This window comes from Lagenorhynchus albirostris, chromosome 2 (assembly GCF_949774975.1).
Source record: "Lagenorhynchus albirostris chromosome 2, mLagAlb1.1, whole genome shotgun sequence".
NCBI lineage: Eukaryota > Metazoa > Chordata > Mammalia > Artiodactyla > Delphinidae > Lagenorhynchus > Lagenorhynchus albirostris.
Window position 1 is genome coordinate 180408990 of NC_083096.1, and position 72089 is coordinate 180481078.

General features: G+C 39.8%; 1 protein-coding gene across 1 annotated transcript; it reads left to right on the plus strand.

Annotated features, from left to right (window-relative positions):
- The first annotated feature begins 11322 nt into the window (after positions 1-11322).
- Positions 11323-32372, plus strand: TNFRSF9 (TNF receptor superfamily member 9). Its single transcript, XM_060142832.1, has 7 exons — positions 11323-11422; positions 12390-12497; positions 12887-13024; positions 13554-13620; positions 14986-15116; positions 15617-15751; positions 32284-32372. The coding sequence occupies exons 1-7, from the start codon at positions 11323-11325 to the stop codon at positions 32370-32372; spliced, it is 768 nt and encodes a 255-aa protein (XP_059998815.1).
- Positions 32373-72089: the final 39717 nt, after the last annotated feature.

Here is a 72089-nt window from a genome sequence, read left to right on the forward strand (position 1 = left end):
GCTCAGTAGTTGTGGCTTGCGGGCTCTACAGCACAGGCTCAGTAGTAGTGGCGCACGGGGTTACCTGCCCCGCGGCATGTGGGATCTTCCTGGACCAGGCCTCGAACCCGTGTCCCCTGCATTGGCAGGCGGATTCTTAGCCACTGCACCACCAGGAAAGCCCTATTTTTAGTTTTTTAAGGAACCTCCATACTGCTCTCCACAGTGGCTATATAAATTTACACTCCCATGAACAGTGCAAGAGGGTTCCATTTCTCCACACCCTCTCCAGCATTTGTTGTTTGTAGATTTTCTGATGATGCCCATTCTAACTGGTGTGAGGGGATACCTCATTGTAGTTTTGATTTGCATTTCTCTAATAATTAGAAATGTTGAGCAGCTTTTCATGTGTTTTTGGCCACCTGTATGTCTTCTTTGGAGAAATGTCTATTTAGGTCTTCTGCCCATTTTTGGATTGGGTTGTTTGTTCTTTAAATATTGAGCTGCATGGGCTGTTTATATATTTTGGAGATTAATCCTTTGTCTGTTGATTCGTTTGCAAATGTTTTCTCCCATTTTGAGGGTTATATTTTTGTCTTGCTTATGGCTTCCTTTGCTGTGCAAAAGCTTTTAAGTTTCATGAGGTCCCATTTGTTTATTTTTGGTTTTGTTTCCATTACTCTAGGAGGTGGGTCAAAAAAGATCTTGCTGTGATTTATATCAAAGTGTGTTCTTCCTTTTTTTTTCTCTAAGAGTTTTATAGTGTCCGGTCTTACATTTAGGTCTCTAATCCATTTTGAGTTTATTTTTGTGTATGGTGTTAGGGAGTGTTCTAATTTCATTCTTTTACATATAGCTGTCCAATTTTCCCAGCACCACTTATTGAAGAGACTGTCTTTTCTCCTTTGTATATCCTTGCCTCCTTTGTCCTAGATTAGTTGACCATAGGTGTGTGGGTTTATCTCTGGGCTTTCCATCTTGCTACATTGATCTGTATTTCTGTTTTTGTGCCAGTACCATACTGTCTTGATTACTGTAGCTTTGTAGTATAGTCTGAAGTCAGGGAGTCTGATTCCTCCAGCTCCGTTTTTTGCCCTCAAGACCGCTTTGGCTATTCAGGGTCTTTTGTGTCTCCATACAAATTTTAAGATTTTTTGTTCTAGTTCCATAAAAAATGCCATTGGTAATTTGATAGGGATTGCACTGAATCTGTAGATTGCTTTGGGTAGTATAGTCATTTTCACAATATTGATTCTTCCAATCCAAGAACATAAGATATCTCTCCATCTGTTGGTATCATCTTTAATTTCTTTCATCAGTGTCTTATAGTTTTCTGCATACAGGTCTTTGGTCTCCCTAGATAGGTTTATTCCTAGGTATTGTATTCTTTTTGTTGCAGTGGTACATGAGAGTGTTTCCTTAATTTCTCTTTCAGATTTTTCATCGTTAGTGTATAGGAATGTAAGAGATTTCTGTGCATTAATTTTGTATCCGGCAACTTTGCCAAATTCATTGATTAGCTCTAGCAGTTTTCTGGTGGCATCTTTAGGATTCTCTATGTAAAGTATCATGTCATCTGCAAACAGTGACAGATTTACTTCTTCTTTTCCAATTTGTATTCCTTTTTTTTCTTTTTCTTCTCTGATTGCCATGGCTAGGACTTCCAAAACTATGTTGAATAATAGTGGTGAGAGTGGACATCCTTGTCTTGTTCCTGATCTTAGAGGAAATGCTTTCAGTTTTTCACCATTGAGAATGATGTTTGCTGTGAGTTTGTCATATATGACCTTTATTATGTTGAGGTAGGTTGCCTCTATGCCCACTCCACTTTCTGAAGAGTTTTTATCATAAATTGATGTTGAATTTTGTCAAAAGCTTTTTCTGCATCTATTGAGATGATCATATGGTTTTTATTCTTCCATTTGTTAATATGGTGTATCACATTGATTGATTTGCATATATTGAAGAATCCTTGCATCCCTGGGATAAATCCCACTTGATCGTGGTGTATGATCCTTTTAATGTGCTGTTGGATTCTGTCTGCTAGTATTTTGTTGAGGATTTTTGCATCTATATTCATCAGTGATATTGGTCTGTAATTTTCTTTTTTTGTAGTATCTTTGTCTGGTTTTGGTATCAGCGTGATGGTGGCCTCATAGAATGAGTTTGGGAGTGTTCCTTTGTCTGCAATTTTTTGGAAGAGTTTGAGAAGGATGGGTGTTAGCTCTTCTCTAAATGTTTGGTAGAATTCACCTGTGAAGCCATCTGGTCCTGGACTTTTGTTTATTGGAAGATTTTTAATCACAGCTTCAATTTCATTCCTTGTGATTGGTCTGTTCGTATTTTTATTTCTTCCTGGTTCAGTCTTGGAAGGTTATACCTTTCTAAGAATTTGTCCATTTCTTCCAGGTTGTCCATTTTATTGGCATAGAGTTGCTTGTAGTAGTGCTTTGTATTTCTGTGGTTTATCGTCTCAAAAACCAGCTTTTAGTTTTATTGATCTTTGCTATTGTTTTCTTTGTTTCTATTTCATTTATTTCTGCCTGATCTTATGATTTCTTTCCTTCTGCCAACTTTGGGTTTTGTTTGTTCTTCTTTCTCTAGTTCCTTTAGGTGTAAGGTTAGATTGTTTATTTGAGAGTTTTCTTGTTTCTTGAGGTAGGCTTGTATAGCTATACACATCCCTCTTAGAGCTGCTTTTGCTGCATCCCATAGATTTAGGATCGTCGTGTTTTCATTGTCATTTGTCTCTAGGTATTTTTTGATTTCCTCTTTGATTTCTTCAGTGATGTCTTGGTTATTTAGTAATGTATTGTTTAGCCTCCAAGTGTTTGTGTTTTTTACGTTTTTTCCCCTGTAATTGATTTCTAATCTCATAGCGTTGTGGTCAGAGAAGATGCTTGATATGATTTCAATTTTCTTAAATTTGCTGGGCTTGATTTGTGACCCAAGATGTGATCTATCCTGGATAATGTTCCATGTGCACTTGAGAAGAAAGTGTAATCTGCTGTTTTTGGATGGAATGTCCTATAAATATCAATAAAATCTATGTGGTCTATTGTGTCATTTAAAGTTTCTGTTTCCTTATTTATTTTCATTTCGGATGATCTGTCCATTGGTGTAAGTGAGATGTTAAAGTCCTCCACTATTATTGTGTTACTGTCGATTTTCTCTTTTACAGCTCTTAGCAGTTACCTTATGTATTGAGGTGCTCCTATATTGGGTGCATATATATTTATAATTGTTATATCTTCTTCTTGGATTGATCCCTTGATCATTATGTAGTGTCCTTCCGTGTCTCTTGTAAGATTCTTTATTTTAAAATCTATTTTATCTGATATGAGTATTGCTACTCCAGCTTTCTTTGGATTTCTATTTGCATGGAATATCTTTTTCCATCCCCTCACTTTCAGTCTGTATGTATCCCTAGGTCTGAAGTGGGTTTCTTGTAGACAGCATATAGATGGTTCTTGTTTTTGTAGCCATTCAGTAAGCCTGTGTTGTTTGGTTGGAGCATTTAATCCATTCACATTTAAGGTAATTATCAATATGTATGTTCCTATGACCATTTTCTAAACTGTTTTTGGTTTATTTTTGTAGGTCCTATTCTTCTCTTGTGTTTCCCACTTGGAGAAGTTCCTTTAGCATTTGTTGTAGAGCTGGTTTGGTGGTGCTCAATTCTCTTAGCTTTTGCTTATCTGTAAAGCTTTGATTTCTCCATCAAATCTGAATGAGATGCTTTCTGCGTAGAGGAATCTTGGTTGTAGGTTCTTCCCTTTCATCACTTTAAGTATATCATGCCACTCCCTTCTGGCTTGTAGAGTTTCTGCTGAGAAATCAGCTGTTAACCTTATGGGAGTTCCCTTGTATGTTATTTGTCATTTTCCCCTTGCTGCTTTCAATAATTTTTCTTTGTCTTTAATTTTTGCCAATTTGATTACTATGTGTCTCGGCATGTTTCTCATTGGGTTTATCCTGTATGGGACTCTCTGCACTTCCTGGCCTTGGGTGGCTATTTTCTTTCCCATGTTAGGGAAGTTTTTGACTATAATCTCTTGAAATATTTTCTCTGGTCCTTTCTCTCTCTCTTCTCCTTCTGGGACACCTATAATGTGAATGTTGTTGCGTTTAATGTTGTCCCAAAGGTCTCTTAGTCTGTCTTCATTTCTTTTCATTCTTTTTTCTTTATTCTGTTCTGTGGCAGTGAATTCCACCATTCTCTCTTCCAGGTCACTTATCCATTCTTCTGTCTCAGTTATTCTGCTATTGATTCCTTCTATTGTATTTTTCATTTCAGTTATTGTACTGTTCATCTCTGTTTGTTTGTTCTTTCATTCTTCTAGGTGTTTGTTCTTTAATTCTTCTAGGTCTTTGTTAAACATTCCTTGTATCTTCTCGATCTTTGCCTCCATTCTTTTAATTTTTTTATTTTTGACTGTGTTGGGTGTTCGTTGCTGTGCACAGGCTTTCCCTAGTTGCAGTGAGTGGGGGCCAACTTGGTTGCAGTACATGGGCTTCCTACTGCGGTGGCTTCTCTTGTTATGGTGCAAAGGCTCTAGGCTTGTGGGCTTCAGTAGTTGTGGCACATGGGCTCAGTAGTTGTGGCTCGAGGGCTCCAGAGTGCAGGCTCAGTAGCTGTGGTGCACAGGCTTCGTTGCTCTGCGGCCTGTGGGATCTTCCTGGACCAGGGCTCGAACCCATGCCCCCTGCATTGGCAGACGGATTCTTAACCACTGCATCACTAGGGAAGTCCTTTGCCTCCATTCTGTTTCCGAGGTCTTGGATCATCTTCACTATCATTATTCTGAATTCTTTTCCTGGAAGGTTGCCTATCTCCACTTCATTTAGTTGTTTTTCTGGGGTTTTATCTTGTTCCTTCATCTGGTACAAAGTCCTCTGCCTTTTCATTTTGTCTATCTTTCTGTGAATGTGGTTTTCCTTCCACAGGCTGCAGAATTGTAGTTCTTCTTGCTTCTTCTGTCGGCCCTCTGGTGGATGAGGCTATCTAAGAGGCTTGTGCAAGTTTACTGATGGGAGGGACTGGTGGTGGGTAGAGCTGGCTCTTGCTCTGGTGGACAGAGCTCTGTAAAACTTTAATCCACTTCTCTGATGATGGGTGGGGCTGGGTTCCCTCCCTGTTGGTTGTTTGGCCTGAGGTGACCCAACACTGGAGCCTACCCGGCTCTTTGGTGGGGCTAATGGCGCACTCTGGAAGGGCTCACGCCAAGGAGTACTTCCCAGAACTTCTGCTGCCAGTGTCCTTGTCCCCATGGTGAGCCACAGCCACCCCCCACCTCTGCAGGAGACCCTCCAACACTAGCAGGTAGGTCTGGTTCAGTCTCCAATGGGATCACTGCTCCTTCCTCTGGGTCCTGATTCACATACTACTTTGTGTGTGCCCTCCAGGAGTGGAGTCTCTGTTTCCCCCAGTCCTGTCAAAGTCCTGCAATCAAATCCCACTGGCCTTCAAAGTCTGATCCTCTAGGAATTCCTCATCCTGTTGCCGGACTCCCAGGTTGGGAAGTCTGACATGGGGTTCAGAACCTTCACTGCAGTTGGGGGACTTCTGTGGTATAAGTGTTCTCCAGTTTGAGTCACCTACCCAGCAGTTATGAGATTTGATTTTATTGTGACTGAGCCCCTCCTACCATCTCATTGTGGCTTCTCCTTTTTCTTTGGATGTGGGGTATCTTTTTTGGTGAGTTCCACTATCTTCCTGTCAGTGATTGTTCAGCAGTTAGTTGTGATTCTGGTGCTCTTACAAGAGGGAGTGAGCACACGTCCTTCTACTCCACCATCTTGAATCAATCCGCGAGGGGGCTGCTCTTTGTTGTGGTGCGCAGGCTTCTCATTGCCGTGGCTTCTCTTGTTGCAGAGCATGGGCTGCTCTAGGCACATGGGCTTCAGTAGTTGTGGCACGTGGGCTCAGTAGTTGTGGCTTGTGTGTTCTAGAGCGCGGGTTCAGTAGTTGTGGTGCACGGGCCTAGTTGCTCCACGGCATGTGGGATCTTCCTGGACCAGGGATCGAACCCGTGTGCCCTGCATTGGCAGGCGGATTCTTAACCACTGTGTCACCATGGAAGTTCCAGAATTTGATTACTGGATTTGCCTTTTCCCAGCCCCCTACTTCTGTGGCTCATGCTCGCTGTGCTCCAAGGCAGGGCTGCTCTGTTTGGCAGTAACAAAGCACAGAGACCCCATCACCTTGCATTTCAGGATGTAGAAAAGAGCTGTGGGGAGGAGTTGACCTGCGGACAGACAGTGTTATCTCCGAGGGCAATAGAACCGTTGGTAGCATTATGTATTCTCTATGCCAGCATGAAGCACCAGACCCCCGATCAGAGGCACCGTGTGTTCATTGTGTGCGTTTGATTTGTGGGGCCCTGCCCTGGGTAGAATGGAGATTATTTAACAGTGTATTTAGCTTGATGTGTAACTTCTGAATATCCAGACATAGGCTATGCGGGCCTCCATTTGCCCTCTTGCCCTGGGAGCTGCAGGATTGGAGGTGGTCTGAAGTTGGAGGTACAGATCTATGAGTCACTAACATAGATGTGGATATCACACAGAGAAAGTGTGAACAGGGAGGAAAAGTGAGCAAATTGGATGGCTGCTAACATTCCACTTTTCCTTACAGTATATGCTTCCTTCTCTGCCCCACTCTACCTCCTTCCTCTTCTCTGATTTCTCCCTCATTTCCTTTTTCCAATTCATTTTTAGTTTCTTCCTTCCCATGTGTCAGGACTCCCATTGGCATCACAAGCATCCACCATCCCTAACAGCAACTGCTACCTGGATGGCTGGATGGATAGATGCTTGGGGAAGGGGTAAGGACACTGCATCTTGAATGAATCCATTTTGGGGGAAATAACAAATGTAGGTGGTGAACATTCCATGGTGAGATTACCTCTAAGATGTGTGCTGGCAGGAAAGGAGCATACTTTACAGGAAGCTTATTTTGAGGGGCCGTTTCCCTTTCTAAGTATTGTCTTTATCTTATTTAGAGTAGTTGAGCCTTCATGCTGTTTAACCTCAAGCTATACTCACTTGAGACCTTCAATCTTAGACCCACAGCCAGTCACGTTAAAACAAAATCTCTTCCTTGGCTTAGAGATGTTCAGAATGTGATGGAACAAAGATTATTGCTGATACGGCTAAAGTGTTGATGTTTTGTTGGGTTCATCTCTGTTTAGTTTGGGAAGGCTTTTTAGAAGAGGTGAGTTTTTTTGTGGCCTTTGACTGTTTAGAAGACTAAAATGGATAAAGCAATGTGATATGTATTGATATTCTAAAGCAAATGAAAATTGTACTAAAAGAGTATTACAGCTTTGGCTAGCTTAAATATTATGTGCATCTAGTTAGCACTAGAATTTGCCTTAGCTTCTTATCATGATTTTATCAAATAAAATGCAGAAAAGTGAACATTATAAAACTCTTCACACAGCTGAATGAGGCTGTGCACAACCTCTGGTAGAATCATTCTGAAGTGGCTGATTTTGTTTAACCATAGGCTGGTAAAACTAATCTTGAGAACCTTTTAGCTCAGTAAAGACTCTTATGTCATTGACTCAGCTTCAAAAGGTGAGCTAATTACTGTGCTAGGAAAGGACACACATCACTTTCAGGGGAGGTAATACCTCTGCCCACAGAATATCCAAAATGTAAATTAGCAAGTAGCAGTAAGTGAAATAAAAATATAGTCCAGTTAAATGTCATGCTGTCATGTTAAACCCAGAGTCCCACAGTTAAATGAGGTTAGATGGTGACACTGAAAGTGCTAGGAAATTATCAGCTGTGCGGTTTCTATGGTGTGATGCTCCTCCATTCGGCCAACTCTGCTGAAGTTGGTGGAGGGGATCCCACAATTATCACAGGGAGAATGACTCTCAGGTGATGCTCAGAATTGGGGAGTAAATTCTGTAGATAACCCATGCATTTTTCTCCTTCTCTCTTGCTGCTTGCCCTGGTTGCTTTACTGACAATCACTGTGGGAGGCTGGGGAGGGAAATTTTTGAAATAATAAGTCTCATAATAACAGTTACTATTTTCTTGAGAACTATGTGCCAGGCATTGAACGAAGAATTTCATATTCATTGTTTCATTTAATCCTCACTAAATGAGGGTGGGGTACAGGGTTCCTGTATCTGTAAGGTATGGTTGGAAAAACTGAGATTTAGGGAGGTGAAGAAACTTGCCCAAGGTTGCGTGATGGCAGAGCCTAGATTCAATCCAAATCAGCCTGATAGTAAAGCTTGGACTCTTAACCGTGTGCTATACTCTACTATTCCCATTACATGGGGTGTGGGTGAGGGTTGATAAAATTGGGGCGTGGGTAGCAAATCAAAACCACAATGAGATACTTCACACCTACTTGGATGGCTATAATAAAAAAGTTTTTTGTTGTTGTTAAAAAAAAAACCCACAGAAAACCAACAAGTGGTAGCAAGGATGTGGAGAAATTGAAACCCTTGTACATTGCTGGTGGGAATGTAAAATGCTGCAGCTGCTGTGGGAGACAGTCTGGCAATTCCTCAAAAAGTGAAACAGGCTGACCACACAATGGAGCAATTCCACACCCAAGAGAACTGAAAACATACGTTCGTACAAAAACTTGTACACATATCTTCATAGCAGTGTTATTCGTAATAGTCAAAAAGTGGCAACGACCCATATGTCCATCAGCTGATGAATGGATGAACAAAATGTGGTAAATCTACAGAATGGAATAGTATTCAGCCCTAAAAAAGGAATGAAGTACTGATATGTACTACATCATGGAAGAACCTTGAAAATATTATGCTAAGTCAAAGAAGCCCAATACAAAAGACCAGCTGTCGTATGATCTATGTATATGAAATGTCCAGAACTGGCAAATTCATTGAAACAGAAAGCAGATTAGTGGCTACCAGCGGCTGGGGGCAGGGAGATTGAGGAGTGGCTGCTAATGGATATGGGGTTTCTTTTCGGACCAATGAAAATGTTTTGAAATTATATACTGGTGATGATTGCACAATGTAGTGAATACTAAAATCCACTGAAATGTACCCTTTAAAATGGTGACATTTATGTGAACTGTATGTTTTGTTTTGTTTTGTTTTTTAAAGGCAACTTCAGGTCAGATCTGGGATGTCCTTGAATACTGGACTATAGGGTCCAGGTTTTCTTCTGTGGACAACAGGGAGCCACTGAAAGTTTCTAAGGAGGTTGATGGCATCATAGGAGTCGTGGAGATGTGTAAGGTGCTCAGCACACAGCAAGTGTTTAATAAATATTTGCTCCCCTCCCCCTTCATCCCCCAATTCAAGACAAAGCCACCCTGTCTCCTGTGGAAAAAGAACTCTTCTGTTTGGATCCTAATAGAAAACCATCTGTTTTATTGAAAACCACTCTGGCTCTTGGCTCCCCGGTCATCTTCCTGAGGGCCTCTAGCCACTCAGTCCTGGGTGAGTTTTAGCATCTTGAAAGCAACCTCCTCCTCTTCCTCTCCTCTTATTCTTTCTTTCTTTTTTTTAAATTTGAAATAATGGTTTTCTAAAAGCCCTCATAGATCCTAACTTCACCCAATAAAGTCACCCGCCATATAAATTCTGTGCTTCCTTTGTCTCCAGTTCCCCTCCATTTCTTCCTCCTTCTTCCTCCATCTCACCCAGATAGCAAGGAACACAGTCAAAAGGAGTCAGGTCATCTTTGTTTCTAATCCTGGCTCCCCGTCCTGCTGATAATCTGGCTAGACTCATAGCTCAATGATCTTATTTGCATAATGCTGTCATATCATACGCATCCTCAACATCATATCAACACCTAGGGTTCATTTGCAACTAAGTCGCTTATCTGATGCCTGGTACATCAGCTGCAGTCAATAAGTTATAGCTATAGTATCACTATTATTATAGGGTTAAGGGGTAGTAATTGACAGGAGTGCTGACCTTTTTTTTTTGCACGGTACACGGGCCTCTCACTGCTGTGGCCTCTCCGGTTGTGGAGCACAGGCTCCGGACGCGCAGGCTCAGTGGCCATGGCTCACGGGCCCAGGCACTCCGCGGCACGTGGGATCTTCCCGGACCAGGGCACGAACCCGTGTCCCCTGCATCGGCAGGCGGACTCTCAACCACTGCGCCACCAGGGAAGCCTCTGACCTTTCTTTAGTAGAAGTGGGTTTCATCCTTCAAATCTCAAATATTTTAAGGATGCCTTAAAAGCTTTGACATGGAGAACTACTTTAAGTGACAAAATCTGTTTGCCAAAGTCATCTGAAAAATGCCCCAACGGCAGAGGGCTGCTTTTAGTATGAAGTGTGTTATTAAGTGGGGACAGAAGCTCTAGGGGACTTTGAGGTCAGCAAATATCAAGTGAACTACCTCACAGAGCTGTCTCTGGGGATTTCCCACGAGGCCCCGCCCCCGGGTGAGTCACCAAACTCCCCTCTTTGAGTCTTTGACCTGCAGCCCTTGTCAGCTGCAGAACCTCACTGCTCTGAAGATCAAGGAGTAGGAAAGTTCTCCACCATCCCTGCGATCTCAAGGTTTGTCCATTTGGGGCAGATAGATGGGGGGAAGCGAGGAGGGATGAGGATGAAGCTTTGTTCCCTTTGTACATATCTAGACCTTTTCCCTCCTAATTTCTAATAACTTTTATTCCATAGCCCGTTAAATAAGGATCAAGAACCTGGCCTATAGAGATTGTTGGACTCTTTAGTTTTCTGACTAGATGAGCTTTAAATCTCAAAATGAGCAGATACATGTCTATTAAGAAAATGTGATAATGAGTTGACCAAGGAGGTGTTTCAACATTTTAGCAACTAGGTGTTGAAATTCCACATGCTGTTTGGACAAAGGGAGAATAGTAATAATGAGATGTCTTCTCACTGAGCTGAACTGTTGGATGCCCCTGACGGATTCTCTCTTTAAGGACTATATTTCAGGGGCAACAAGCCACAGGCATTGTTGAAATCTAGATGCTAATGCTAGATATCTATGAAAGTCCCCAAAAGTTCTTGCTATTGTTATTTCTGCATTTCAGCAAAACATGTTGGAAAGTACACTCTTAGACTTTGGCAAATCTACAGAAAGCTATGTGTTGAGTCATGCTTCTCTTATCCTAGAAGTTTCTATGAATTTGCTACCTTTTCCATGGTATTCCATCATTAATTTTTCCTGCAGACCCTGAGTTATGATCGTGTAGAATTGTACAGATGATAGCTGAACTGTAGGTAATTCTGAAAGGAGAAACCACCTCATCCTAGGAAACTTTCACCTTTTGCAGAGTGGTACATGTGAAACCAGCTACTTTGATGAAAATTCTTTTGGAATCTGCTTGGCTAATACGTCTCTGCAAGATTTCATCATGGGAAATTGCTATTACAACATAGTGGCTACTGTGCTGTTGGTCATGAATTTCGAGAGGACAAGATCATTGCAGGATTTCTGCAGTAACTGTTCAGCGGGTAAGGACCAAATTAACATGTGTGCTTGATCTGTTCTGCTGAAAACATGGTTCAGTTAGTCTGGTAGTCAGGGCGTATGAGCTCTGTTTTAATGATTTTTTTAAAAAATTGAACTATAGCTGATTTACAATATTGTGTTAGTTTCAGGCATACGGCAAAGATATTTATATATATATGTATATTACAAGATATTGAATATAGTCCCCTGTGCTGTACAGTAGGTCCTTGTTGTTTATCTGTTTTATATACAGTGGTGTGTATCTGTTAATCCCAAACTCCTAATTTATCCCTCCCCCGCAATAATGATCTTTGATTCATTCATTTATAAGAACCTGCATTACATTTCTTGAACGCTACATCTTAGCTGTGTGAATGCAGGCTTGTCACTTAAACTCTTGTGCTCCAGCTTCATCATCTGGGGATGATATGAGAACCTATCTCATAGGATTGATTGCTGGGAGGATCCTATGATGGGCTTAGATCAGTGCACGGCACAGGGAAAGACCTCAACAAATGTTAGTTTTGTGTGTGCAGACAGTGCTCAGACTGGGGGGTGCAGCAGGGAATAAGCAAGTGGCAGGAGGCTTAACAGAGTGGGAAAAGGCAGACACCTTTCAATTGTAGTGTGCCAATAAAGGACATTGATCTCCTGAATCCAGTCACCGGTGTCCTGGATTAATCATGAGAAATCATTCTGTTTTATTCAATAGGTAAAGGAAACTATTTTCTTTCCATTGATTTTTTTGTTGCAATATCTATACTTTGTTATTTTTAATTCTGTGATTATGCTTAGGGCAATCTTTCAAATGGATAATTTAAAACAGTCAATCAACAAATAAAGTCTATCACTGTGGTACCTAGAAAACAAATCTTTGTTTCATATTCTGGTTTTCTTGTGAACCTCATAATGCTTTGGGTGATGATGGTCCATTGTCAAACATGTACAGCTCTTATCTACCCTTTTTAGGTACTTTCTGTGGGAAAAACAAGCATGAGCTTTGCACTCCTTGTCCTTCAAATAGTTTCTCCAGCACAAGTGGACAAAAGGCCTGTGACGTATGCAGGAAGTGTGAAGGTATGATTTAAAAGATATATTCTTCATCCAGATATGTGTTGGGAAGACAAGCTTTTATTCCCGAGTGTACTGATCTCTTTTGAAAATCTGAAGTGTCAGATAGGCTGGTTCCTCTGTTAATAGGAGGGTCCAGTAAAATAATTTACTGTAATAGCAACTATTGGTGGATTGAGCTTTTTAAATATTAGAGGAAATATTCATTAGACAAGAGAGAATTTTTTAATTAGCAAAAGGTAAAAAAGTCTTCTGTAGATATTTAAAAGTAAACTTTATACTCTGAGACCATTAGGACCATTCTAAGTAGAACAAGCATGGTTTTTATTGCAGAACATAAATTTGCTTCCTGGATTTGGAGATCAAGGGTATTATAACACTGGGGGACTTTGTAGGTGTTTTCAGGACCAAGAAAGCGTGTTCCTCCACCAGCAATGCAGAGTGTGAGTGTGTGCCGGGATTCTACTGCCTGGGAGAAGGATGTAACATGTGTGAAGAGGACTGTAAACAAGGTCAAGAATTAACAAAAGAGGGTAGGTTTCCTCTTCTATCTAGTGCCAATTTGTTGTCTAGTCATATGTTGTTAACTCTATTTTACAAAATAAAACGTAGATTTGTAGAACCTTTAAGTAATAGTAATGAACTGCTAAGTATCTGATATTTACAAAATTATTTCTCAATCAATGGAAATAATTTGAAATCACAACATTTGTTTTTCACCAGAACCATGCCTTTTCATGCATCCTATACATGCATATACAATACTCTATGTACAACTAGAATAAAAGCTTTAGTCGCATTAAGGTTTCATTTCAAGAAAAACTGTTGAACAATCTATGTAGATTGTATTCAGTTAATGACTTTATTATGGGATTATGTTCATCACAAACTATTCAAGAAGAATTATTCATCACTAATGAAATTCAGGAAGAATTGTTAGACAATCGGTACAGATTTTATTAAGTTAATGACTTTATTATTATGTGATCATGTTCATCACAGAGAAAGTTAAAAATGATTAAAATGCTTCCTTTTTTATTATTCCTTTAATTTTTACAAAAGGTTGTAAAGACTGTTCCTTTGGGACATTTAATGATCGGGAACATGGTGACTGTAAACCTTGGACAGAGTATGTATCATTTCTTTCTGCTTACAACATAAAGTATCTGGCTTAACTTTTCTAAAGACAAGGAATGTGATCACTGATGCTTTTTTAAACCTATCAAGTGTAGACATAGAATAACATGCAAATAGGTGGTATGGGAACAGTATGGGGTAATTGTGACTAGATTGCCAAAGTGGGCATTTTCTCCAAAAGTACTGCCCAGAGCAACGAGGTCAGATTTGCCAGTGGAACTTAGCTACTGTCTGCCCCAGGTGTTCTTCTGTGTCCTTCCAATCTCTTTGCTGCCTCTGACTTTCCCCCGGTGATCAACCCACCTTCAAGTGTTCAGTGCCAGCATTGATAATGATACAGAAGAGGGTAAAGTATGTTTCCTTCCCTCAAAAGCTTTAACATAGTCTTGGGGAAACAAGACTATCACAGGTAATAAAATAGCCAACAGTGTATTTTGTACACCTTTGTTCTTTTTGCATTTGATCTTCTTACTAGAAAATCATTTTTATCATTATTTTGCATTTACATTCTTATTGTGTGTTACAAAAGTATTGGTCCATAACAGATTAGAAAGTTGTTTTTGTTGTTTTTTGTTTGTTTGTCTTTTGACACAAATAGTTCAGAGCAGGGAAGTGAGTCTGCATGGACAGTGGGATCGAACTGGGTTTTGGAGAACAGGTGGGTTTGTTTTAGATAAAAAGAGGCAGGGGAAAGACACAGGACAATGATGATGGTGATGTGGACAATGATGATGGGTGGCTACCGTTTATAGGGAGTAAGTCAGGCACGTAGTGTCGTTTACTCTTCACAACAGCCCTGGGACATGTATATCTTATTTTTCAGATGAGAAAACTGAGGCTTAGAGCGATTTCCCAACTTGCCCAAGGTCATTCTACGAAGGGACCGAGCCAGGGCTCAAACCCTGGTCAGTCTGATGCCAACACATCAGACTGACCAGGAGTCTCCTAACTAGCCTGGGAGTTAGGAGCTCCTAACCCCAGGCTAACTTGTCTGTCCTTCCTATGTGCCAGAGATGGTCAAATATGCTTAAGAAGGTGGGGGTGAGAGACTAACCAGGCAACAGCCTGAAGTAAGCTGTCGTGGGACAGGACTCCCCAGCCTGGGAAGAAAGAAGAATCCAATTAGGTAGATAGAGTGGGATGAATTGTGGAGAGCCATGAAAGCCAAGTGAACATTGGTAGAAGCCCAGATGGTCAAGTAGAAGTTTTTCAAAATATCTTTGCTTTGCCTATGAACCCAGATCCACACATCTTTTTCACCAGAACTGCTTTCCTGGGTAGAAAATGTCAGTCTTTTTAATTAGAATGATCCGTACCTGAATTAATGATTTGAACTCTTTTCATTGGACCATCTAAGCTGTTCTTTGGATGGGAAGTCTGTCCTTGTGAATGGGACGAAGGAAAGCGATGTGGTATGCGGACCGGCATCAGCGGACTTCTCTCCAGGTGCATCCTCCACCATCACGCCTGCCCCTGGGGGAGAGCCAGGTAGCTGGTTTGTTGCTGTTAAATCGAATGTATGTGGCCATTCGGATTGGTGTCTAAGTCACTCCTGATGCCTTGCATCTCTGCCTCTAGCAGGCACCTCGACATGCCTTCCTTCTCTTACCCTGGCTTCAAGGGACCCATCCATTTCTTCGGGTGTTTCTTATTCACTCTGAATTCCACATTAGTAAGCAGAGCGAGGTGAGACTGCACCCAAACAGACACTACACCTTTGATAATGCCAAGTAATGGCGATTATAGAGTTCCATGTTTCCTATAGGCTAGAAAGGCCAAACCACTTAATTTCTGTGGGCTTCTAGGAAAATGACTAAGGTTGTAAAAAAAGTTTTCTTAACAAGCAGGCAAGTTTACTAAGATAGCTGGTGGGAGATGCCCAAGGCACGACTTCCCATGCTTAAGGGTTTACAAACGCAAATATAAATATCAGCATATTTGCAAACTTTTATTTTTGTCTGAATTTCTCTTTTTGTTCTGTTTTAAAGGTCACACCACCGGGATCATTATCTTCTTTCTTGCATTGACGTCGACTGCAGTGCTGTTCTTGGCGTCCTTCGTGGTGCTCCGTTTCTCTGTGGTTAAACAGGGCAGAAAGAAGCTTCTGTATATATTCAAACAACGTAAGAGGAACATAAAAGTGTTAGATATGAGCCTTTTTTTTAAAAAAAACTATTTATTTATTTATTTTTGGCTGCATTGGGTCTTCGTTGCTGCGCGCGGGCTTTCTCTAGCTGCGGTGAGCGGGGGCTACTCTTCATTGCGGTGCACGGGCTTCTCATTGCGGTGGCTTCTCTTGCTGCGGAGCACGGGCTCTAGGCTTGAGGGCTTCAGTAGTTGTGGCACATGGGCTCAGTAGCTGTGGCTCACGGGGTTAGTTGCTCCGCGGCATGTGGGATCTTCCCGGACCAGGACTCGAACCCGTGTCCTCTGCATTGGCAGGCGCATTCTTAACCACTGTGCCACCAGGGAAATTCATTATGAGCTTTTTGAGGCTAGGCTTTTTACAGTAGAAAGAGAAAGATGATTCGTTTTAAGTTACAGAAGCTAGGTTAGTATAGCACAGTGGTTATCAAGTGGGACAATTTGGCCCCCAAGGGGACATTTGGCAATGCCTGGAGACAGTTCTGGTGGTCACAGTCTAAGCGGTGGGGTAGGGAGTGCTTTGCTCCTGGCATCTAGTGAGTGGAGTTCAGCGATGCTGCTAAATTTCCTACAATACACAGGACGGCCCCACCACAAAGAGTTAGCCGTCCCCAGATGTCAGTGATGCTGACGTGGAGAAATCCTGGTGATGGCAGCACATAATCCAAAGGTTCCAGAAAAATGACCACTTTAAGTATGCTGCAGCCTTGGGCAACTGTGTGTGTGTGTGTGTGTGTGTGTGTGTGGCCACTCAGCTGTGGATACAGGACACTGACAAAGAGGAATCAAAAATAACGTTGCCCCATCTCGCACGTCTCCTCTGGCTGATGAATGGCCTTAACCTGAACTAGACCCACAGCTAGAAGAAGGCCTAGAGAACAAGAAGGGAGCTTAAAGTGGGTCTAATGAGATGAATTATTAGGACACGGATCTGGATTAAATGAGAAATTTCAATAATGGATGCCATTCATGAAGCCAGATAGTATTTCTATAAGGAACTGGGCAAGTGCCTGGCACAGGGTCAATACTCACTAAATGAACGCTATTAACATTTATTCCAAAAGGCTTAGAGATGGGGGCAATCTGCATTTTTCTTTTCTTTTCTTTCTTTTTTTTTTTTTTTCTTTTGTGGTACGGAGGGCTCTCACTGTTGTGGCCTCTCCCATTGCGGAGCACAGGCTCCGGACGCGCAGGCTCAGCGGCCATGGCTCATGGGCCCAGCCGCTCTGCAGCATGTGGGATCTTCCCGGACCGGGGCACGAACCCGTGTCCCCTGCATCGGCAGGCGGACTCTCAACCACTGCACCACCAGGGAAGCGCTGCATTTTTGTCTTTGTGGAGAACAGAACCATAGATAGCAGGCTAGACTTACTAAGAGGGATTCATGTATAGGAGGAGAGCTCTGTGATGTAGCCCAAGCCACCGTAAGACTAGAGAGTGTCAGTTTGTGGGTTGTTAAAAATATAGGAGGGGAAGTATTAGTAAAGTCTTATCTAAAGATGCAGTACACTAATTTGTATAAAGTTTCTTTCTGAAAACAATATAAAACTTTTGAACATTTTGAAATATACAGGAAAATGCATAGGCATAAAGTTTAACAAACTGTAAGACGAACACCTGTGTAACTCTACCCAGGTCAAGAAACAGAACATACTCTGCTCCCCGGAAGCGCTTCTTGTGTTCCTTCCAGATGAAAACCTTCCTTCCACTAGTGCTAACCACAACTAGATTCTTACGGTGTTCACTTCCTTGCTCTTATTTATAGTTTTGCTACCTAAGAACAGGGTTTAATTTAGTTGCTTGTGAACTTCAGACAAGTGGAATCACGCTGTATCTGTTCTACATTTTCCTTCCCCTTTTCACTCAACTTTGTATCTTTATGATTCATCCACGTGTGGCATTTATCTTTAGTTGATTTCCAGTGTTGAATACTCTTCTCCTGAATGACTGTATCATAGTTTGTTTACCCATCTTAATATTCCTGGACACTTGGGTTATTTCCAATTTGGGGCTCTTACAGACAGTGATATTTGAATATTTTTGTCTACGTATCTCAGTACACATAAGCACATGTTTCTGGTTTTGTTTTGTTTTTAACCTGGGAATAAAATTGCTGGGACATGAGGAATGTGTATCTTGGTCCTTAGTACTAGATTTACCAAACTGTTTTCCAGAATAATAGACCTCATTTACACTTTCACAGCAGCATATGAGAGTTCTTTTTGCTCCAACCCTTGCTACTACCTAGTGTCATCAGACTTCTTAATTTTTATCTGTCTGGTGGGTGTATAGTAGTATCTCGTGGTTTTAATTTGCATTTCCCTGATTACTAGTGAGATTGGACATCTTTTCATGTTATAGTGGTCATTTGGATTTCCTCTCTTGCAAAGTGCCTGATCTTTTGAGCCTTTTCCCACTGGGTTGTTTGTCCTTTTCTTATTAACCTATAGGAATGTTTTAGTCTACTGTTCATGTGCTGCAAATATATTTTCCGACCCTGTGGTTTGACTCTCTTTTTGAGGTCTTTGACTCTCTTTTTGAGGTCTAACCCTCTGATTTAAGCTTTAAGTTCTCACTGAAACCTCTGTTTTAAACAACTATCCCTCCCAGCTTTACCCCAATCTACAATAAAGGTCTTTATAAAATGATTTTCAAAAGTACTTATGAGTAATTAGTGAGTTTCAATGGAACAGTAATCCATTTAAAAAATTTTTAGGTTATTTTTAAAAACTTTCTATTTTGAAATAGGGATTCACAAGAAGTTGTAAAAACAGTACAGAAAAGTCTTATGTGCCACTCCTGGGGTTACATCGTACGTAACTACAGTACAATATCAAAACCAGGCAACTGACATTGGCACATGGCGTGTGTTTAGTTTACTGTATGTCATTTTATCACATGTGTAGTTTGGTGTAAACCACTAGCACAATCAAAATACAGAACTATTCCATCGCCACAAAGGTCTCCTCCTGCTAGTGTTTATACTCCAAACACTCCCTTTCCCCCACCATCCCTAACCCCTCATAACTACAGATATGTTTTCCATCTCTGTAATTTTGTCATTTCAAGAATGTTATATAAATAGTATCATACGATATATAAATGAATCATAAATAAGAGACCTTTTAAGACTGGCTTTTTCCCCTTAGCAAATGCCATTGAGATCCGTCTGAGTTGTGTTTCAAAAGTTGACTCTTTTTTATTGCTGACTAGTGTTGTAAGGTGAGGTTGTACCACAGTGTGTTTTACCATTCACCTATCGAGAGACAATTTGGTTGTTTCCAGTTTATGACTGTTACATTAGAGCTGCTATGAATAATCAAGTACAGATCGTGTGGACGTAAGTTTCCATATCTTTAAGATAAATGCCCAGGAGTGCAATTACTGGGTCATATGCTAAGTGTGTATTTAGTTTTTTAAGAAACTGCTAAACACTTTTCCAGAGGAGTTGTACCATTTAACATTCCACTAGCAACGTAGGAGAGTTTCTCCTCATCTTCACCAGCAGTTTGTATTGCAGCAATTTTTAATTTCAGCTGTTCTAATAGGTATGTACTGATATCTCACTGTGGTCTTAATTTGCCTTTCCCTAAGGGTTGAACATCTTTTCATGTACTTATTTCCCATCTGTATATCTTCTTCAGTGAAATGTTCCTTCATGTCTTTTACCCATTTTCTAACTGGACTCTTTGTTTTACTTTTGACATTTGAGAGTTTTTTATATCTCCTCGATATGAGTCCTTTATCAGATGTGAGGTTTGTAAGTATTTTCTCCCAGTCTGTAGCTTGCCTTTTCATCCTCTTCACATGATCTTCTGCAGATAAAAAGTGTTTAATTTTGATGAAGTCCGATCGGCCAATTTTTTTCATTTATGGGATTATGCCTAAGAACTCTTTACCAAGTCCTAGGTCCCAAAGATTTAGACTTTCTCCTATGTTATCTTCCAAATGTTTTATATTTAAATCTATGCTTCATTTTTAGTTAAGTTTTGTATAAGGTGTGAGAGTTTCAAGTCAATATTTTAAAATTATTTTTATTTTTTTTTTGCTGATGGGTGTCCAACAGCTTCAGCATCATTTATTGAGAAGATTATCCTTCCTCCATTGAATTGCTCTTGCACTTTTGTCCAAAATCGGTTGGCTGTACTTGTGTGGGGACTCTTTCTGGTTTCTCTCTTCTGTTCCACTGATATGTGTGCTTTACCTTCTGCCAATACCACACAGTCTTGGTTATGGTAGCTGTAAAACAGTCTTGAAATTGGGTATAGGGTAGAGTGAGTCCTCCCACGTTATTCTTCTTTTTCAAAATTGTTTTGGCTATTCTAGTTTGTTTGCATTTCTATACAAATTTTAGATAATCTTATCCCTATCTGCAAAAAGTCGGCTGGGATTCTGACAGCAATTGTGTTAAATCTGTATATCAATTCAGGGAGAATTGACATCTTTACTATGTTAACTATTCCTATCCATGAACACAGTATGTCTCTCCATTTAGGTATATTTTCTTTGATTTCTTTCATCAGCATTTTGTGGTTTTCAGCATACAAGTCCCACACATGTTTTGTTAAATTTAGGCCTTAGTATTTACATTTAACAATTGCAGATGATATGGTATCTTAAATTTGGTTTTGACGTGTTCATTGCTAGTATATAGAAATACAGTTGTTTTTTGTAGTTTGATTTTGTGTCCTGTGATTTTGCTGAACTTGCTTACTAGTTCTAGGTTATTTTGTAGATTCCTTGGGATTTTTTACATAGACTGTAGTGTCATCTGCAAAAAAAAAATAGCTTTATTTCTTTTCATTTCCTGTCTATATGCCTTTTATTTCTTTTCTTGCCTTATTATTCTGGCTAGAATGTCCAGTACTATGTTGAATAAGAGTGGCGAGAGGGAATATCTTCGCCTTGCTTCTAATCTTTGGGGAAAAGCATTCAGTCTTTCACCAGTAGGTATGATGTGAGCTACAGATTTTTAGTAGATATTCTTTATCAAGTTGAGAAAGTGTTCTGAAGATTTTTTTTTTTAAATCATGAATGAGGGTTGAATTTTGTCAGGTGCTTTTTTCTGTATCAATTGATTTGATTATGTGATTTTTGTTCTTTAGCCTGTTGAGATGATGAATGATATAGATTGATTTTTGAATTTCAAACTAGCCTTGAATCCCTGGACTAAACTCCACTTAGTCATGGTATATAATTATTTTTATATATGTCTGAATTCTCTTCACTAATATTTTGTTAAGAATTTTTGCAGATATATTCATGAGGAATATTGATCTGTGGTTTTGTTTTCTAGTACTGTCTTTGTCTGGTTTTGGTATCAGGGTAATATTGACTTCCTCAGATGAGACATGTTCCCTCTTCTGTTTTCTGGAAAAGGTTGTGTAGAATTGGTGTTAATTCTTCTTTAAATAGTTTATAGAATTCTCTAGTGAAATTATCTGAACCTGGAGCTTTCTTTTTGGAGCTCCTTAATTACAAATTCAATTGCCTTAATAATTACAGGGACTCAAGTTATTTGATCATACTGAGTGAATTGTGATAGTTTATGTTTTTTGAGGACTTGGTCCATTTCATCTAAGTTGTCAAATTTATGTGTTTAAGTTATTTATACTATTTCCTTACTATTTTCTGTTGTATGCAGGTCTGTAGTGATATCACCTACTGATATTGGTAATGTGTGTCTTCTCTCTTTTTTTTCTGAATAAGTCTTGATAGAGATTTGTCAATTTTATTGAACTTTTCAAAGAACCAGGTCTGTGTTTCATTGATTTGCTCTATTATTTTTCTGTTTTCAATTTCACTAGTTTCTGCTTTTACCTTTATTATTTCATTTCTTTTGCTTGCTTTGGATTTATTTTGTTCTTTTTCTATTCAGGTGGAAGCTTATGTTATTGGTTTGAGACATTTTCTCTTTCTTTTTTTTTTAATGATATAATGACCATTTCCAAGGTTAGTGCTTTATTTTTATTTATTTTTTTCATGGGGGGATTATATTTTTTTAATTTAATTAATTAATTAATTTTTTGCGGTACGCAGGCCTCTTACTGTTGTGACCGCTCCCGTTGTGGAGCACAGGCTCCGGATGCGCAGGCTCAGCAGCCATGGCTCAAGGGCCCAGCCACTCCGTGGCATGTGGGATCTTCCCGGACCAGGGCACGAACCCGTGTTCCCTGCATCGGCAGGTGGACTCTCAACCACTGCACCACCCGGGAAGCCCTATTTATTATTTTATACAGCAGGTTCTTATTAGTCATCAATTTTATACACATCAGTGTATACATGTCAATCCCAATCTCCCAGTTCATCACACCACCTCCCCCCACGCAGCCGCTTTCCCCCCTTGGTGTTCATACGTTTGTTCTTTACATCTGTGTCTCAATTTCTGTCCTGAAAACTGGTTCATCTGTACCATTTTTCTAGGTTCCACATATATGCATTAATATACGATATTTGTTTGTCTCTTTCTGACTTACTTCACTCTGTATGACAGTCTCTAGATCCATCCACGTCTCTACAAATGACCCAATTTCATTCCTTTTTATGGCTAATATTCCATTGTATATATGTACCACATCTTCTTTATCCATTCATCTGTCGATGAGCATTTAGGGTGCTTCCACAACCTGACTATTGTAAATAGTGCTGCAATGAACATTGGGGTGTATGTGTCTTTTTGAATTATGGTTTTCTCTGGGTATATGCCCAGTAGTGGGATTGCTGGATCATATGGTAATTCTATTCTTAGTTTTTTAAGGAACCTCCATACTGCTCTCCATAGTGGCTGTATCAATTTACATTCCCACCAACAGTGCAAGAGGGTACCCTTTTCTCCACACCCTCTCCAGCATTTGTTGTTTGTAGGTTTTCTGATGATGCCCATTCTAACTGGTGTGAGGTGATACCTCATTGTAGTTTTGATTTGCATTTCTCTAATAATTAGTGATGTTGAGAAGCTTTTCATGTGCTTCTTGGCCTTCTGTTTTGTCTTCTTTGGAGAAATGTCTATTTAAATCTTCTGCCCATTTTTGATTGGGTTGTTTGTTTTTTTAATATTGAACTGCATGTGATGTTTATATATTTTGGAGATTAATCCTTTGTCCATTGATTCATTTTGCAAATATTTTCTCCCATTTTGAGGGTTGTCTTTTCATCCTGTTTATGGTTTCCTTTGCTGTGCAAAAGCTTTTAAGTTTCATGAGGTCCCATTTCTTTATTTTTGTTTTTATTTCCATTACTCTAGGAGGTGGGTCAAAAAAGATCTTGCTGTGATTTATGTCAAAGAGTGTTCTTCCTATGTTTTCCTCTAAGAGTTTTATAGTGTCCGGTCTTACATTTAGGTCTCTAATCCATTTTGAGTTTATTTTTGTGTATGGTGTTAGGGAGTGTTCTAATTTCGTTCTTTTACATATAGCTGTCCAGTTTTCCCAGCACCACTTATTGAAGAGACTGTCTTTTCTCCTTTGTATATCCTTGCCTCCTTTGTCCTAGATTAGTTGACCATATGTGCGTGGGTTTATCTCTGGGCTTTCTATCCTGTTCCATTGATCTATGTTTCTGTTTTTGTGCCAGTATCATACTGTCTTGATTACTGTAACTTTGTAGTATAGTCTGAAGTCAGGGAGTCTGATTCCTCCAGCTCCGTTTTTTTCCCTCAAGACCACTTTGACTATTAGGGGTCTTTTGTGTCTCCACACAAATTTTAAGATTTTTTGTACTAGTTCCGTAAAAAATGCCATTGGTAATTTGATAGGGATTGCAATGAATCTGTAGATTGCTTTGGGTAGTATAGTCATTTTCACAATATTGATTCTTCCAATCCAAGAACATGGTATATCTCTCCATCTGTTGGTATTATCTTTAATTTCTTTCATCAGTGTCTTATAGTTTTCTGCATACAGGTCTTTTGTCTCGTTAGGTAGGTTTATTCCTAGGTATTTTATTCTTTTTGTTGCAGTGGTAAATGGGAGTGTTTCCTTAATTTCTCTTTCAGATTTTTCATCATTAGTATATAGGAATGCATGAGATTTCTGTGCATTAATTTTGTATCCTGCAACTTTACCAAATTCATTGATTAGCTCTAGTAGTTTTCTGGTGGCATTTTTTTTTTTTTTTTTTTTTTTGTGGTACGCAGGCCTCTCACTGCTGTGGCCTCTCCCGTTGAGGAGCACAGCCTCCGGACCCACAGGCTCAGCGGCCATGTCTAATGGGCTTAGCCACTCCGCGGCATGTGGGATCTTCCCGGACCGGGGCATGAACCCATGTCCCCTGCATCGGCACGCGGACTCTCAACCACTGCGCCACCACTGAAGCCCTGGTGGCATCTTTAGATTTCTCTATGTATAGTATCATGTCATCTGCAAAGTGGCAGTGTTGTTTCTTCTTTGCTGATTTGGGTTCCTTTTATTTCTTTTTCTTCTCTGATTGCCATGGCTAGGAATTCCAAAACTATGTTGAATAATAGTGGTGAGAGTGGACATCCTTGTCTTGTTCCTGATCTTAGAGGAAATGCTTTCAGTTTTTCACCATTGAGAATGATGTCTGCTGTGTGTTTCTCATATATGGCCTTTAATATGTTGAGGTAGGTTCCCTCTATGCCCACTTTATGGAGAGCTTTTATCATAAATGGGTGTTGAATTTTGTCGAAAGCTTTTTCTGCCTCTATTGAGATGATCGTATGGTTTTTATTCTTCCATTTGTTAATATGGTGTATCACATTGATTGATTTGCATATATTGAAGAAGGCTTGCATCCCTGGGATAAATCCCACTTGATCGTGGTGTATGATCCTTTTAATGTGTTGTTGGATTCTGTTTGCTAGTATTTTGTTGAGGATTTTTGCATCTATATTCATCAGTGATATTGGCCTGTATTTTTCTTTTTTTGTGACATCTTTGGTTTTGGTATCAGGGTAATGGTGACCTCATAGAATGAGTTTGGGAGTGTTCCTTCCTCTGCAATTTTTTGGAAGAGTTTGAGAAGGATGGGTGTTAGCTCTTCTCTAAATGTTTGATAGAATTCACCTGTGAAGCCACCTGGTCCTGGACTTTTGTTTGTTGGAAGATTTTTAATCACAGTTTCAATTTCATTCCTTGTGATTGGTCTGTTCATATTTTCTATTTCTTCCTGGTTCAGTCTTGGAAGGTTATACCTTTCTAAGAATTTGTCCATTTCTTCCAGGTTGTCCATTTTATTGGCATAGAGTTGCTTGTAGTAGTCTCTTAGGATGCTTTGTATTTCTGTTGTGTCTCTTGTAACTTCTCCTTTTTCATTTCTAATTTTATTGATTTGAGTCCTCTCCCTCTTGATGAGTCTGGCTAATGGTTTATCAATTTTGCTTATCATCTCAAAGAACCAGCTTTTAGTTTTATTGATCTTTGCTGTTGTTTTCTTTGTTTCTATTTCTTTTATTTCTGCTCTGATCTTTATGATTTCTTTCCTTCTGCCAACTTTGGGTTTTGTTTGTTTTTCTTTCTCTAGTTCCTTTAGGTGTAAGGTTAGATTGTTTATTTGAGAGTTTTCTTGTTTCTTGAGGTAGGCTTGTATAGCTATAAACTTCCCTCTTAGAACTGCTTTTGCTGCATCCCATAGGTTTTGGATCGTCGTGTTTCATTGTCATTTGTCTCTAGGTAATTTTTGGTTTCCTCTTTGATTTCTTCAGTGATCTCTTGGATATTTAGTAACGTATTGTTTAGCCTCCATGTTTTGTGTTTTTTACGGTTTTTCCCTGTAATTGATTTCTAATCTCTTAGCGTTGTGGTCAGAAAAGATGCTTGATATGATTTCAATTTTCTTAAATTTACTGAGGCTTGATTTGTGCCCTAAGATGTGATCTATCCTGGAGAATGTTCCATGCACACTTGAGAAGAAAGTGTAATCAGCTGTTTTTGGATGGAATGTCTTATAAATATTAATTAAATCTATCTGGTCTATTGTGTCATTTAACGCTTCTCTTTCCTTATTTATTTTCATTTTGGATGATCTGTCCATTGGTGTAAGTGAGGTGTTTCAGTCCCCCACTATTATTGTGTTACTGTTGATTTCCTCTTTTATAGCTGTTAGCAGTTGCCTTATGTATTTAGGTGCTCCTATGTTGGGTGCATATATATTTATAATTGATATATCTTCTTCTGAGATTAATTCCTTGATCATTATGTAGTGTCCTTCCTTGTCTCTTGTAAGATTCTTTATTTTAAAGTATATTCTATCTGATATGAGTATTGCTACTCCAGCTTTCTTTGGATTTCCATCTGCATGGAATACCTTTTTCCATCCCCTCACTTTCAGTCTGTATGCGTTCCTAGTTCTGAAGTGAGTCTCCTGTAGACAGCACATAGATGGATCTTGCTATTCAACAAGCCTGTGTCTTTTGGTTGGAGCATTTAATCCATTCACATTTAAGGTAATTATCGATATGTATGTTCATATGACCATTTTCTTAATTGTTTTGGGTTTGTTTTTGTAGGTCCTATTCTCTTGTGTTTTCGACTTAGAGAAGTTTCTTTAGCATTTGTTGTAGAGCTGGTTTGGTGGTGCTCAATTCTCTTAGCTTTTGCTTATCTGTAAAGCTTTGATTTCTCCATCAAATCTGAATGAGATGCTTTCTGCGTAGAGGAATCTTGGTTGTAGGTTCTTCCCTTTCATCACTTTAAGTATATCATGCCACTCCCTTCTGGCTTGTAGAGTTTCTGCTGAGAAATCAGCTGTTAATCTTATGGGAGCTCCCTTGTATGTTATTTGTCGTTTTTCCCTTGCTGCTTTCAATAATTTTTCTTTGTCTTTAATTTTTGCCAGTTTGAGTACTATGTGTCTCAGCGTGTTTCTCGTTGGGTTTATCCTGTATGGGACTCTCTGCACTTCCTGGCCTTGGGTGGCTATTTCCTTTCCCATGTTAGGGAAGTTTTTGACTATAATCTCTTGAAATATTTTCTCTGGTCCTTTCTCTCTCTCTTCTCCTTCTGGAACCCCTATAATGTGAATGTTTTTGCGTTTAATGTTGCCCCAGAAGTCTCTTAGGCTGCCTTCATTTCTTTTCATTCTATTTTCTTTATTCTGTTCTATGGCAGTGAATTCCACCATTCTGTCTTCCAGATCACTTATCCGTTCTTCTGCCTCAGTTATTCTTCTATTGATTCTTTCTACTGTAGCTTTCATTTCACTTATTGTATTGTTCATCTCTGTTTGTTTGTTCTTTATTTCTTCTAGGTCTTTGTTAAACATTTGTTAAACATTTGTTAAACATTGCATCTTCTCGATCTTTGCCTCCATTCTTTTTCCGAGGTCCTGGATCATCTTCACTATCATTATTCTGAGTTCTTTTTCTGGAAGGTTGACTATCTCCATTTCGTTTAGTTGTTTTTCTGGGGTTTTATCTTGTTCCTTCATCTGGTACATAGCCCTCTGACTTTTCATCTTGTCTATCTTTCTGTGAATGTGGTTTTCCTTCCACAGGCTGCAGGACTGTAGTTCTTCTTGCTTCTGCTGTCTGCCCTCTGGTGGATGAGGCTATCTAAGAGGCTTGTGCAAGTTTCCTGATGGGAGGGACTGGTGGTGGGTAGAGCTGACTGCTGCTCTGATGGGCAGAGCTCAGTAAAACTTTAATCCACTTGACTGCTGATGCATGGGGCTGGGTTCCCTCCCTGTTGGTTGGTTGGCCTGAGGCAACCCAACACTGGAGCCTACCTGGGCTCTTTGATGGGGCTAGTGACAGACTCTTGGAGGGCTCATGCCAAGGAGTACTTCCCAGAACTTCTGCTACTAGTGTCCTTGTCCCCCTGGTGAGCCACAGCCACCCCCCACGTCTGCAGGAGACCCTCCAACACTAGCAGGTAGGTCTGGTTCAGTCTCCTATGAGATCACTGCTCCTTCCCTGGGTCCCGATGCACACACAACTTTGTGTGTGCCCTCCAGGAGTGGAGTTTCTGTTTACCCCAGTCCTGTCAAAGTACTGCAATCAAATCCCACTGGCCTTCAAAGTCTTATTCTCTAGGAATTCTTCCTCTCGTTGCCAGACCCCCAGGTTGGGAAGCTGACGTGGGACTCAGAACCTTCACTCCAGTGGGTGGACTTCTGTGGTATAAGTGTTCTCCAGTCTGTGAGTCACTCACCCAGCAGTTATGGGATTTGATTTTACTGTGATTGCACCACTCCTACCATCTCATTGTGGCTTCTCCTTTGTCTTGTATGTGAGGCATCTTTTTTGATGAGTTCCAGTGTCTTCCTGTCGATGATTGTCCGGCAGCTACTTGTGATTCTGGTGTTCTCACAAGAAGGAGTGAGCGCAGGTCCTTCTACTCCGCCATCTTGGTTCCGAACCTTGAGACTTTTTGTCTTTCTAATATAAGAACTTCACAATATAAATTTCTTTCTCTGTACTGAATTAGCTGCATCCACACATTTTGATATGTTGTTTTTTTCATTTTCATTCAGTTTGGTGTATTTTTTGTTTTTCTCTTGATTATTTAAAAGTGTGTTTTTCAGTTTCCAAGTTTTTGGTGATTTTCTTATTTTCTTTCTGCTGTTGATGTGTATTTTAATTCCACTATAATAAGAGGACACTCTCTGTATGATTTCTTTTAAATTTTCTGAGGTTTGGTTCATGGTCCAGGTTACTGTCTATCTTGGTCTCTGTTCTATAGACACTTGAAAAGATGGGTGGAGTGTTCTTAAATATTGATTTGATCCTGTTGATTGATGATGTTGTTGAGTTCTTCTATATCCTTGCTGATTTTCTGTCAAGTTTTTCTATCAACTCTTGGGAGAAGGCCATTTAATTCTTCAAATATAATTCTGGATTTGTATATTTCTCATTTCAGTTTTGTCAGTTTTGTTTCACCTATTTTGTAGCTCTGTTGCTTGTTGTATACATATTTAGTACTGCTATGCCTTCTTGGTGAATTAACTCTTATAATTATGTAAGGTCCCTCTCTATGTCTGGTTTTCTTTGCTCTGAAGTCTACTTTATCTGATAGTAATACAGCCACTCCTGCTTTTTTAAAAATTAATAATATACATGGTATATCTTTTTCCATCCTTTTACTTTCAACCTTCCCACATTTTTATATTTGAAGTGAATTTCTTATAGACTACATACAATGGTCACACTACTAACTTCTATCTTTTGATTGGTACATTTAAACAATGTACATTTATTGTAATTATTTATATGATAGGGCTCAATATGTTATTTTATTTTTTGTTTTCTGTTTACTTTCTCTGGCTTTCATTTCTCTGTTTTCTTTTTCTGCATTCCTGTGGATTACTTGAACATTTTTTAGAATTCCATTTTGATTTATCTTTTTTTTTTTTTTTTTTTTTTTTTTTGCGGTACACGGGCCCCTCACTGCTGCAGCCTCTCCCATTGTGGAGCACAGGCTCTGGACGTGCAGGCCCAGCAGCCATGGCCCACGGGCCCAGCTGCTCCGTGGCACGTGGGATCCTCCTGGACCGGGGCACGAACCCGTGTCCCCTGCATCAGCAGGCAGACTCTCAACCACTGCGCCACCAGGGAAGCCCTCTTTATATTTTTCGAGCATATCTCTGTATAGCTCTTGTGTGGTTGCTCTAAGTATCATACATATTTATATAGACTACATCAACATTTTAACAGTTTGAAAAAAGTATAGAAATCTTACCTCCTTTTACATCCTTTTAACCTCTTCCAATTTATAATATACTTGCCTAAAATATTTCTGCTACATGCTTTGAGAACCATCTTAGTGTTATAATTTTTGCTTCAACCATCAAACATAATTTAGAAAACTCAAGAGAAAGAAAGTTTATTTTATTTACCCATATATTTGCTCATTCTGTTGTTCTTTCTTCCTTCCTGATGTTCCAAGATACCTTTTTTTTAATCATCTCTCTTCTGTTCAGAGAATTTTCTTGAGCCATTCTTTTAGGGTAGGCTTTCTTTTGTCTGAAAATTTCTTGATTTCCCTTTCACTCCTGAAAGATATTTTCACTGGATATAGAATTTGGGCTTGAGAGTTCTTTTCTTTCAGCACTTGAAAAATGTTGTGCTACTTCTTCTGGCCTGCCTGGTTTCTGGTAAGAAATTCACTGTCATTCAATTTGTTTTTCCCCTATAAGTGATGTGTTGTTTCTCGCTGGCTGCTTTCAAGATTTCTTTCTTTCTTTTTTTTTTTTTTTCTTTTTTTGGTTTTTCGTTTTCCAAACTTAAACTACAATGTATCTTGGTGTGGATTTCTTTGGATTATCCTGTTTAGCATTCACTTAGCTTCCTGAATCTGTAGATTTATGACTTTTTCCAGATTTGGGAAATTTTTGGCCATTATTCCTTCAAATACTTTTTCAGCCCTACTCTCTTTCTCTTCTTCCTCAAGGACTCCAATGACATGATATTAAGTTTTTTTGGCTATAGCCCCACATGTCTCTGAGGCTTTGTTCATTTCTTCCCCCAGTCTTTTCTCTCTGTTGTTCACATTGGGTAATGATTCTTTCCTTTGTCTTCTCCATTCTTGTGCTGAGCCCATTTATTGATATTTTACATTTTGGTTATTGTAATTTTTCAGTTCTAAAATTGTCACCTGGTTCTTTTTTAAAATTTTCTTTTCTTTTTTTAATTTGTTTCAAGTGTGTTCCCAATTGCTTGTTGAAGCTTCTTTTTTTTTTACCATGCCACGCAGCTTGTGGGATCTTAGTTCCCCCAACCAGGGATTGAACTTGGGCCCTCAGCAGTGAAACTGCTGAGTCCTAGCCACTGGACCATCAGGGAATTCCGTGAGGCATATTTATGATGGCTGCTTTAACGTCCTTGCCAGATAACTCTAACATCTATATCACCTAGATGCTAGCATCTGTTGCCTTTTCTTATTCAAGTTGAGATCTTCCTGGTTCTTAGAATGACAAGTGATTTTTTTAAAAATTGAAACCTAGACATTGGCTATGATGTTATCAGACTTTAGATATAATTTAAAGCTGGTGTTTATTCAGGGTTCTTCTAACACCACTCTGGCAGAGGAAGGAGGATGCTGCCAGGTGGAGGTGGAAGTCCAGGTTCTATACTAGACCTCCTGGGGGTGGTAGATCCTTGTTATTGCTCCCCACTAAGCTCCCACTGATACTACCCTGTCTGGGATGAGGAAAGATACTTTGTTCCTGCTCCCCACATGGTTTCCACTGACACTGAATGGGTGGGGGGTGGGGTGGCCTTGTTACTGTTGAGTGGTGGTGAAATCCTAGCTCTCCCCTCGGACTCCTCTGATGCTGCCCCAATGAGGATGTGGCAGTGAGCCTTGATAGAGCTTGGCAAGGGTGTAAGTCTATGCTCTCTACTGTGTCTTTAGTGGTGTGCTTGGGTGTGGGTCCATGGTTTTTTTTGCTAGAGTAGAGCTGTGATTATCTAAAAGCTTTTAGTCTTGTTACTCTGCTCTTTTCCTGGTTTCATAGCTAGAGAGATCAGACTTTTCTTGGGGCATTTTTTTTTTATTAGCCTACTTCTCCAGTTCCCAGTCTGGGACATGTGAAACAGAGAGAATACTCAGGGAACTCAAGGCCATATTTCTCCTTGGGTTCCAAGCTCCTTAACTGGTCTGCTTTCTTGCCACCTTTCAGATTCCTCTTATGTTTGTTATACATAAAACGTCCAGCCTTTTCAGCAATACTTGGCAGGAAGAATAGGGAAAAGTATGACTACTGTATCTTTCCAGAAGCAGATTTCCATTTAAAAATTCATCTTTGATGCTATTTCAAAGGAAAAGAATATCTCATTGGTATTCCTGGATGTCTTGCCAGGTTTTCATAAATTCTTGGAGATAGTGTGCTTGTTGGGTTTTGGTTATTTTTTATTTTTTATAGTAACAAGCAAGTAAAATTTGGGTAGGATCTTTTGCTTTGACAGGGTATAAAAATAATTTATATTTACTGGTGGGCTTGGGTGTGGGGATATAGTTATATATGTGTGTATGTGTATATATATATATATGTATATATATATAATTTAATATATATTTTAGGATTGAAAGTTGCTCGGCAATAACACAAATACTATACACTACCATGTAAATGAAAGTCTGGAAGCTAGTGCACAAATCAGTTCTTTACTTACTAATTGATGGAAGCAGTGGGAGTAACTTTAAAATCTCGATGCCATAAGCATTTCATTCAAAAGAAGCCATCTAATGTGTAATCTAAGTAACCCTCAAGACTAAAACATGTGCTGCTGAATTGAAACTACAGTTACGTTTGGCACATGACTAACTTTATGCTATAATGATTCATGCTCAAGACTGTTTTTAGCCTTTGTAGACAATAAAGAAACTAGTATTTTTCAGGACCAATAAAAAAGTATTTGGTAAAACAAAAAAAAAATCTTAATCCTGAAAAAACGTTTATACTTGCTATTACCTCTCTTGCTGATGAGGTGGTTCAAACTGAAGTTGAAAATGTTTGCTGCTGAGAGATGTTCTGCAAATGGGATTTATGGAAAATGAATGTTAAATGATTCAAACAGACAACAAAAGATAACTCTCTTTTAAATTACTTTTAGCATTTATGAGACCAGTACAAACAGCCCAAGAGGAAGATGCCTGCAGTTGCCGGTTTCCAGAAGAAGAGGAAGGAGTGTGTGAACTGTGAAGAGGAAATCCACAGATGTGTTGGAACTCTCTTGAGAAGAATCACAGGAGAAATATGAGGGATCCCACTACCGTACCTTTCAAATTTAAAAACTCCATACTGGATAATACCAACGGTTACCCTAACAAGTTTTTTTTTCTAAATGCTAACGACTTGGCCTTTCAAGATGTACCACTTTTAACAGAACAGAAAAATGGGACAGAAATGGTGGTAAAAGTGATATTTTCTAGATACTGCTTAAGAGGTTTGGGCTAGTTTTCTTGAAATCCAAAGAGAATTATATTTTAAATTTAATCATGTAGGCCAATCGTGCAGCTAAAATTATAATCAAAATCAATTCTTTTTTTTTTTTTTGGTGCTAATATGACATATGGCAATAGCCATAAGATGCAGGCACTATCCCCCATCAAATTTTCCATGGGTTCAATCGTTCAACACAAGACATCCTCCATTGTCAGGGGGGAATGAGGACAGTCATCATCATTGCCCAAGTTTGGGGTCAAGAGCAAAAAACTAAAAAATAACAGACCTTGGGACTTCCCTGGTGGTCCAGTGGTTAAGACACCTCACTCCCAATGCAGGGGGCACAGGTTCAATCCCAGGTCAGTGAACTAAGAGCCTACATGCTGCACAATGTGGCCAAAACCAAACAAACAAACAAATGAACAAAAGAAGAAAAAGCAGACCTTGAGGAACAGTTTTGGAAAGAGTCAAATGTCCCTGCATATCCTTGGTCCTCTCCATCTTCCCATCTTCTGCCTTTGTCCTACTCCCCTCTGAGCCACAGCTTACTTTTTATTTTATTCTTAAAAACTTTAGCAGTAATATTTTATATACATAAACTAGCAAATGAAACAGGAGTGAAGACCCGTGAACACATAGCCCAACCCGAGCGCTAGAGCAGGAGTTGCCAAACTCCCATGGGCCAAATCTGAGATGCCATGTGCCTTCATATAGTTTATGAGCTAAGAATGGTTTTACATGTTTAAATAATCAGAAACAAATCAGAATAAGAATAATACCTCATGACGCATACAATTATCTGAAATTCAAATTTCAGAGTCCATAAGTAGTTTTCCTGGAGCACACAAGGCACCCTCAGGTGGCCTTTGCATCGCAACAGCAGAGTTGAGTAGCTGTGACAGAGATTGTATGGCCCACAAAACCTAGAATATTTAATAAGTGACCCTTTATAGGGTCAAAGTCAGGATCAGAGCATCCATCTGTGTGCTGCTTCCCTCCCTCATCTCCTGTCTACCTCCCCACCCCAACTCCAGGCAACTTCTCACAGGAATGTTGTCTCTCATTCCCTTGCTTAAAAGAAAATCACGTATCATATAATTATGTACCCCACAACTATTTTAATTAGTTTTGTTTGTTTTTGAGCTTTATGAACATGGTATTGTGCTGTATGGAGACTTGTGCTTTAATCACTCAGAAGTATATTTGTAAGCCATTCATGTTATTGTGTGTAGCTAGCTAGAATGCATTCATTTTGACTGCGGTACAGCTTTGCAAATATACCATTATTTATCAACCCACTCTGAATCAAAGGACACTTGGGCTGTTTCCAGGTGTTTTTTTTTTCAATTATGGAAAATATTGCTATGAATGTTCTTTTATATGTTTTCTATTTAAGAGTGTCTCTAGGGAAACTTCCTTAAAGTAGAATTTCTGGATCTTAGGGCGTATGAATGTTCAACTTTATGAGCTAGTCCCATGTCAGTAAGGATATGCTAAATTATGCAGAAATGACAAATGAGCCCCCCCCAATCTTAACAGATTACAACCACACAACAGAGGTGCATTTCTGGATGTCATTACATGCCTGTTGAAGGCTGACTGTGACTCTGTCCCATGTTATTTCCCTCCGGGATTTAGGTGGAGAGAGCAGCTTCTACTTGGGACGTTGACCATCTTGTGGCAAAGGAACACACTCATAGGTAGTTGGCTAGATTCTAACTTTAAGAAAAATTCCTGCAGCCATGCTTGGCAATAATAGGGCAGAAAGTATAATCGTCACACAAGGAGGGGCAGCAAATATTTCTGAACAATAAAACGTCTACTGCAGGGCTGAACTGCTTTTCACCGTGGTTGTTCTAATTTGTGCTCCTGTCAGCAGTGAGTCCCATCCTTGCCACCCTCAGGCATTTTCAGACTCCATTTTGCCAACCTAGTGGGTTTAGGATGGCATCTCACCATAGTCTTATTTTGCATTTCTGTCACGTTTTTATATATTTTGTGTTTCTTTTTTGAGAAATGCTTGCTCGTGTTTTTTAAACCATTTTAAAATTTTGGTTATTTCTCTTTTTCTTATTGATTCATAAAAGTTCTTTATGTAGTCTAGATACTAATCTTTGGTTACTTATATGTGTTATAAATATTTGTTTGCAATTTGTTTTTTCTCTTTTTAACTGTGTCTCTCTTTTTCTTTGTGGAAATAAGAGGAAACGTTCTTAATTTAATATGGTTCAGTTTACAACTCTTTTCTTACATGGTTAACATTTTTTTTGGTGTCCTGATTAAAGAAATGCTTCTCTGCCCCAATATCATAAAGATATTTCCTCACATTTTATTCTAAAAGTTTTAAGTTTTGTCTTTTGTATTTAATTCTAACCTATCAGGAATCATTTTTGTGTATGTCGTGAGAAATGATCCAATGTTGACTTTTGTTTGTGGATAACCACTAGTCCCAGTACCATTTATTCAATGCTCCCCTTTTTCCCTATGGATCTGCAATACACTTCTGTCATTTATCAAATTTCCATCTATCCACAGGCGGTTTCTAGGCTCTCTATTCTGTTCCATTTGTCAGTTTGTCTGTCCGTGTGCCAATACGCACTGTCTTTGTTACAGTAGCTTAATAATAGCCCTTGATACCTGGCAGGACAAATCTTTAATGTCCTTCAATAAAGTTTCATATAGTTTCTCCAGAAGTTGTACATCTTTAGTTAGATTTATCTCTAGGTTCGTTGTTGTTGCTTCTTAAGCAGTTTTTTTTTGTTGTCGGAGTAGAGAGATGTCGTTGCGTACATTGCTTTATAGCCTGCCTCTTTCCTAAGCTTCCTTTTATTTTCTAATAGTACGTATGTGGATTCTTTGGGGTTTTCTATACACACAATCATGGTATTTGTCATAATAATAGTTTCTTGCATTTCTAGTCTTTTGTCATTTATTTCTTTTGCTTGGGGTACGCTTGACTTATCGTCAGGACCTCCAGTACAATGTGATAGTCTGTTTTTTATCCTATTTATAGAGGATACTTTCAGGGTATTTTTTGGGTAAATATACTTGATCAGCTTAAGGAAGTTCCCTTCTATTCCTGGTTAGTGCAGAGGGCTAGTTCTTCATTTTGTAATCATGAAAGGGTGTTGAGTTATATCAAATGATTTTTCTGGAAGAAAACAAAAGCATTTGATTACGGATGACTCAGTTAATTGTTCTTTCACATTGACTTGGATCTACTCTTTGGTCAGATTCCAAGAAAATTACTGCCAGAAAGAAATTTAATGCAATAACGAGTGTAATAATAGGTATTCCTCCCTTCCCCTTAAAGGAAGCTTTGGTGTATGATATAATAATGTGTTCAGAAACATTTTTTGTTTTAATTTAAATAGATGAAGTACCTCCATTTGGCTCTTTCTTTACTGTTTTGATAAGAGTTTTATTTATAGTAAAAGATGAAGGTAATATTTATGGAGGATTTTTTGAAACTTTCTAGCCAATCTCACCAAACACATGAAAAAGTACGAATGGGCATGATTACTTTTCCAGAACAAGAACGTTTGAGACTTGACTTGAGCACTTTGACCTTCTCTGAATGGCTCATATGCGGTCTCTGGGTAGAGCCGGTTGGTATTTTGGGAGCCTGACCAGGAGGTTTCAGGCAAAAATTCTGTTAACCTGGTATTCTGGTAAGAATAAGAGAACAGTCATTGGTGCTACAATCCTTTTAAAATAAGAGGCAAAGCAAAGCTGAGGGCGTTCACCAGTGCTGCTTCAGAACAGAGCTAGGTATAACTTTTTTCTCCCTTTTCCAAACTACAGCACTAAATTCCAACGTGGCTTTCACTCTCAGCTTTGGACTTTTGATGTTTAATTCTCTGTTGTCCATTATCCACAAACACAAAGGGACCGGTCATGCCCCACAGTCTTGGGTCACCCAGGCTAATTCATTTGTCCCAGATTATAAACATAGAAAATCCACCATTTATTCTGCTTGTCTGACAGAGGTTATGTTTATTACACAGACTGTACCATACTCTTATCATAGTATATTTTGGTATAATGTCTAAATGTTATAAATGAAAAACACAGGAACTTGGGGGTATGAGTCACCTTTCCCCCTAAATGACAGTTAACAAAGAATGAAAATAAAGACAGAATTAAATGGTCCCCTTTGAGGATTAATTTAGGAAATCCAATAATTAAGTTTAATAGAAATGCATGGAAATTTCTCTGATCCAAATAAATGAACATATTTAGGGATGTACAAGTTGCAAACAGTTTTCTAAATGCTGCAAAACAAGCTTCGGTTACTTCTGAAGCAAATTTGGATTTTCGTCTTTGGTGGAAGGTATCACTCTGGTGGAAACTTTTGATACGAGGGGCCTACGGTGGCTAAAGTGGGTGTCTCCCTCCTCTGCAGAGCCGATCTTTCCACTGTGGGTGAGGTGTGCTCACGGACCACAGAGAGTGTGAGTTATGTGTGGTCTGTGTGTGGTAAGGCCAGAGGAGCAGTCATTACCTCTTTTTTTTTTTTTGCGGTACACGGGCCTCTCACTGTGTGGCCTCTCCCGTTGCGGAGCACAGGCTCCGGACGCGCAGGCTCAGCGGCCATGGCTCACGGGCCCAGCCGCTCCGCGGTATGTGGGATCTTCCCAGACCAGGGCACGAACCCGTGTCCCCCGCATCGGCAGGTGGACTCTCAACCACTGCGCCACCAGGGAAGCCTTACCTGTCTTTTTAAAAAAAGCCTCTATAATAAAACACACATTGATCATTTCACAGAAAAAAAGAATATCTAAGAAAAACGCTTATTTTTTTAAAAGTTCTATTCCTGTTGCAATGTCAAATCATAAAGGCTAATTAATAGCGAAATAACATGCTATTCTTTGTAAACGATGGAAACAGACTTTAGTGCCTAGGTACGAGAAAGATTTCAAGTTTGGGATTTCTTTGTCTCCCAACACCTGACTTTTTAGTCACATACAAACATGAATGCTGTTTTTTATATCAATATTGATTCAGATAGCTGTATTTCAAATCGTCACTGAAGCCTTTCAGTTAACACGTCTTTCACAAATTCACGGAAGAGGCTGATTCTGACAAACCCACTGAAGGGATGACTCTGAAATAGATGACTTCTTCATTGGACCGGCATCCTCTGGAAGCTTGATCAGCCCCACGCTAGGACACGAAGACAACGGACCCACCTCCCCCTTGAGGGCTTTGAGGCCAGGGGACTGATAAGAGACATAATGTTACCAGGACCTACTATGTGCCAGGAGTAGACTCGTGATGTAGGAGGCAAGAGCGCTGATCTCTTGGAACTTCCAGCCTGGTAAAGAGACAGCAGGGCGTTAGGGTGCCTGCGTGTTTCGTGGGGAAGGGGTAAAGCACACACAGCAGGGGTGGAGGGAGGACTTCCTGGGGACGGTGAGGACAAATGGGAGGAGTAGGTGGTATCTACTCAGGCTGTGTGTTTTCCAGAAGAAGCGAGGGTCCCAGGCAAATGGGAGTGAGAGTTGGGGTCACGGAATGGAGGGGAGATGAAGGGAGCTGCAGGGTCAGCAGGGACCAAATCCCCAGAGTTTAGAAGCTAAATTTAGAAGCTCGGATTTTAAACTGTGGACACTGACTGGGGAGCCAGGGAAGGGATTTGATGTGATTTGCGTTTTCAAAAGATCTCCCTGACTACAGTGAGGAAAATGGATTAAAGGGATGGGGGGGCTCCTCCAGGAGAGACACATCTGGGGATGGGGCACAAGGCCCTGGTTCCTGGCTTGGGCAGTTGGGAAGACGTGGTACTGTCAGCAGAAGAGAGAAACCCTGGAGGAGGAAGGGGCAGGTCCAGTGTCAGCCCCAGACCCTGTGGTATACCCCAGCGGAGGGGCCACATGGTGCAGGGGGTTGGGGGGGAGATGGGGGATGCGGAAAGGGGCATCGCAGAGGCCAGGGCGGGGTCTCCAGAATCCAGCAGGTGACGGTAGAGTCAGGACCATCCAAGGCCACCAAGATGCCAGGAGAGTTGACAACAAAACAGATACTGGCGGGCTTCCCAGGTGGCGCAGTTGTTGCGAGTCCGCCTGCCGATGCAGGGGACACAGGTTCGTGCCCTGGTCCGGGAGGATCCCACATGCCGCGGAGCGGCTGGGCCCGTGAGCCATGGCCGCTGAGCCTGAGCATCCGGAGCCTGTGCTCCGCAACGGGAGAGGCCACAGCGGTGAGAGGCCCGCGTGCCGCAAAAAAAAAAAAAAAGAAAGAAAAAGAAAAAAACAGATACTGGGTTTAACTTCAAGGTATTAACCTTAATGGGAACTCTTTCAGGGGAAAGCCAGGCCGTGGGAATGCATGGTAAGAGACAGCAGGCGAACTCAATCCTTTCAAAAGTTAGATGGTAAAAGAAAGGTGATGGCATGGGAACTGGGGAGCCACCAGGGGTCCTGGGGTAGGGTTATCGAATAAAACACGGCACTCCCCATTAAATTTGAATTTTAGAGAAGAGGTGAATAATTTCTCAGTATAAATAGGTCCCATGCACTATTTGGGACATGCTTTTAGTGAAAATTGTCTGTGGTTTATCTGAAATTCAAATTTACCTGGCGTCCTGTTTTGTTTTGTTTTGTTTTTGGCTGGGCCACATGGCTTGTGGGATTTTAGTTCCCCAACCAGGGATTGAACCCGGAGCCCTTGCAGTGAGAGCTCAGAGTCCTAACCACTGGAACGAATTCCCATGGGCGACCTGTATTTTTATTTGCTAAATTTGGCAAACCTCGTTAAGGGGGAGTATTTGGTTCTCTTTTAATCAGAGAGACTTGAGCAAGGTGAGATGCAGATGTTAAAGGGAGAGTCTAGGGACTTCCATGGTGGGGCAGTGGATAAGACTGTGCTCCCGATGCGGGGGGCCTGGGTTCCATCCCTGGTGGGGGAACTAGATCCCACATGCATGCCGCAACTAAGGAGCTGGAAAGCCGCAACTAAGGAGCCCTGGAGCCGCAACTAAGACCCGATGCAACTAACTAACTAAATAAATAAAAGAGAGTGTATAACGGGAATCAGGTTGGGGGTTGGGGGTTGGGGGTGGGCGGGCGGGCAGTGCCTGAGGGGTGGACAGGGTGTGGCTGGAGTGCAGGGAGCGAGGGTGGAAGTATCCAGGGGGCCAGACGAATGCATGTGCTGGGCTAGATGGAGGGAGGGGGAGCTGCCTGACAGAAGGTTCTCTGGGATCCTCTGCCGGTGTGGAGGGTGTAGGGGAGGCTGAAGGATGGGAGATAAAGAGCTCATTTTATTGGAGGGTTGGCGAGCTCCTTCCAGGTAAGAGCTTCACCCTGCAGGGGCGGCGGGTCCTGATCCACTAGGGCCGAGCTTCCTGCAAGGTCTCAGAAGACACCGAGTGAACTGCCCACCCCCCACCCCTGGGGCCGGGGTTTTCCAGGAGGGAGTGACAGAGGTCAGCGGGAGAAGGAAGTTGAAGATATTGGCAAGAGAGTTGCAAAAAGATTCCAAGTTCAGGTTTTACACGCGAACGAGGTACTTTCTATAAAGGCCATTATAGTACATCATTCAATGTTTCTGAAGACAGGTTACCAAAAACACTTAACTCACAGGGTAATGTTAGGGCTCCGGCAGCAGCATATAGCAAAACAGCCTCCTCTAGTGCATGAGAATTTCAAGGAGGAAATGGACGTCAGCAAGGGAAGGAAGTCAGCTGAAAAGTGCTGTCCTTCCTCTTTCCCCACTTTCAAACTCCCACTCCGCCCCCAGCCTGCATGGGATAAGAAGAGCTCAGAGCCTTTGATACCAGAATATGGCTTTGACCATGACAAAGGCTGGGTGTACAGACTGTTGCATACATTGTGTACTGGAGAGAACTCACTGTAACCAGACATCATCCTCACCACCTAACATCACATTGTATATTTCTTTCTTCTTTATTGTCTGGCAACCACTGAATTTCTGCTGTGACCCTTGGAAAGTGCCAGTAACTGTGGGTTGAATGAACGACTGAATGAATGAGATCAAGTAGGCACACTGAGAGCCACCCGTTTTTTGCATAATTTTCAAGAAAATATTTCTGCAACACCAACACCTTTCATTTATTGTAATAAGATCCCGCCAAATTCTCTTCTACCTTTTACCCAGTGAAGACAGGTTGGGTGAGTTGCTCTCTATGGTTACTGAGAGCTTTAAGATTGATAGCAGTTTATTTTCTTCCAACTTCGATCATGATTGCTGGTCTTAGCAGGGAGAGGGACTTGTAAGAAGGCTGAGCAACATATACGTGTTCTTTTCCACTTTGGGGTGATTGGGGGAAAAGTTAAAGATTGTATCTTCCATTTGGGATGCATATCATTCCCTGATTTTGCTTCTATTCAGAGGATCTGAGATGGGATTTCATTTTCTGCTCTTGGTGTTGGCAAGATCCTGTGAAATAAACAATTGACCCCAGTGTGGAAGAGACAACCTGTCAAACACTGAGAGCTGAGATGAGGTGGCATTAGACCAGCACATGCTGGCATACATAAGAAATCCTGGGTTGCGCTTTTTCAAGATTTCTTTTCACTCTTATTCAAGTCACATAACAAGCCAGAATCTATTGAGAACTCTTCCATCTGATACACCTGCTAAGACAGCTTGAGGCCATATAGTACTTGGGTTAAGTTCATGGGTGTTGGACTCAGCCAGTTTGAGGTTTGATCACTGCCCTCATGCCTTGTGGCTGAGTCAACGTATGCTCTAAGCCTTGGTTTCCTCCTTTGTAAAATGACATGGGGCAGTTGCTAAGATGACATAAATAAGGCCTGTGGCACCGTGTCCCTCACAAGCCAAGTGCTCAAGAAGCCATCTTATCATATTCTTATTAAATAAGCATGTACAATTCTATTGAGCAATTTAACATTTCTGATTGCAACAAATGCTGTTAACTCAGTGTAATTATAATCACACATCCTGCAATTATGGTGTTTCCAAATATAGACACTGGCTGGTCTGGTTCTAAGAGGCCCCAAGAAATCAATCTTAGCACAGCTGTCCGATGTGGGGATGCCTGCTTACCTCCTGTGCAGTTTTGCAGTCTGATAACCATGGCTGTGTTCCAATTCTTCCTTCTTCACTGAAAAAAATACAGGAAGTTGAAATAGCAGGGACTTCCATCTAAAGTAAAACATTCCATGTATTAAGCTTTACAAGTGAATTCTGTGTATATGTTTGACAGTGGAACAATGTTCCCTTATTTTAAAAGACAAATTCCTTCATGGCTTGTGTAATGTTAATGAATAAATATGTTTGGTACATGAAATTACCCTACGCTATGCTTATTCCTGTGTCACAAGAACACTTTTTAAAAATAGAATTCTTCTTCTGGCCTATAGATCTCAAATATGAAGCATTCTTAAAATAAAGTTAAATGTTCATAGAGAATACTATGGAAAAATACTGCTCTTTTAGAATTTTTAGGTATCAGTGCTTAGCCTTAATAATTTTTGAGATATAAATTTTAAATAAAGATATGGAATAAGAGCGTCAAAACTGTCTCAAATGATAAATGCTTAAATTGCTGCAGATAATTAGTAAAAACAAATTTGTTTTCCATGATGCATTTGCAATGATATTTTAAAATTAGGCCATACCACTCTACCGTGACTTATTAATTATTAAGTTGAATTTTTTTGTGCTATTTCTTAATATATATTTATTTATTATCTTTTGCTGTGTTGGGTCTTAGTTGCAGCCCGTGGGATCTTCGTTGAGGCATGCGGGATCTTTCATTGAGACGCATGGGCTCTTTGTTGTTTCATGCGGGCTTCTCTCTAGTTGTGGCGTGCAGGTTTTCTCTTCTCTAGTTGTGGCACGTGGGCTCTGTAGTTTTGCAGCCCGTGGGCGCTCTCGTTGAGGCGGGCGACCTCAGTAGTTGTGGCGTGCGGCCTTAGTTGCCCCGTGGCATGTGGGATCTTTGTTCCCAGACCGGGGATCGAACCCATGTCCCCTGCATGCGCGGCAGATTCTTTACCACTGGACCACCAGGGAAGTCCCTAAGTTGAATATTAATACAGCAATGACTTTCTTCTTTCATGCTTATGAATATTTTTATAGAGCCCTGGAGGTGAAACTGCTGGACTATAGGGCATGTGAATTTAAAATGTTTATAAGTACTGTGCAGCACAGGGAAATCTACTCAATACTCTGTAATGGGAAAAGTATCTAAAAAACAGTGGATGTATGTATATGGATAACTGATTCACTTTGCTATACAGCAGAAACTAACACAACATTGTAAATCAGCTATACTCCAATAAAAACTAAAAAACAAAAATCATATAAAAGGTATGCAAGGTACACATATAGGGAGAAAAGTGAAGGAAAGCCATATTTTCTGAGAAGAAAACATAATATTTTAAAATATTTACCTGTAGATTCAATGAAATTCCATTAAGCTTTCTACAATTTTGTGTTTTTCATGGTATTTAACAAAAATTTTCTGAAAGGTATTTCGAATACCAAATAACCTGGCATATCTAAATCATTACTTTCAGAGAGGCCCTCTTCCATGTGCTATCCAGATTTATTATAAATATGGATGAATTGAGAGGAAATAGCTATTATTTGTTTTATATTTCAATACATGTTCCAAATTGATTAAAACAAAAATCAAAATATTTTGCATTTTAAAATGAAATAAAATAATACATTTACAGGTGTTGCAAAATTGTCCTTTAACAGGGACTGGGGGTAAGGATGATGAAAAAGTTCTGGAAATAGTGGCAATGGTTACACAACATTGTGAATGTTCATTTTTTTCCCCAAAGTTTTCTAATGACATGTTTATAATACAGTTTCCTGTAATTCAATCACTTCTTTTTTATTGAAATATTGTTGACATGCAGTATTAAGTTAGTTTCAAGTGTACTCCATAATGATCTGACATTTGCATACATTATAAAATGACCAGCACAATAATTCTAGTAACCATCTGTTCCCATACAAAGTTATTACAGTATTATGGACCATACTCTTTATGCTTATATTATATCACTGTTGTTTATTTATTATATAACTGGAGGTTTGTACCTCTTACTCTCCTTCACCTATTTTGCAACCCCACCAGTCCCCCCTTCTGGCAGCCAACTATTTGTTCTCTGCATCTGTGAGTCTGTTTTTGTTTTGTTTTTTAGATTCCATGTATAAGTGAGATCATATGGTATTTGTCTTTCTCTGTCTGACTTATTTCACTTAGCATAATATCTTCTAGATTCATCCAGGTTGTTGCAAATGGCAAGATTTCTTCTTTTTCTTCTTTTTCTTTTTTTTTTTTTTGGACTGAGTAATAGTCCATTGTACATATGCCACATCTTCATTATCCAGTCATCTATTGATCGATGCTTGGGTTGCTTCTATATTTTGGCAATTGTAAATAATGCCGCAGTGAACATTGGGGTACAGATATCTTTTCAGATTAGTGTTTTTGTTTTCTTCAGGTAAATACCCAGAAGTGAAATTGCTGGATCACGTGGCAGTTCTATTTTCAATTTTTTGAGAAACCTCCATGTTATTTTCCACAGTGGCTGCACCAATTTTCATTCCCATCAACAGTGCACAAGAGTTCCCTCTTCCCCACATCCTTGCCAACACTTGGTATTTGTTCTTTTTAATGATGATGGCCATTCTGACAGGTGTGGGGTGATATCTTATTGTGGTTTTGATTTGCATTTCCCCAATAATTAGTGATGTTGCACAGATTTTCATGTGTCTGTGAACATCTGTATGTCTTCTATAGAAAAATATCTATTCAAGTCCTCTGACTATCTTTTAATTGGGTTTTTTTGATGTTGAGTTGAATGAGTTCCTTGTATATTTTGGATATTAACCTCTTATCGGATATATTGTTTGCAAATATCTCCTCCCATTCAATAGGCTACCTTTTCCTTTTGTTGATAGTTTCCTCTGCTGTGTAAAAGTTTTTTAGTTTGATGTAGTCTCATTTGTTTATATTTGCTTTTGTTTCCCTTGCCTAAGAGATAAGACAAAAAAAATTGCCAAGAATGATGTCAAAGAGTGCTCTACCTATGTTTTCTGTTAGGAGTTATATGGTTTTAGGTTTTAAATTTAAGTCTTTAATCCATTTTGAATTTATTTTTGTATATGGTAAGAGAAAGTAGTCCAGTTTGATTCTTTTGCATGTAGCTGTCCAGTTTTCCCAAAACCATTTATTGAAGAGTCTGTCTTTTCCCCATTGTATTTTCTTGCCTCTTTTGTTGCAGATTAATTGCCCATATATGTGTGGGTTTATTTCTGGGATCTTTATTCTGTTCCAATGATCTATGTGTCTGTTTTAGTGCCAATACCATACTGTTTTGATTACATTCACCTTGTAATATAGTTTGAAATCAGGGAGCATGATACCTCCAGCTTTGTTCTTCTTTCTCAAGATTGCTTTGGCTATTTGAGGTCATTTTTTTTTTAAATAATTTTATTTATTTATTTATTTTTGGCTGCGTTGGGTCTTTGTTGCTGCATGAGGGTTTTTCTCTAGTTGTGGCAAGTGGGGGCTACTCTTCGTTGCCATGCATGGGCTTCTCACTGCGGTGGCTTCTCTTGTTGTGGAGCATGGGCTCTAGGTGCACGAGCTTCAGTAGTTGTGGCTCATGGGCTCTAGAGTGCAGGCTCAGTAGTTGTGGTACATGGGCTTAGTTGCTCCACGGCATGTGGGATCTTCCCGGACCAGGGCTCGAACCTATGTCCCCTGCATTGGCAGGAGGATTCTCAACCACTGTGTCACCAGGGAAGCCCCTATTTGAGGTCTTTTGTGTTTCCATACACACTTTGCTTTGAATTTATAGATTGCCTTGGGTAGTATGGTCATTTTAACAATATTAATTCTTCCAATCAATAAGAAAGGTATAACTTTCCATTTGTTTGTGTTGTCTTCAATTTATTTCATCAGTGTGTTATAGTCTTCCAAGTGCAAGTCTTTTACTTCCTTGGTTAAATTTATTCCCAGGTATTTTATTCTTTTTGATGCAGTTGTAAATGAGATTGCTTTCTTAATTTCTCTTTCTGATTGTTGTTGGTGTATAGAAATGCAACAGATTTCTGTATATTAATTTTATATCTTGCAACTTTAGTGAATTTGTTTATTCTAATAGATTTTTGGTGGTGTCCTTAGGATTTTCTATATATAATATTTCGTCATCTGCAAACAGTGACAGTTTTGCTTCTTCCTTTCCAACTTGATTACCTTTTATTTCTTTTTCTTGTCTGATTTCTATGGCTAGGATTTCTGATATTTTGTTGAATGAAAGTGGCAAGATTGGGCATCCTTGCTTGTTCCTTGTCTTAGAGGAAATTCTTCAAGCTTTTCACATTTGAGTATGATGTTGTCTGTAGATTTATCATATATGACCCTTATTATGTTGAGGTATGTTCCCTCTATATCCACTTGCTGAGAGTTTTTATCATAAATGGATGTTGGATTTTGTCAAAAGCTTTTTCTGCATCTATAGAGATGATCATATGATTTTCATTCTTTGAAAATGAATTTGTTAATCAATTTGTAAATGTGATGTATCACTCTGATTGATTTGCAGATATTGAACCATCCTTGCATCTCTAGGATAAATTCCACTTGATCGTGGTGTGTGATCCTTTTAATGTATTATTGAATTTGGTTTGCTAATATTTTCTTAAGGATTTTTGCACCTGTGTTCATCAGTGATATTGTCCTGTAATTTTTGTGTGTGTGGTGCTTTTGTCTGGTTTAGGTATCAAGGTGATGCTAGCTTTGAACACATTGGGAAGCATTTCTTCCTCTTCAATTTTTTGAGAACAACTTGAGAAAGACAGGTGTTGTCTCTTCTTTAAGTGATTGGTAGAATTCATTTGTGAAGCCATCTGGTCCTGAACTTTTGTTTATTGGGAGTTTTTAAAATTATTATTGTTGATTCAATTTCATTACTGGTAATCAGTCTATTCATATTTTCTATTTCTTCCTGATTCAGTCTTGGAATACTGCACATTTATAGGAATTTACCCATTACTCTAGATTGTTCATTTTATTGGTGTATGATAGTAATCTTTCATTATCCCTTGTATTTCTGTGATATCAGTTGTAATGTTTCGTCTTTTGTTTCTGAATTTATTTATTTAGACCTTGTTTTTTTCTTGATGAATCTGGCTAAAGGTTTATTAATTTTGTTTATGTTTTAAAGAATCAGCTCTTAGTTTTATTAATCTTTTCTATTTTTTAGATGCTATTTTATTGATCTGATCTTATTTTTTTCCTTCTACTAACTATGCATTTTGTTTTTTTCTTCTTTTTCTATTTCTTTAGGCATAATGTTAGATTATTTATTCAAGATTTTTCTTGTTTGCTGAAGTAGGCTTGTATCACTATAAGTTTCCCTCCTAGAACTGCTTCTGCTGTGTGCCATAGATTTTGGATTGTCGTGTTTCCATTTTCATTGTTCTCTAGGCATTTTAAATTAATTAATAATTTTAACATATTTATTGGAGTATAATTGCTTTACAATGTTGTGTTAGTTTCTACTGTATAACAAAGTGAATCGGCTGTATGCATACATATATACCCATATGCCCTCCCTCCTGCATCTCCCTCCCCCCTCCCTATCTCACCCCTCTAGTGGTCACAAAGCACCAAGCTGATCTCCCTGTGCTATGCAGCTGCTTCCCACTAGCCATCTATTTTACATTTGGTAGTGTGTATATGTCAATGCTACTCTCTCACTTCACCCCAGCTTACACTTCTCCCTCCCCATGTCCTCAATTCCATTCTCTACGTCTGCATCTTTATTCCTGTCCTGCCCCTAGGTTCATCAGAACCAATTTTTTTTATGTTCCATATATATGTGTTAATATACGGTGTTTATTTTTCCCTTTCTGACTTACTTCACTCTGCATGACAGACTATAGATCCATCCACCTCACTACAAATGACTCAATTTCTTTTCTTTTTATGGCTGAATAATATTCCATTGTGTATATGGGCCACATCTTCTTTATCCATTCATCTGTTGCTTCCATATCCTGACTATTGTAAATAGTGTTGTAATGAACATTGTGTTACATGACTCTTTGAATTATGGTTATCTCAGGGTATATGCCCAGTAGTGAGGTTGCTGGGTCATATGGTAGTTCTATTTGTAGTTTTTTAAGGAACCTCCATACTGCTCTCCATAGTGGCTGTATCAATTTACACTCACCAACAGTGCAAGAGGGTTCCCTTTTCTCCACACCCTCTCCAGCATTTATTGTTTGTAGATTTTTTTGATGATGCCCACTCTGACTGGTGTGAGGTGATACCTCATTGTAGTTTTGATTTGCATTTCTCTAATGATTAGTGATGTTGAGCATCCTTTTGTGTGTTTGTTGGCAATCTGTATATCTTCTTTGGAGAAATATCTGTTTAGATCTTCTGCCCATTTTTGGATTGGGTTGTTTGTTTTTTTGATATTGAGCTGCATGTGTTGCTTGGATAATTCAGAGATTAATCCTTTGTCAATTGCTTCATTTGCAAATATTTTCTCCCATTCTGAGGGTTGTCTTTTTGTCTTGTTTATGGTTTCCTTTGCTGTGCAAAAGCTTTTATGTTTCATTAGGTCCCACTCGTTTATTTTTGTTTTTATTTCCATTTCTCTAGGAGGTGGTTCAAAAAGGATCTTGCTGTGATGTATGTCATAGGGTGTTCTGCCTATGTTTTCCTCTATGAATTTTATAGTGTTTGGCCTTACATTTAGGTCTTTAACCCATTTTGAGTTTATTTTTGTGTATGGTGTTAAGAAGTGTTCTAATTTCATTCTTTTACGTGTAGTTGTCCAGTTTTCCCAGCACCACTTATTGAAGAGGCTATCTTTTTTCCATTGTATACTCTTGCCTCCTTTATCAAAGATAGGGTGACCATATGTGCATGGGTTTATCTCTGGGCGTTCTATCCTGTTCCATTGATCTATATTTCTGTTTTGTGCCAGTACCATACTGTCTTGATTACTGTAGCTTTGTAGTATAGTCTGAAGTCTGGGAGCCTGATTCCTCCAGCTCTGTTTTTCTTTCTCAAGATTGCTTTGGTTATATGGGATCTTTTGTGTTTCCATACAAATTGTGAAATTTTTTGTTCTAGTTCTGTGAAAAATGCCATTGGTAGTGTTATAGGGATTGCACTGAATCTGTAGATTGCTTTGGGTAGTATAGTCATTTTCACAATATTGATTCTTCTAATCCAAGAATATGATATATCTCTCCATATGTTTGTATCATTTTTAATTTCTTTCATCAGTGTCTTATAGTTTTCTGCATACAGGTCTTTTGTCTCCCTAGGAAGGTTTATTCCGAGGTATTTTATTCTTTTTGTTGCAATGGTAAATGGGAGTGTTTCCTTAATTACACTTTCAGATTTTTCATCATTAGTGTATAGGAATGCAAGATATTTCTGTGCATTAATTTTGTATCCTGCTACTCTACCAAATTCACTGATTAGCTCTAGTAGTTTTCTGGTAGCATCTTTAGGATTCTCTATGTATAGTATCATGTGATCTGCAAACAGTGGCAGTTTTACTTCTTCTTTTCTGATTTGGGTTCCTTTTATTTCTTTTTCTTCTCTGATTGCTGTGGCTAAAACTTCCAAAACTATGTTGAATAAGAGTGGTGAGAGTGGGCAACCTTGTCTTGTTCCTGATCTTAGAAGAAATGGTTTTGGTTTTTCACCATTGAGAATGATATTTGCTGTGGGTTTGTCATATATGGCCTTTATTATGTTGAGGTATGTTCCCTCTCTGCCTACTTTCTAGAGAGTTTTTATCATAAATTGGTGTTGAATTTTGTTGAAAGCTTTTTCTGCATCTATTGAGATGATCATATGGTTTTTATCCTTCAGTTTGTTAATATGGTGTATCACATTGAATGATTTGCATATATTGAAGAATTCTTGCACTCCTGGCATATACCGCACTTGACCATGGTGTATAATCCTTTTCATGTGCTGTTGGATTCTGTTTCCTAGTATTTTGTTGAGGATTTTTGCATCTATATTCATCAGTGATATTGGCCTGTATTTTTCTTTTTTTGTGACGCCTTTGGTTTTGGTATCAGGGTGATGGTGGCCTCATAGAATGAGTCAGGGAGTGTTCCTCTCTCTGCTGTATTTTGGAAGAGTTTGAGAAGGAAAAGTGTTAGCTCTTCTCTAAATTTTTGATAGAATTCACCTGTGAAGCCATCTGGTCCTGAGCTTTTGTTTGTTGGAAGATTTTTAATCACAGTGTCGATTTCACTGCTTGTGATTGGTCTGTTTATATATTCTATTTCTTCCTGGTTCAGTCTTGGAAGGTTGTACTTCTAAGGATTTGTCCATTTCTTCCAGGTTGTCCATTTTATTGGCATAGAGTTGTATGTAGTAATCTCTCATGATCCTTTGTATTTCTGCAGTGTCAGTTGTTACTTCTTTTTCATTTCTAATTCTGTTGATTTGAGTCTTCTCCCTTTTTTTCCTGATGAGTCTGGCTAATGGTTTATCAATTTTGTTTATTTTCTCAAATAACCAGCTTTTAGTTTTATTGATCTTTGTTATTTTCTTTGTTTCTTTTTCATTTATTTCTGATCTGATCTTTATGATTTCTTTCCTTCTGCTAACTTTGGGGGTTTTTTTTGTTCTTCTTCCTCCAATTGCTTTAGGTGTAAGGATAGGTTGTTTATTTGAGATTTTTCTTGTTTCTTGAGGTAGGATTGTATCGCTATAAACTTCCCTCTTAGAACTGCTTTTACTGCATCCCATAGGTTTTGGATCATCATGTTTTAGTTGTAATTTGTTTAGGTATTTTTTGATTTCCTCTTTGATTTCTTCCGTGATCTCTTGGTTATTTAGTAGTGTATTGTTAGACTCCATGTGTTTGTATTTTTTACAGTTTTTTTCCTGTAATTGATATCTAGTCACATAGCATTGTGGTTGGAAAAGATACCTATACAATTTCAATTTTCTTAGGTTTACCAAGGCTTGATTTGTGACCCAAGATATGGTCTATCCTGGAGAATGTTCCAAGAGAACTTGAGAAGAAAGTGTATTCTGTTGTTTTGGGATGGAATGTCCTATAAATATCAATTAAGTCCATCTTGTTTAATATGTCATTTAAAGCTCATGTTTCCTTATTTATTTTCATTTTGGATGATCTGTCCATTGGTGAAAGTGGGGTGTTAAAGTCTCCTACTTTTATTGTGTTACTGTTGATTTCCCCTTTTATGGCTGTTAGCATTTGCCTTATGTGTTGAGGTGATCCTAAGTTGGGTGCATAAATATTTACAATTGTTATATCTTCTTCTTGGATTGATCCTTTAATCATTACGTAGTGTCCTTCTTTGTCTCTTGTAATAGTCTTTATTTTAAAGTCTATTTTGTTTTATATGAGAATTGCTACTCCAGCTTTTTTAAAAATTATTTTTATTTTTTAATTTATTTCTGGCTGTGTTGTGTCTTCATTGCTGTGCATGGGCTTTCTCTAGTTGCAGTGAGCAGGGGCTACTCCTCATTGTGTATGCAGGCTTCTCATTGTGGTGGCTTCTCTAGTTGTGGAGCATGGGCTCTAGATGTGTGGGCTTCGGTAATTGTGGCACATGGGCTTCAGTAGTTGCAGCTCACAGGCTCTAGAGCACAGGTTCAGTAGTTGTGGCCCACAGGCCTTGTTGCTCCATGGCATGTGGGATCTTCCCGGACCAGGGCCCAAACCTGTATCCCCTGCATTGGCAGATGGCTTCTTTTTTTTTAACCTCTTTATAGGAGTATAATTGCTTTACAATGGTGTGTTAGTTTCTGCTGTATATCAAACTGAATCAGCTATACACATACATATATTCCCATATCTCCTCCCTCTTGTGTCTCCCTCCCACCTTCCCTATCCCACCCCTTTAGGTGGACACAAAGCACTGAGCTGATCTCCCTGTGCTATGTGGCTCTTTCCCACTAGCTATCTATTTTACATTTGGTAGTGTATATATGTCTATGCCACTCTCACTTCATCCCAGCTTACACTTCCCCCTCCCCATGTCCTCAAGTCCATTCTTTATGTCTGCGTCTTTATTACTGTCCTGCCCCTAGGTTCTTCAGAACCTTTTTTTTTTTTTAGATTCCATATATATGTGTTAGTGTATGATATTTGTTTTTCTCTTTCTAACTTACTTCACTCTGTATGACAGTCTCTAGGTCCATCCACCTCACTACAAATAACTCAATTTCGTTTCTTTTTATGGCTGAGTAATATTCCATTGTATATATGTGCCACATCTTCTTTATCCATTCATCTGTTGATGGACACTTAAGTTGGCACGTGGATTCTTAACCTCTGCACCACCAGGGAAGCCCTTCTACTTCAGCTTTTTTTTGACTTCCATTTGCATGGAATATCTTTTTCCATCCCTCACTTTCAGTCTGTATGTGTCCCTAGGTCTCAAGTGGGTCTCTTGTAGATAGCATATATATGGGTCTTGTTTTTGTATCCATTCAGCCAGTCTATGTCTTTTGGTTGGAGCATTTAATCCATTTACATTTAAGGTAATTGTCAATATGTATGTTCCTATTACCATTTTCTTAATTGTTTTGGGTTTGTTTTTGTGGGTCTTTTCCTTCTCTTGTGTTTCCTGCCTAGAGAAGTTCCTTTAGCATTTGTTGTAAGCTGGTTTGGTGGTACTGAATTCTCTTAACTTTTGCTTTTCTGTAAAGGTTTTAATTTCTCTGTCCGTTGAACCTGAATGAGATCCTTGCTGGGTAGAGTAATCTTGGTTGTAGGTTCTTCCCTTTCATCATTTTAAATATGTCCTGACACTCCCTCTGGCTTGTAGAGTTTCTGCTGAAAGATCAGCTGTTAACCTTATGGGGATTCCCTTGTATGTTATTTGTTGCTTTTCCTTTCCTGCGTTTAATATTTTTTCTTTGTATTTAATTTTTGATAGTTTGGTTAATATGTGTCTTGTCATGTTTCTCCTTGGATTTATCCTGTATAGGACTCTCTGCATTTCCTGGGCCTGATTGACTATCTTCTTTCCCATGTTAGGGAAGTTTTCAACTATAATCTCTTCAAATATTTTATCAGTCCCTTTCTTTTTCCCTTCTTCTTCTGGGACCCTTATAATTCGAATGTTGGTGTGTTTAGTGTTGTCCCAGAGGTCTCTGAGACTGTCCTCAATTCTTTTCATTCTTTTTTCTGCTCTGCTGTAGTTATTTCCACTGTTTTATCTTCCAAGTCACATCCATTCTTCTGCCTCAGTTATTCTGCTATTGATTCCTTCTAGAGAATTTTAAATTTCATTTATTGTGTTGTTCATCAGTGTTTATTTTCTCTTTAGTTCTTCTAGGTCCTTGTTAAATGTTTCTTGTATTTTCCCCATTCTATTGCCAAGATTTTGGATCATCTTTACTATCATTACTCTGAATTCTTTTTCAGGTAGACTGCCTATTTCCTCTTCATCTGTTTGATGTGCTGGATTTTTACCTTGCTCCTTCATTTGCTGCATATTTCTCTATCTTCTCATTTTGCTTAACTTACTGTGTTTGGGGTCTCCTTTTTGCAGGCTGCAGGTTCATACTTGCCGTTGTTTTTGGTGTCTGCCCCCAGTGGGTGAAGTTATTTCAGTGGGTTGTGTAGGCTTCCTGGGGGAGGGGAATTGTGCCTGTGTTCTAGTGGGTGGGGTTGTATCTTGTCTTTCTGGTGGGCAGGGCTGTGACCAGTGGTGTGTTTTGGGGTATCTGTGAACTTATTGTGATTTTAGGTACCCTCTCTGCTAATGGGTGGGGTTGTGTTCCTGTCTTACTAGTTGTTTGCCATGGGACGTCCAGCACTGGAGCTTGCTGGCCGTTGGGTGGAGCTGGGTCTTATCGTTGAGATGGAGATCTCTGGGAGAGCTCCTGCTGATTGATATTACGTGGGGCTTGGAGGTCTCTGGTGGTCCAATGTCCTGAACTTGACTCCCACCTCAGAGGCTCAGGCCTGACACCTGGCTGGAGCACCAAGACCCTGTCAGCCACACAGCTCAGAAGAAAAGGGAGAAAAAAAGAAAGAAAAAATTTTAAAGTAATAATAAATTTATTAAAATAAAGAAATAAAATAATAATTTTAAAAACAGAGCAACCAAACCAATAAACAAATCCACCAATGATAACAAGCACTAAAAACTATACTAAGATAAACATAAAAATCAGAAACAAATCAGTCACAGACAGCAAACCCCAAGTCTACAGTTGCTCCCAAAGTCCACTGCCTCAATTTTGGGATGATTCGTTGTCTATTCAGGTATTCCACAGATGCAGGTACATCATGTTGATTGTGAGAGTTTAATCCGCTGCTCCTGAGGCTGCTGGGAGAGATTCTCCTTTCTCTTCTTTGTTCGCACAGCTCCCGAGGTTCAGCTTTGGATTTGGCCCTGCCTCTGCGGGTAGGTTGCCTGAGGGCGTCTGTTCTCCACCCAGACAGGACGGGGTTAAAGCAGCGGCTGATTAGGGGGCTCTGGCTCATTCAGGCCGGGGGGAGGAAGGGGTACAGTAGTTATAATTGGAATGTGGGGGGAGCCTGTGGCAGCAGAGGCTGGCGTGACATTGCAACAGCCTGAGGCATGCTGTGTGTTCTCCCTGGGAAGTTGTCCCTCGATCACAGGGCCCTGGCAGTGATGTGCTACAGAGGCTCCCGGGGGGTGTATATAGTGACCTGTGCTTGGACACAGGATTCTTGGTGGCTGCAGCAGCAGCCTTAGCGTTTCATGCCCGTCTCTGGGGTCCGAGCTGATAGCCGGAGCTCACGCCCATCTCTGGAGCTCGTTTAGGCGGTGCTCTGCCTTCCGTGGGCAGACAGGGAAGGAATCCCCTCTCCTCGTGCACCCCGAAAAAATGGTCTCTTGACACTTAGGCAGTTCCAGACTTTTTCCCGGACTCCCTCCTGGGTAGCTGTGGTGCACTAGCCCCCTTCAGACTGTGTTTACACCACCAACCCCAGTCCTCTCCCTGGGATCTCACCTCCGAAGCCCGAGCCTCAGCTCCCAGCCCCCACCAGCCCTGGTGGGTGAGCAGACAAGCCTGTCAGGCTGGTGAGTGCTGGTTGGCACTGCTCCTCTGTGCAAGAATCTCTCCGCTTTGCCCTCTGCACCCCTGTTACTGTGCTCTCCTCTGTGGCTCTGAAGCTTCCCCCCACCCCACCCCCCACTCAACCCCCATCTCCGCCAGTGAAAGGGCTTCCTAGTGTGTGGAAACTTTTCCTCCTTCACAGCTCCCTCCCAGATGTGCAGGTCCCGTCCCTATCCTTTTGTCTCTGTTTATTCTTTTTTCTTTTGCCCTACCCAGGTACGTGGGGGATTTTCTTGCCTTTTGGGAAGTCTGAGGTCTTATGCCAGCGCTCAGTAGGTGTTCTGTAGGAGTTGTTCCACGTGTAGATGTATTTTTGATGTATTTGTGGGGAGGAAGGTGATCTCCACATCTTACTCCTCCGTCATCCTGAAGGTCCACTTCAAGACAAAATTTTTGAAATCTCTATAACTCTGCCCAGTGCAGTTATTGCTTTGATAATTCCTATCCACATGGAAAATGAGTTATGTCCCACAGGATTCCACTGGAGGTGCCACTCTCGCAAGTCACGGGTAAAGAGAGCTGGCTCATCGATCAGTGATCTTTGATGTTGCATTGCAAAAAGATTATGACTTGCTGAAGGCTCAGATGATGGTTAGCATTTTTTAGCAAGAAAGTTTTTTTTTTTGGCCATGCCATGTGGCTTGTGAGATCTTAGCTCAGAGATTGAACCCACATCCTTGGCAGTGAAAGCTCAGAGTCCTAACCACTGGACTGCTAGGAATTCCCAAGGAGGTATTGTTTTAATTTAAGGTATGTACATTATATTTTTAGACACGATGCTATTGCTCATTTCATAGACTAGAGTATAAACATAACTTTTATATGCACTAGGAAGCCAAAAAAATTTGTATGACTCACTTTATTTGAATATTCACTTTATTTCAGTGGTCTCGAACTGAACCTGCAATATCTCCAAGGTATGCCTGTAATATGGGTTGATTCTATAAACTGTAGAACTTGGTCATATAATAAGAGAATGCTATGAACAGCATTATACCAGTAAAGCCATTTGGATTCAGGGCTTAATTTGATGAAGTTTTTATCTCTGTTTTACTTAATTTGTCTAGAACTGATCTTTATGTTTGGTGTGAGGTAGGGATTCCATTTCATTCTTTCTTCTACATGGATTGTTGCCCAAACTTGCTTTCTGTTTACCAGTGCCAAGTAGAAATGTGGAGACAGTGTGCTGGGTGAAGTAGAAAAGAGTAGATTTATTGCTTTTCCAGGCAAAGGGGGCCACAGTGGGCTAGTAATCTCAAGACTGTGTGTCCCAGAAGTTCCCTGGTGGTCTAGTGGTTAGGATTTGGTGCTTTCACTGCTGTGGCCTGGGTTCAATTCCTGGTGGGGGAACTGAGATCCCACAAACTGTGCGGCACAGCAAAAATGTGCTTGGGGTCAGCATATAGTTAATCTCTTCCACCTGGTGGGAGTGTCAGTATCTGCAAAACAGCTTAAAGGACATGGCTCAGAATATTATCTATAGTCCTTGAGGAAAAACTAAATGTCCTTGACTTGTTTAATGGCTAAGTTCTTATTATTTTGTCTTGATTGACTGTTTCCCTTTTTTCATGCATTTTCTCACTTCTCTGATTAAATTTATTCTTTGGCTAAAGTTTTTCTACAGACAAAAGGCAGGCGGAGGACATGGGTGGGGGGGTCTATTCTGGGAAGGCCTCATAGGGTCCTGCTCGGTTACTGGATGACTAACCTTTCCCCACTTAGCTGCAATGTCGCTTTCAAAAACTCAAGTATCTAATTACAGATGAAGTGAAAACACAGTTTGGGGGCTTAATTAACACATTAAAATTCAAATAAAGCCTAGAAAAACATTCCACTAAGCACTTGTTATATTTCCCTTAGAAGGGGTTTTCAGAATGAATTGAAATGAGGAAAGTGGCATTCACTCCACCCCCACCCCCACCACGTTTCTTGTCTGGATGACAGAACACAGAATGTCATTTATCTCAAGCACTGATACAAAAATCTCTGTTGCCTTTGATATTTAGCATCTCAAACACTGGCCTGAAAAAATGGAGAGAGCATCCTGCAATGTACATTCAACTCTTTTATTTCAGTTACAAAATGAGATTCCTAAATGAACTCTAGTGATTCTTGAATAAGAAACGATGGTTGGGCAATTCATGCCCTTGTTTGACTCTTATTATGGAGGATTATTTCTCACTTTTGATCGTGTCAGATGATAGTTGTCTTTAAATTAATCATTGACAAGTTACTGATTCTAAGCAGCACTGCATTGCTCCTCACCTTTTTTATAGCATTAAAAAATTTTAATGTCAATTTATATCACAATAAATTTTTTTAAAATTCACAATAAATAAAAAGAACAAAAGGAACCTGTTTCATCAGTGTAACAGTCTGTTCCAGAATCATCCTCTATTAAAAAAAATTTATTGGAGTATAGTTGCTTTACAATATTCTGTTAGTTTATACTGTACAGCAAAGTGAATCAGCTATATGTATACATATATCCCCTCTTTTTTGGATTTCCTTCTCATTTAGGTCACCACAGAGCACTGAGTAGGGTTCCCTGTGCTATATAGTAGGTTCTTACTAGTTATCTATTTTATGCATAGTATCAATAGTGTATATATGTCAACCCCAATCTCCCAATTCATCCCACCCCTTCCCCTTTCCCCCTTGGTATCCATACGTTTGTTCTCTACGTGTGTGTCTCTATTTCTCCTTTGTAAATAAGATCATCTATACCATTTTTTTCAGATTCCATATATATGCATTAATACTTGTTTTTCTCTTTCTGACTTACTTCACTCTGTATGACAGTCTCTAGGTCCATCCACATCTTTACAAATGACCCAGTTTCGTTCCTTCTTATGGCTGAGTAATATTCCATTGTATATATATATACCACATCTTCTTTATCCATTCCTCTGTTGATGGACATTTAGGTTGCTTTCATGTCCTGGCTGTTGTAAATAGTGCTGCAATGAACACTGGGGTGCATGTGTCTTTTTGAATTACGGTTTTCTCTGGGTATATGCCCAGTAGTGGGATTGCTGGGTCATATGGTAGTTCTATTTTTAGTTTTTTGAGGAAACTCCATACTGTTCTCCATAGTGGCTGTATCAATTTACATTCCACCAACAGTGCAAGAGGGTTCCCTTTTCTCCACAACCTCTCCAGCATTTATTGTTTGTAGATTTTTTCATGATGGCCATTCTGACTGGTGTAAGGTGATACCTCATTGTAGTTCTGATTTGCATTTCTCTAATAATTAATGATGTTGAGCATCTTCTCATGTGTTTGTTGGCCATCTGTAGGTATTCTTTGGAGGAAAGTCTATTTAGGTCTCCTGCCCATATTTTAATTGGGTTGGTTTGTTTTTTGATATTGCGCTTCATGAGCTGTTTGTATATTTTGGAGATTAATCCTTTGTCAGTTGCTTCGTTTGCAAATATTTTCTCCCATTCTGAGGGTTGTCTTTTCTTCTTGTTTATGGGGTTTTTTGCTGTGCAAAAGCTTTTAAGTTTCATTAGGTCCCATTTGTTTATTTTTGTTTTTATTTCCATTGCTCTAGAAGGTGGGTCAAAAAAGATCTTGCTGTGATTTATGTCAAAGAGTGTTCTGCCTATGTTTTCATCTAAGAGTTTTATAGTGTCTGGCCTTACGTTTAGGTCTTTAATCCATTTAGAGTTTATTTTTGTTTATGGTGTTAGGGAGTGTTCTAATTTCATTCTTTTACATGTAACTGTCCAATTTCCCCAGCACCACTTATTGAAAAGGCTATCTTTCCTCCATTGTATATTCTGGCTTCCTTTGTCATAGATTAGGTGACCATAGGTTAGTGGATTTATCTCTGGGCTTTCTATCCTGTTCCACTGATCTGTATTTCTGTTTTTGTGCCAGTACCATACTGTCTTGATTACTGTAGCTTTGTAGTATAGTCTGAAGTCAGGGAGCCTGATTCCTCCAGCTCCATTTTTGTTTCTCAAGGGTTGGGCAATTCACTCCCTTGTTTGACTCGTTATGGTGGACTATTTCTCAGTTTTGATCATGTCAGATGATAGTTTTCTTTAAATTAATCATTGACAAGTTACTGATTCTAAACAGCACTGCATTGCTCCTCACCTCCTTTTGCCAACAGAGTCTGTTCTGTGAATTTCCTCCTGAACTGAGTGCCTCATATTTTTTTAAAATTAATTTTTTAAAATACATTTATTTATTTTTGGCTGCATTGGATCTTCATTGCTGTGTGTGGGCTTTCTCTAGTTGCATCGAGCGGGACTACCCTTCATTGCAGTGCATGGGCTTCTCATTGCCGTGGCTTCTCTTGTTGTGGAGCATGGGCTCTAGGCACAAAGGCATCTGTAGTTGCAGCACACAGGCTCAGTAGTTGCAGCCAGCAGGCTCTAGAGCACAGGCTCAGTAGTTGTGGTGCACGGGCATAGTTGCTCTGCAGTATGTGGGACCTTCCCGGGCCAGGGCTTGAACCCGTGTCCCCTGTATTGGCAGGCAGATTCTTAACCACTGCACCACCAGGGAAGTCTTTTTTATTATTATTAATTAATTGATGTATTTATTTGGCCGTGCTGAGCAGCATGTGGGATCATAGTTCCCTGATCAGGGATCAAACCTGCCATGGAAGCACAGAGGCTAACCACTGGACCACCAGGGAAGTTCCTGAGCGCCCCAGCTTTGAATCCCTCTTTTTCCTGAGAGTTAAAGGTGATGGTATTAAGAGGTAATACCATCACCTTTAAGGTAATAACCCCTTCAGACGTTTTCAGTTTCAGTGTGACCAATTGTAACTGATGCACTGAATGGTGTATTTTTTTTTTCTGCACAAAGCTGATGAAGAAGATCTAAGTTAAACATCTAGCCATGTTTAAAGACATAAAAAGTAATAGAAGGCAAAAAATTAATAAAAGATTTAAAGCAATTTCCAGGTCTGAAGAGCAGCATGTTTTTTCCCCTCTATTTCTCAGTGATCTGAAAAACTCCTCCCTATAACTTCTCACATATTCTATTGACTTTGTTTCTTTTCTGTATGATGTTTCCCAATGAATGTAGTGAAGACCCCATAGTAGCACCTGGATCTGTTAAGGTAAATCCCACTGTTGGATTTCAATCTGATGATGCCATGGATTCAAGGGCAAGGAGGTCATTGTCCCAGATGAAGTAGGTGGGGCTGGGAGGCACAGTGTGAGGAGCAAATCATGACAGGGAAGGCAAGGGAGGGTCCTCCTTCTTGCCATGTGCTGCCAGAGCTTGAAAGGTCGGCCCCGAGGGGGTCTGACCCCTGACTCTCACGGAGCAGGTGTCTAGAGGAATGGTGCATCCTTTAGCAAAGTGGGGGACGGCAGACAGCATGAGCTCATCGTCAGCTTGTGTCAGTTAGAGATCAAACAAACATAATCCATGTCCTCCCTACCTTCTCTTTATTTTCTTCTCACAGAGGGACCCTCCATACACTTCACAACCATCAGTCTCCATCTCTGGTTTTGTGAGTATGGTCCCTTGACGTCCATCCATGCACTTCTCATCCAGACCCTCTGGATTCCATCTGGACTCTCGCAGCCTTCTCAGCGGCCACTTCCCTGTTCCCAGACTTGAGCTTCTCTCAGGTGTGTTCTTCCCTCACGAGTACGTGGGGCTTGGAAGGTATATGGATCACGCAGGAAGGAAACACTTGGGGGGATCATTCACTGAACATCTCGCCAGAGCAAAACTAGCTATGGTGTCCCTGGACATCCATCCCTGGACTCACACAGGTAGATTTGGCACCAAACACTCAGTGTTCCACGTTGGTACACAGTGCTGTTCTCTCAATGAGCTATGCCCCATCAGTCTGCCTGTCGTTCATTCCTAAAGTTGGTGTTGTAGAGGCAGCCAGAGCAGCGTGGTCAAGAACAAGATTCTGCTTGAGTTCAAACCCTTCTCCCTCCTTCATTGCTGAGTCCTGGACCTGCCCCCTCACGTCGCTGTGCCCATGTTCTCATCCATTGGATGAGATGAGAAGGTAGGGGCTGTCATGAGGATGCATGAGTTAATGTTTGCCGAGAGTTTGATGCACAGTGAGAGCCAGGTTCAATGTTTATTAAACACACAATTTTAACATTCTCAAAATGTAAAGGAACATGAAACACAAATTTCAGATGGGTTCTCTGAGAGCTTTCAGATGGTCCCGAGCAGGCTCTGGCACCCAGTGTCTTTCCTTCATCAATAGTTCTAGGTGAGCAGCGCATCCAAACCGCACTGCTGTTTGTCCCCTGGCATCCCTGGCAGAAGGACCAGTGAGCTGATTATCCACCAGCCTTTACACTAGGAAATCAGTGAAGAGGTGCAAACCCAGAGACCAGTCTCTGGGCAGGATTCAAATGCCTCATTTTATCTGGGCTGGCTGCGGGTAGAGGGCAGCCCTGTGATGCACTACAGAGAGCATGTCACAGCAGCCAGACACCAATTTTATCTTTAGCTCTGCCTCCAACTCACTCTACAGTTTTTTTTAGAGAAGGAAGAAGCCATCATTTCTAATTGTAGAATAGAGTGAATAATTGTGGTTTTTTTCCCTTTCTTTTCAATGTGAAGGATAGCAGGATGGTCATGTTTTTGTGGGTTGTAAGTTAATATAAAAACTTCAATAAAATATACTTCTATCATGGAAGCAACCTAAGTGTTCATTGGCAGATGAGTGGATAAAGTAGATGTGGTACTTATACACAATGGAATATTACTCAACCATAAAAAATGAAATATTGCCATTTGCAGCAATATGGATGGATCTGGAGATTATCATACTAAGTAAAGTAAGTCGAAAGAAAAAGACAAATATTATATGCTATCACATATATGGAATCTAAAAAATAATACAAATGAATCTATTTACAAAACAGAAACAGACTCACTGGCATAGAAAACAAACTTATGACTGCCAAAGGGGAAAGGGATGAGGTGGGGGGATAAATTAGGAGTATGGGATTAACAGATACACACTACTATAAAATAAATAAACAACAAGGACCTACTGTATAGCACAGGGAACGATATTCAATATCTTATAATAACTTATAATGGAAAATAATCTGAAAAAATATGTATGTATAACTGAATCAGTTTGCTGTACACCTGAAAATAACACAATACTGTAAATCAACTATACTTCAATAAAAATATATATACTTCTTTTTTTAATTTAAAATTTTTTTTAAGTTTTTAAATTGAAGTATAGTTGATTTACAATATTGTGTTAATTACTATCATACAGCAAAGTGATTCATATATACACATATATGTAACTGAATATATATATATGTGTGTGTGTGTGTGTATATATATATATATATATACATATATACATTATTTTAAAAATATTCTTTTCCATTAAGGTTTATCATAAAATATTGAATATTGTTCTCTGTGCTAGGACCTTACTGTTTATCCATTCTATATATAAAAATTTACATCTAATAACCCCAACTTCCCACTCGATGCCTCCCCCAACCTCCCTCCCTTGGCAACCACCAGTCTGTTCTCTATGTCTGTGATTCTGTTTCTGTTTCATAGATAGGTTTATTTGTGTCATATTTTAGATTCCACATATAAGTGATATCATATGGTATTTGTCTTTCTCTTTCTGACTTACTTCACTTAGTATGATAATCTCTAGTTGCATACATGTTGCTGAAAATGGCGTTACTTCATTCTTTTTTAAGGCTGAGTAATATTCCATTGTATATGTACCACATCTTTATCCATTCATCTGTCAACGATCATTTAGGTTGTTTCCATGTTTTGGCTATTGTGAATAGTGCTGCTATGAACATAGTGGTGCATGCATCTTTTTGAATTATAGTTTTGTCTGGATATATGCCCAGGACTGGGATTGCTGGATCATATGGTAATTCTATTTTTAGTTTTCTGATGAACCTCTGTACTGTTTTCTGCAGTGGCTGCACTTACATTTGGTGCATGGCTGAACTTACATTCCCATCAACAGTGTAGGAGGGTTCTCTTTTCTCCACATCCTCTTCAGAATTTGTTATTTGTAGGCTTTTTACTGATGGTCATTCTGACTGGTATGAGGTGGTGCCTCATTATAGTTTTGATTTGCATTTCTCTAATAATTAGCGATGTTGAGCATCTTTTCATGTGGTTATTGTCATCTGTATGTCTTCTTTGGAGAAATGTTTATTTAGGTCTTCTGCCCATTTTTGGATAAGGTTGTTTGATTTTTTTATTGTTGAGTTTTATAAGCTGTTTGTATATTTTGGAAATTAATCCCTTGTCAGCCGCATCATTTACAAATATTTTCTCCCAGTTTGTAAGTTGTCTTTTCGTTTTGTTTATGATTCCCTTTGCTGTACAAAAGCTTGTAAATTTGATTAGATCTCACTGTTTATTTTTGTTTTTATTTCTATTGCATTGGGAAACTGACCTAAGAAAACATTGGTATGATTTATGTCAGAGAATGTTTTGCCTATGCTCTCTTCTAGGAGTTTTATGGTGTCACATCTTATGTCTTTAAGCCACCTTGAGTTTATTTTTGTGTATACTGTGAGGGAGTGTTCTAACTTCATTGATTTACACATGGCTGTCCAGCTTTCCCAACACCACTTGCTGAAGAGACTGTCTTTTCTCCATTGTGTATTCTTGCCTCCTTTGTTGAAGATTAATTGGCCACAGGTCTGTGGGTTTATTTCTGGGCTCTCTATTCTGTTCCAGTGATTCATATATCTGTTTTTGTGCCAATACCATGCTGTTTTAATTACTGTAGCTCTCTAGTATTGTCTGAAGTCTAGGAGGGTTATGTCTCCTGCTTTGTTCTTTTTCTTCAGGATTGCTTTGGTGATTCTGGTCTTTTATGGTTTCATATGAATTTCAGGATTATTTGTTCTAGTTCTGTGAAAAATGTCATGGGTAATTTGATAGAGATCATATTAAATCTGTGGATTGCTTTGGGTAGTATGTACTTTTTTTTTTTTTTTTTGGTCTGGCTTCTTTCACTCAGCAAAATGCTTCGGAGATTCATCTGTGTTGTAGCATGTGTCCATAGACCATTCGTTTTTTTAATGGCCAAATAATATTTTGTTGTGTGGATACACCACTATTTGCCCACTCACCTGTTGATGTACATTTGGGTTTTTCTCCAGCTTTTGGGTTTCACAAATAAACTAACATGAACATTTGCATGCAGATCTTTGTGTGGATATATGCTTTCTCTTTTTAAAATTTTTATTGGAGTGTAGTTCCTTTACAATGTCGTGTTAGTTTCTACTGTACAGCAAAGTGAATCAACTATACATATACATATGTCCCCTCTTTTTTGGATTTCCTTCCCATTTAGGTCACCACAGAGCACTGAGTAGAGTTCCCTGCATTATGCAGTAGGTTCTCATTAGTTATCTGTTTTATACATAGTATCAATAGTGTATAGATACATGTTTTCTCTTGAATAACTATCTACATGTAGAATGGTCTGATCACATAGTAGGTCTATTGTAACTTTTTGAGGTATACATAATATGATTTTAAAAATATATATATACATATATATTATTGAAGTATAGTAGATCTACAATGTTGTGTTAGTTTATGGTGTATAGCAAAAATATTTCAAAAACAGTCTTTACTCAACGATAGGCTGTATCTTTCTATGTCAATATCTAATATACTTCACCATGTGAATGTTGCTAGAAACATCTTTGCAAATACATTGTTGCATACCTTCTGATCATCTCTTTGGGATGTATTCCTTGAAGTGGAATTGTTGCATCATATATGATCTACTTTTTATTTTTTTAAATTAATTAACTTATTTTTTTGCCTCACCACGTAGCATGTGGGATCTTAGTTCCCTGACCGGGGATCGAACCCATGCCCCCTGCAGTGGAAGCGAGGAGTCCTAACCACTGGACTGTCAGGGAAGTCCCTCTGGAGCCTCTTTATAATCAAAAAACCCATTGCCACCACCATCATTATCACACCTAACACTTGTTAAGCACACTTCTGTATTAACACCTTTAATCCTCATGTCAGCCCTAGAGGTGAGCACCGTTCTCAACCCCAATCTGCCGATGAAGGAACAGAGAAGCAGAAGGAAGTAACATGGCCAGAGACAGGGCAGGATTCCCGCCCTGATAGTCTGCCCTGAGCCGCATGGATGAAGCCTCAAAATGTTAGCAAATGGCCCCTCTGTCCCTTCAACCTTCCCACAGCTGTCAACTCAATTATTCCTCAATCCAAGAGGTGGTTTCCGGACACCCAGCCATCATCTGGACGCAGTTCGGTCGGTCAGAAGTTATGCCTAAATCCTACACTTTACGCGTGGTCTGATGAGGCGGAAGCCCAGCACTTTCTCCTCCATCATCTTACGCACCGTGTCTTGAATGAGATGGCCAGGGCATTTTCAGTAGCCAGGTCCTCCTTTTGGCTCTGGTAGCAGATGGAAACCTTGGAATAGAGACAGCACTGAAAATGGAGAAGAGTAGAGACGTCGTTTTGGGAAGAGTTACCTCCACCTTGTTATTGGAAGAACAGAAGAGCAGTGACTCACAGATGATGCAGCAAAGATCAAGGCTGGTCGCTGTGGGTGGGGTTGGGGACAGGGAGACAGAGCCTGCCAGAGGGTGCAGAGGAGACAGCAGACGCTGCTGGGTGCTCTCCTGGAATTGCTGTGTTTCAGGGGAAAGCGTCATTTATGTGAAAAAGAACTGTGTGCTAGAAACACATTGTAGGAGAAAAAAGGGATTAAAGAGAAAGCTATGGATCATACACAGACGTACGAGCTAAAGACAAACTTTAAGGATAGCCTGACAAAGCAATGAACAAATCCAGGAGTTGGGGCTGTTTTGGTCTATTCATTGGATGGAGAGAAGCAACTGTTGAACATTTGAAGCCCTTAAATGTGCTCATTTCCTCACTGATCCCCTAAATTCCTAAGCCACTTATGCTTAAGCAAGAATTCTTGGCATCTTCTACACACTTTAGGCTGCTTCTGTGGAAGGTCATTTCTGCCTTTGAGCCTACCTGAACGTCAAGCTTACAGAACATCAATCTAAGTGACTTCATTTTTAAAAAATGATCACCAATGAATATCCCAAGTTCACCTCTAATCTGTCTTAAATTTCAGGTATTTTTAAAATAATGCATTTATTGCTACAGATAGACTTAATGTTTCAACTTGTTGCTGTGTGTGATCACATTTATTATTAGGAAGAAGAATTTCATCCTTCTGCTTCCTTAATCTCTGCTTTAGCAACCAGATTGTAAGTATGTCCTCAAGCCCAAATGTAATGCAGTAGTCCCTCTGGACACTGAAACCCTGCTATGTGACACCCTATGCTATGGAGTGAGACGCACTATGGGGTGTTGTTGGCATGTAAGGCCACTGCAGGGCACCCCAAATGGAAAAGGCCACTCCAGCAAATTAATTCCATAATGGAATCTCGTAAGAACTGGAAAAAAACCCAGACTGACGATTTTTGTGATACTGTCACGGTCATGGTGACGGAATCCTACCACCTGCTTTTTGGCAGTCAAGAACGGGGACAGCACAGACAGAAAGAAATACAGGTTGACAGCCTGCAAGAGTGGCCAGATTTGAACTTTAAAGCCACAGAAGAGTTACTGTATAATATAATGGCTGTATTGATGTATTGAACTGAAGCCCAAAGTGAGAGAAGGGCAAGAAAAAATATGCTCTAAGGTTAATGCCAAAGTGTTGAAGATGTAATTCAGTCTTTGGTAGCTGAGTAGCTCCTTTGTGAGATGTCCGTTCTTCTGCCACCTGGCAGCACCTGCTCCTAAGTCCATCGTGAAGCCCTGCCTTTTAATGGAAACCTGAAACTCTACAACAACTGCTGATTTCTCCAGATCTTTTTTTTTTTTTTTCTGTACGCGGGCCTCTCACTGTTGTGGCCTCTCCCATTGCGGAGCACAGGCTCCGGACGCGCAGGCTCAGCGGCCATGGCTCACGGGCCCAGCCGCTCCGCGGTATGTGGGATCCTCCCGGACCAGGGCACGAACCCGTGTCCCCTGCATCGGCAGGCGGACTCTCAACCGCTGCGCCACCAGGGAAGCCCCTCTCCAGATCTTTAAGAAAGTAAATGCTACTGCTTTTCTTTTTTCAAAGGTAGGATGTTCAGTAACTGCTTCTGTACTGTCTTCATGGTGGGACCAGCCCACCGTGGCTGCAAGGTGGTTTCCTCAGGGTTCTCACACGTGTGATAATTCTATATGGGCTTTGGGACCCCTGGCGGTGGTGTGTGGGTTTGTTAAAAAATAGGAGAATGAAAAGAAAGTAAAACTGTTCTGGTTAAAAAACATTTCTTTAAACTACTTTTGAATTGAATAAAACTTGAGTCTGTCAGCAATATCCATTCCAAGCCTGTTGTGTGAAGGACACCAACCTAGGTTTTGTGAGATTTCCTCTCTATGGAGTGTAGAAGATAGAGCAGCCACTATGTTAGATGTAGCTATTCTGTAAATATTCAAAGGGACAAAGGAAAGTGCCAAAGGAGCAGATAAAGAGCTGGAGAGAATCCACGGAAAAAGCAACCTCTGGGCAATCCCTGGAGGCTGAGTCTGTATGGAATGAAAACTGATCTGTTCTGGTTACTAATGCTGTGTAACAAACAGCCCCAAAATGTAATGGCATAAGATAATCGTTTTAATATGTTCATGATTATGTGGGTGAGGAATTCAGACAGAGATGACTTGTCTCTGCTCTACAAAGCCTTGGCCTTTAGCTGGAGAGATTCCGTGGCTGGACGTGACACAACAGCTGGGGCTGGGCTTATCCAGAATCATCTTCACTCACATGCCTGGCAGTTGATGCTCGTCGTCTGTGGAAACCCAGCTGGGGCTGTCAGTCAGAACACCTACGCATGGCTCTCCATGTGGCCTGGATTCCTTATAACACGGTGGCTTCAGGGTGGTAGCTTCTTACATAGTGACTCAAGTCTCCAAAGTTGAGTGTCCCAGTGAACAATGAAGAAGCTGCATCACCTTATATGATCCAGCCTCAGAAATCACACAGGGTCACTTCCCCACATTATGTTTGTTGCAAGTCTCAAGGTGTAGTGGTTTTAAATTATGCCCACACATTTTTTGATATGCCTCCTTTCCAAGGGTGGAGTCTAGTTCTCCTCCTGTTCAGAATGGCTATACCTGGTGACTCACTTATCATGAATAGAATATTGTTGATGTGACGGTATGTGACCTCCAAGACCAGGCAATAAAAAGGCAGTTCTCTCTTTCTCATCACTGAGTCCAGCTGCCATGTCATGAAGACACTCAAACAGCCTACAGGAGAGTTCCTCATGGTGAGGAATGGAGGCCTCCTGCCAATAGCCCTGTGACCCAGCCATCTTGGAAATGGGTTACCATAGTCTCTTTGGCCTGCTATAACAAAAATACCATAGACTGGGTGGCTTAAACAACAATATTTATTTCACACTGTTCTAAAGGCTGGGAAGTCCAAGATCAAGGTGCTGGCAGATTTGATGTCTAGTGAGTCCTGCTTCCTTTCCTGGTTCATAAATGGTCATCTCACTGTGTCCTCATATGGAAGAAGGGGGTGAGGGAGCTTGCTGGAGTCCTTTTTATAAAGGCACTAATCCTATTCATGATGGCTTCACTCTTACGACCTAATCACCTCCTAAAGGGCCCCACTTCCTAATACCACCACACTGGGGATTAGGTTTCAACATAGGAATTTGGGGCGGGGGAATAGAAACGTTCAGTCTATAGCATGGATCAAGATTTCAGGTGGCTACAGCCCCAGTGGACATCCTGAGCAACATGAGATCCTAAGCCAGTTAAGAATTCTCAAATTCCTGATGCCCAGAAACTGAGATAATAAATGTCTGTTGTGTTAAGCTTCTAAGTGTTAGGGTAACCTGTTACACAGCCATAGAAGACTGATACACAGGGTCAGCCCAGATTTAGGAGAAGACAACACACACCCCATCTATTAGTGGGAAAAGTATAAAAGAATTTGTGGACATGTTTGAAAACTGTCCTAATTCACAAGGAAACAATAAAGACTTATTTGCCCTCCCCCCACCAAAAAAAAGGAACCACTCTCTGGAAGCTTTCTAGCAAAGCCTGTCTCATTATTTGTTCTTCTTAATGTCATACCAGCAACATGTGTTAAGAACATTGGATCCTGACCTGGTAAAAGAAAAGAGAGTTCTGGAAATTGGCCTTCCACCATTTACTTTATTAAAAATAAGATTCCTTTCTCCAGAAGTTCCTTGCACATATTGTGCTTGCACTGACCGTTGACGATGCTGGTCCTTACCCTCTCTTCCAATTCCCCTTAGTATGGAACTAACTCCTATTCATCCTTTATATCCCAGGCTAGGAATCCACCCTATCAAGGAATACAATCACCGAAAAAAGGCTGGGTGCCCACTGCTGCCTGTAACTTCCAGGCACTCCTGTCTCTTATGACATTCACTACCCTGCCCATGAAGATCTGTTCATGTGTCTGTCTTCCCCATCAGGATGTGCTACAGGGATTGTGTCTTATTCTGCACGTTGGTACCAGAACACTGCCTGTCCCTAGACAGTGATGATGGTGATTATGTGCACATCTGGAGGACAACACTAAGAGCTGACATTTGCCTGGTGCTCACTACATGGCATACATCATGCTAAGCACTTTTCTACATCATCTCTTTTAATCCTCACAATGACAAGGACGACCACAATGAGAAAACTGTGGAACAGAGAGATTAAGAAATTGTCCACGTTACCCAGTTGGTGAGAGTGTTACCGAACTCAGGGCTGGCTGCTTGCTGCTCAAAAATCAATACTTGAGAGGCAAGTGTTGGTAGAAATGGAAAACGTTGGTTTTAATCAGAAAGATGGCAATCTGGAGAAAAAGCAGACTCATGTCCCCAAACCAGCTTCAAAGATTCTGCTCAGCCATAGAAGTTTTTAAGGGAAAAGGGGAAGTAATTTCAGTTAATCTTTGAAATAGGGGATCAGACTGGTTGCCATCTCCCACTGCGTGTAGGCTTGCTGTCCAGTTTTCCCAGCACCAATTATTGAGGAGACTGTCTTTTCTCCATTGTATATCCTTGCCTCCTTTGTCCTAGATTAGTTGACCATAGGTGCATGGGTTTATCTCTGGGTTTTCTATCCTGTTAAATTGATCTATATTTCTGTTTTTGTGCCAGTATCATACTGTCTTGATTACGGTAGCTTTGTAGTATAGTCTGAAGTCAGGGAGCCTGATTCTCCAGCTCTGTTTTTCTTTCTCAAGATTGCTTTGGCTATTCAGGGTCTTTTGTGTTTTCATACACATTGTGAAATTTTTTGTTCTAGTTCTGTGAAAAATGCCATTGGTAGTTTGATAAAGATTGCACTGAATCTGTAGATAGCTTTCGGTAGTATAGTCATTTTCACAATGTTGATTCTTCCAATCCAAGAACATGGTATATCTCTCCATCTGTTTGTATCAACTTTAATTTCTTTCATCAGTGCCTTATAGTTTTCTGCATACAGGTCTTTTGTCTCCTTAAGTAGGTTTACTCCGAGGTATTTTATTCTTTTTGTTGCAATAGTACTCGGGAGTGTTTCCTTAATTTCTCTTTCAGATTTTTCATCTTAGTGTATAGGAATGCAAGACATTTCTGTGCATTAATTTTGTATCCTGCAACTTTGCCAAATTCATTGATTAGCTCTAGTAGTTTTCTGGTGGCATTTTTAGGATGCTCTATGTATAGTATCATGTCATCTGCAAACAGTGACAGTTTTACTTCTTCTTTTCCAATTCGTATTCCTTTTATTTCTTTTTCTTCTCTGATTGCTGTGGCTAGGACTTCCAAAACTATGTTGAATAATAGTGGTGAGAGTGGACATCCTTGTCTTGTTCCTGATCTTAGAGGAAATGCTTTCAGTTTTTCACCATTGAGAATGATGTTTGCTGTGGGTTTGTCATATATGGCCTTTAATATATTGAGGTAAGTTCCCTCTATGCCCACTTTCTGTAGGGTTCTTATGATAAATGCATGTTGAATTTTGTCAAAAGCTTTCTCTGCATCTATTGAGATGATCGTATGGTTTTTATTCTTCCATTTGTAATATGGTGTATCACATTGATTGATTTGCATATATTGAAGAATCCTTGAATCTCTGGGATAAATCCCACTTGATCATGGTGTATGATCCTTTTAATGTGTTGTTGGATTCTGTTTGCTAGTATTTTGTTGAGGATTTTTGCATCTATATTTATCAGTGATATTGGTCTGTAATTTTCTTTTTTTGTAGTATCTTTGTCTGGTTTTGGTATCAGGGTTATGGTGGCCTCATAGAATGCGTTTGGGAGTGTTCCTTTGTCTGCAATTTTTTGGAAGAGTTTGAGAAGGATGGGTGTTAACTCTTCTCTAAATGTTTGATAGAATTCACCTGTGAAGCCACCTGGTCCTGGACTTTTGTTTGTTGGAAGATTTTTAATCACAGTTTCAATTTCATTCCTTGTGATTGGTCTGTTCATATTTTCTATTTCTTCCTGGTTCAGTCTTGGAAGGTTATACCTTTCTAAGAATTTGTCCATTTCTTCCAGGTTGTCCATTTTATTGGCATAGAGTTGCTTGTAGTAGTCTCTTAGGATGCTTTGTATTTCTGTGGTGTCTCTTGTAACTTCTCCTTTTTCATTTCTAATTTTATTGATTTGAGTCCTCTCCCTCTTTTTCTTGATGAGTCTGGCTAATGGTTTATCAATTTTGTTTATCGTCTCAAAGAACCAGCTTTTAGTTTTATTGATCTTTGCTATTGTTTTCTGTGTTTCTATTTCATTTATTTCTGCTCTGATCTTTATGATTTCTTTCCTTCTGCTAACTTTCGGTTTTGTTTGTTCTTCTTTCTCTAGTTCCTTTAGGTGTAAGGTTAGATTGTTTATTTGAGAGTTTTCTTGTTTCTTGAGGTAGGCTTATATAGCTATAAACTTCCCCCTTAGAACTGCTTTTGCTGCATCCCATAGGTTTTGGATCGTCGTGTTTTCATTGTAATTTGTCTCTAGGTATTTTTTGATTTCCTCTTTGATTTCTTCAGTGATCTCTCGGCTATTTAATAACGTATTGTTTAGCCTCCATGGGTTTGTGTTTTTTACGTTTTTTTCCCTGTAATTGATTTCTAATCTCATAGCATTGTGGTCAGAAAAGATGCTTGATATGATTTCAATTTTCTTAAGTTTACGGAGGCTTGATTTGTGACCCAAGATGTGATCTATCCTGGAGAATGTTCCATGCACACTTGAGAAGAAAGTGTAACCTGCTGTTTTTGGATGGAATGTCCTATAAATATTAATTAAATCTATCTGGTCTATTGTGTCATTTAAAGCTTCTGTTTCCTTATTTATTTTCATTTTGGATGATCTGTCCATTGGTGTAAGTGAGATGTTAAAG

Bases quoted from the DNA above. Each gene is read 5' to 3' on its own strand.
- TNFRSF9 (XM_060142832.1), top strand. From the start codon at position 11,323: ATGGGAAATTGCTATTACAACATAGTGGCTACTGTGCTGTTGGTCATG. The intron at 13,621-14,985 runs GTATGTATCATT...GGACCATCTAAG, and splicing joins GACTGTAAACCTTGGACAGA to CTGTTCTTTGGATGGGAAGT. The intron at 15,752-32,283 runs GTAAGAGGAACA...AATTACTTTTAG, and splicing joins TCTGTATATATTCAAACAAC to CATTTATGAGACCAGTACAA.